Genomic DNA, 72,089 nt, shown 5'->3' on the forward strand with positions numbered 1-72,089 from the left:
TTCTGTGTGCTGGTAGTGGTGTCATCGTCACTCGGGTGGATGAAGAAGGGCGAAGAATGAGTCAAGAGTTCAAGTTCAAATATAGAATAGGAGTCAGCAGCTTTCATAACTTCATAGCTTGTAACTTCAAGTGGATGCATTTTTGCCTTAGTTACAGCAGGACTGTAAGTTCTGCATAGTTTTAACAGCTGCAGAATATAGGGAACATAGTGTATTGTGTTATATAAAAATCCAGTATAATTTTTGAATTCCAGACTGAAAAAGAGAATTTTTGTATCATTGTAGCATTCTTAAGGCTATAATGTCACAAACAGGCCAGTAACAGAACTGCAAATGCTATGAATTTCAGCTTCATTTGACCTCTTCATAGAGTGAAGAGAATAAAGTTGGACTGTATGCCTTAAGGATGTAGATTTAAATCAGTTTTAATAGTCACCTCCCCCCCCCCCCCGCCCCAGGAACCTTGGGAACTGAAACAATGTGAAGGGAACCAATAATTTCTCATTCTCAGCATCCGCACTAACCTACAGTTCCCATGATTCTTTGAGAGAAGCCTGATGTACAGGAATTCATATGAGATCCTCTCTGTACACATTTGGCTCTAGATTTTCAGGTTCCCAATGGCCGGAGTTTGTGAATTGCCAGTCTCCCACATTTGATTTCCATGTTTTATTCAAACTGCTGAACAAGTACATTTTGCTGCAGTTTTTGGTTTGCACGTCTCTTTTTAAAATCTGGCCACCTAGGTGCATCAACATTATTCTGTGTGGAATTTTAATTAGGAGTGATAGATTCCCAAACTTCTATTCTAGTGATTTGGGGTTTCTGCTATGGCTGTCCTCTAGCAAGAAAAGAGCATTGTGAAATTCAAATTGGAATTTGCTCTTTATCCCTCACTCATCATTGTTGCCTGCATCATTCCATTGATCCCCTTCTTTTGCTGCTCCTTTCTACAGAAACACATCAGGAAGTTGAGTACCAACATATAATTGTCAAATGAAACAGTTTATGAAAATAACATCCTTTCTCTAGAGGGCAAAAATGCTTTCCTTTATTGTAATTTTTAAAATTGTGGTCCAGCTCCAACACAGTGTAAATACATAAACTGCCTCCTGTACAGTTCTAGAGGGTGAAGAACAAATGGAACCAGAAGAAGAAGAAGAAGAAGAAGAAGAAGAAGAAGAAGAAGAAGAAGAAGAAGAGGAGGAGGAGGAGGAGGAGGAGGAGGAGGAGTTTGGATTTGATATCCCGCCTTTCACTCCCCTTCAGGAGTCTCAAAGCAGCTAACATTCTCCTTTCCCTTCCTCCCCCACAACAAACACTCTGTGAAGTGAGTGGGGCTGAATCAGGAGAAACTGTCTTTGTCTTTCCTCGAGGAACATTCTGGGGATTTGCACTGGGGATCCAACCCATTCTCTCAGTTTCTCCATTTTGTTCTCTTTTTCTTTGCCCCACAAACTTAGCTGAATTTCCTGGTTCGTGTGTTGCATTAAACAACAGTTAAAAAGAAACCATGGTTTACTGTGAATGGGCAGCAACCTTGGTCTATGGTGCTGAAAAGTTCTTGTGGTGGTCTTCCAGTGCTCATGCAGGAATCAAGCCAGCAGCTGGCTTATCATGATGTCTGAACCTGAGATCATGGTTTGTTTCCTCCAATCAATCCAAGAACAAACCCTGTATTTTGTTTGGAAAGAAACAAATGATGAACCTGGCTTTACACACCACAAGTTGGACTCTGGCTTGTCTCATTGAGGTGCAGAAAAAGAAGGAGAAGACTACAGCGAGAACTGTCAGCACCCTACACCAGTACACTGTTCATTCATCATCATCTTCTTCTTCTTCTTCTTCTTCTTCTTCTTCTTCTTCTTCTTCTTCTTCTTCTTCTTATACTGCCCTATACTTGGGGGTCTCAGGGTGGTTCACAAAATAAAATCAAGATATAAAACCACAAAATACACAATAAAAATAACAACAACAACCCAATAGTTCCTTGTTAGTTTGTTTCTAACAAACCAGGCCAATGAGTCCATTCAACCTTACTTGCAGTGGAAATTCTGTAAACATAAAACTGGAAAAATCACAAACATTGCCATTATCAATGCTGTTCATTTGACGTAGCATTTATTACTTGCCAAATTCTGTGCTGCTTAAACTGAATTTGTGCTTATTTCTTGCTGTTTTGCAAATGTAAGATGGGCCAAGCATGATATCTTTACGACCAAGAGCTACCAATCTCACTTTAGGGTTCTCTAATTTCATTTTGGAGAGAACTTGGTGGTGCAATGCTGAATTGGTAGGACTTGTTCTGAAACTGAATTTCAGCTCACTTTCACTCCCTCAATGTGACTACTTCGTCAAAATGTGGCTTAAGCATTCAGTAGAACATTTTTCTGTTTCATATGCGCTACCTCTTCTATATATATACATTTGCTAAACAGAGCATTATGTTACTAAGTAAAGGCAAAAAAAGTGTGATCAAGGAGAATTAGAGTTGCCATTCGGCCAATTCCTAAACAATGTGGTCTTGCTCTCTCTTGCTCTCTCTGGGTTTAAAAAATAAAATAAAATCTTTAATGTAAATTGGGCACATGCTGCCAAGCTTCTTGATGTTTGTCTGGCTTTTCAGCCAAATGGCATCTCATTACTTCAGCTAGACTTCCTGCTGAAACATACTGCAAAGGAACACAACAGATCCTTCTTGGATGGGGTCAACATAAGTGTTGTGCAAACAAGATAAGCAGCTCTGCCAATGCATTATGGCATATTATCTCTTGGCATGATGCTCTTCCCACCATATGCAAGTATTGGAGAAGATGAAGAGTCTTCCAAGCCAGGGCTGCAAGACCACACTCAACTGTAGCTTACAATCATAGTCTGAAGGCTTATTCAAACCATAGCTTTCCAGTATGGATGTAACAGGATATTATGGTTTGATCAGACTATGAACTTCTCCATGTACACGAAGAAGGGAGGAAATGGGTTGAAGGATCATGGGTAGGAGGATCAGAAATGTGATGTCTGAATGCAGTTCATGTCTTATGTTGAAGCTGACTTGACATTAGCCCTGTTCTGGTGTTTTGCCAAATGTGCAGAGAGGGCAGGTGCAGTATACCTGAAGGAGCGTCTCCACCCCTATCGTTCTGCCCGGACACTGAGGTCCAGCTCCTAGGGCCTTCTGGTGGTTCCCTCACTGCAAGAAGTGAGGTTACAGCAAACCAGGCAGAGGGCCTCCTTGGTAGTGGCGCCTGCTATGTGGAATGCCCTCCCCATAAGATGTCAAGGAACTAAACAACTATCTGATTACAAGCTAAACCTCTAGCACAGTTATTATATGGGGCTCAGATTTGGACAGGCACTCACCTTGGATCTATGGAAGCTGTCCAGTCAATATTAAGGCAATTTTTCTCTGTACCACCCTGTGTCCCAAACGCATCATTGCGCCTAGAGGCTAATCTTCCATCAGTAGAATTATGGATCTGGCGTAGGACACTTAACTATTGGCTTCGCCTAAACTCAAATCCCCCCGGTCTAATATCCCTAGTGCTGCAAGATTGTCCCGAGCGCCTGGACTAAAATTGTCTATCAAAAACTTCACTCTTGTGGTTTATCACAACAGCTACTCACTTTGGGTTTTGGTAAAGCAAACAGTTTAATTTGTCAGCGCCTCAATGATATTGAGCATCAGAACAACTTGGCCACAATAGGGAAATTTTGCCCATGCTATGACTATTTTCCACCTTCCCATTTCGACTCTCTGGTGCCCTATCTGTGTAACCTGGCAATTCTAAAACATAGATACACTTTTACTCTCGCAAGATTGAATGTACTGCCCTCAGCTGTACTTGAGGGATGATTCCAACAGATTCCACACGAAAAACGCTTATGCCCCTGTGGAGATGGCAGTACTGAATTGGTGGCGCATGCCCTTCTGGCTTGCACTCTTTATAAAGACTTGAGGAATGAGATTATCACCCCATTCCGGGTCGCCCAACCACTGTCACAGTGTCCTTTCTCTTGGCAGATCAAGATGAGCAGGTGACAGCAAAGGTTGCCAGGTTTTTAGCTGGGGCAATCAGAATAAGATCCACTATTTGACTACTGATTCAAAACCCTATAATGTATTTTATATAATTGCCTTTTTAGTTCTATACTTTGTATATTGTATTGTTGTTTTATTGCTATGGCCGGTGGCTGATGCAAATAAAGAATCATTCATTCATTCAAACAACTATCTGACTTTTAGAAGTCATCTGAAGGCAGCTCTGTTTAGGGAAGTTTTTAATGTCTGATGTTTTATTGTGCTTTCAATATTCTGTTGGGAGCCGCCTAGAGTGGGCAGGGTATAAATAAATTATTGTTATTATTGAAACATGCAAACCCCACCCCCAGTATCACTGAATATGCTGGCCTAACTCCATTCCTTCCCAAGTTGAGAGGGGAGGAATGAAGGGAGACTGTGAGCTGATTCATCTGAATATGTTCAGCATCCTCCTCATGATAAAGAACCTGGGCCCCGTATCAGGGTCCCCAATGCAATTGGGTTTCTAATTGTACTTACCTGAAAGGGTTTAGAATTCATATCTTACCTCTCAAGATGAGAAGATCTGAAGCAGAGCTAACATGTGCCAGGAAATTCAGTGTAGGGCTTGTCTGTGTTCTCCCTCCCCACTTTTAGCCCACCTGCATTCAGGTGAATAGGGCTATTGTTACTCCTTAAAATAGGGCGTGTATGAATTTTAAGTTTATTCAAAATAAAATTAGCACCTTGTGGGAAAGGAGATGAATAGAACATCCTTTAAAAAAATGTTAAAAGGGATGGCAAATCGTATTTTAGAACTCCCAACTGGAATGTCATCAAACGACTCTGGAAGAGCAAACTCTTCCCTGTATTCTATTTACATAGAATTATTTTTAGCCTGAATTGCTACCAGTCAAGGTTGTAAGGTCTGGTTCTCATTAATAGCAGACAGAGTGGTAAACCCATGTCTGGGCTACATGAGTGAATGTTCCACCATACCAAAAGATTCCTTGCAAACAGAAAGGTAGTGTGTCAAGAAGGAATAGTTCTAGACTAAACTTCTCCTTGAAGTTCTGGTTTTCTATATGCATATTTTTTTTCCCTTAATGGGGGAAGCATTCAATCATGTGAACCCTCACAAAATTACTGTGCATCTAAACCATAAGTATATGGAAGACAAAAGCATATAATAGGCTCTATTTTCATAGATTATCTTTCTACACTACTTGAGCCACCTTTCTCATACAGTATTGTTATTCAAACATTCCAGTTATCCTTGCTTAGGAAATAGGTGTACAATTCTTTTAATCAAATGTATACAATACATGGCTTTGTTTGCTATTGGGATTTAGTTAATATAAACAGGTATTGCTGAAGGAAATAAACTTTTGATTGAAAAAAAACAGTCTTGCGTTTTAATTTCAAGCTTATTCCTTTCATAATAGGTTCATTTTTGAATTCTTTATACTTATCCCTATTACATGCCGTTGTAGGGAATGCCCTCTAAATGAGCTGGCAGCTCTTACCTGACCAGTCCCAACACTAGGAGTTAATTAGCACAAAATGTGGATGCAAAGGGATTCCATCCAATTGCATTAGGCTGGGTTGCTGAAACAAAGAAATTTATCATTTTGAAAGTTGCTAATTGTGCCTGCTTTTCTGTTTGGAGAAGGGAGTCTGTAGGTCTGGGCCAGCTGCCCTTGGGGACCTATCTGTTAACTTACTGTCACCTTCTCTTGAGATACCATCATCTTGTAACACTGAGCTATAAAATTGTAATTGCAGGTCTTTTGAAGCATACAGCAAAAGGACACAAAGTTTGTTTACACGAAGGAATTCGCAAGAAAACCAAAGTAAGTGGAACATGTGGCTACCTTAGGTATGAAGAATAAGACCTGTCAGTTGCTCAGAGTATTTTATCCAATTTATTCACCCCCTCAATTAATAGCTAGCACAACATTGCATGGAAGTCTTCCTGAAACAATGGGGTTCTGTTAAGATAGCTATGTGTCCTCTTTATCGAAGACTGTCAAGTATTTGAGGGGCTACTAAAGAGAAAGAACTTACAAGAAAGGAGAGCAGGGGCCTTGAAGTTACCCATCAACAGTTACTACCTCGAATGAGCAAACACATAGGTCACCTGGTCTTCCCCCTACAGTGAGATGTATTTAAATGATAATAATTAATTCTAAATTTGCACCTGTACATATAAATCAGCCCATGCAATTTTTGTTCAAATCTTGTCCTCTTCTGTGGTTATGCATTTCTTCAGTTCTGGTAATAGGCAATTGGACACCACAGATTCTGTTCATTAAGTGAAGACAAAGGCCATTTCTGTAGCCTGCAGCACACACTCAAATCCTCTTGATATTTTGCAAAGACTGTTGCTACAGTCCTATAAATACTTGATTCCAAGTATGTTCTATTGATATTAGTGACTCCATGCCTTTTGGAATTGCATGCATGCAATTTTCGGGGGGGGGGGGGATTTGATTGCATTTTGAAATTTGAGGCTTTGAATGGCTTGTTGGACAGTTGACATTCTTTGTATTCTGCTTTTTGCTCAGTCAGGAAAGATACAGTAGTGCTGGAGAGTTCCTCAGCATCATCGAGTTGTAAGAGAAGAAGAAGTCATCTATGGAGAAAATGGAAGGTGAAACTTGAGTGGAATTTCTAAGAATTAAATTATGCTTCTGAGCACATGGTAAATACACATTTGATTGTGTATACATGGGTGTGATTCTGTGTAGGTCTGGCCCCACCCACTTTTGGATACATCTTTTCCTGCTAGTGAAATGTGCCCCCCAATGGTTTTCCATCAGGGATTCCCTACTTCTGGATTATAGAATGCTGATAAGAGCAGAATTCAGAAATATTTATACACAGGAGTAGCTTTGATTGGATCAACCTTCACATCATAAGACTAAAGATACTATATGTTGTATTTCATGGACAAAACACTAGGTTATGGATTTGGTAACCCAATAGTGCTTTGGATAGGAAAAGAGACACATATTTTGAATGCAATTGCCCTATGTGTGGTCTGGTCTGGGTTGTTGTTTTTTTTAAGGTCTTGATACAATGAAGTTTTTTTTAACTATAGTTACATTTTTGTGTGACATTTCTGTTGTTCCTAGTTTTGCCATTTGAAAAAGAAAAAAATCTTTGATCCTACATTAGTTGATTGCTTTCGTCCATATGGCTTTCTCCTCCCCATTTTTCACACTTCCCACGGTGTGTGATAGCAATTTAGTTTGCAGTGGGACGTCCCTCCTGCTGCTTTCGGTATTTTAAGATGCTATGACCCAGGCAAGGGGAACTACATTTTTCTAGGCAAAGCTAATAATTCTCCAGAATGCATGAAAGAATTGGAAATGCCACTCAGATCACTCCAGAAGGAATTGCCAGATTTTTCAAAATGAGTGACAACAACAAAACAATACTATGTGAAAGTTCATTGGAGTTACCATTGATAGATGTATAGTTATGCATCCTATTTTATTTTATTTTAGTCAATGAAACTTATTCCCATAGGACTGTATTCTTAGAAACTATCTTGCTCAAGAAGTCTCTTTTTTGCAGAACAAAAATTTCCAGTGTATCTTCATTTACGACCGTGGCAGTTTGTGTTAAAAATACATGTTATGTTGGGTTTTCCATGCAATTCTCTACATTTTCTTAATGAAAGGCAGCTTTGGGAGACTCCAGTTAGGAGAGGAGTGGAGGTGGATGGAGAGGGGATGCTTAATTCTTTCCCTATCACTTGTTTTTTCCGCTCAGAATCGTTTCCCCCAAGCTGCTTTTCCCCTGCAGGAGAAAAAAGTAGCTTTGCAGTGGCTCATTTTGAAAGGAAGGAATGATCAGCAGGGAATGTTTGAAGGAGCACATGCCATTCAGTCTTCCAACTCACCCAACGAAAAAGCTGTAAACTTATAGACGAGAAGGAGAGAGTCTTAAAATTAGCGACAAGCGTCCTCTTCACACATTCACTGGGGACAGAGGTTTTTTGTGGTCTCTCCACACAATTAGGAACCCTATATGTCATGTGGTCAGTTCTGCATAGATAGGCTCTATACTAACCTTCAGCTGGGCACATGGAGGTCAGAAAGAGGTCTCCTCCAACCAACCTCTGCGTTCAGTGAATGCATGATTTGAATCAGAACAGAGTTAATGAAATTGATATTGACAAGGAGCCAGTATAAGAATGTTAGAACTGAAGGTAATTTTAAGTGAAGGAGGGGGAGCATATACAAGAGCCTTATTTACACTTAATAAAAAATACTTGAAAACTATAACACGTGTACCATCTCACAGTAGCACTGGCAATCATCAGAAGCTTACATGTGAATCCTTTGTTTTATTTGCTTTTATAAACTACTATGGGTTTTCTATACTATTATAGGACGTGGGTGGTGCTGTGGTCTAAACCACAAAGCCTAGGGCTTGCTGATCAGAAGGTCGGCGGTTCGAATCCCCACAACGGGGTGAGCTCCCCTTGCTCTATCCCAGCTTCTGCCAACCTAGCAGTTTGAAAGCACATCAAAGTGCAAGTAGATAAATAGGTGCCGCTCCAGCGGGAAGGTAAATGTCATTTCCGTGAAATGCTCTGGTTTCGCCAGAAGCGGCTTAGTCATGCTGGCCACATGACCCAGAAAAACTGTCTGTGGACAAACGTCAGCTCCCTCGGCCAGTAAAGCAAGATGAGCGTTCACAACTGGACTTAACTGTCAGGGGTCCTTTACCCTTTTTAAATGGGTTTTAAATATTGTTATAAATATTAGTTTTAGCGTATATTTCAGTTTTAATGGGTACCGTTTTTATATTGGAGATAGGGTACACCATGTAGAGATTTAAGGGAAAAAATATTAAGCAGTTTAGAAATGCTCTAAAATAAATAATAAATGATAAACAATTTTTTTTTTGTTTTTTTTTAAAAAAATGTGATTCAACCTGATGCCTAAATGTGGGCACCAGCCCTTTCCAAGGGGCAAGGAGTTCGAAAGCTGGGAACAGCAACATTGGCCTGAGGCTCAACGACATGTGTTTATGTGTAATGTGTAGCTACACCTTTACAGGGCAATTCTATGCATATTTACTTCAAAACAAATCCTGCTATGTTCTAAGGTGCTTGTTCCCCAATAAGGGTGCAGATAGGATTGCAACCTTAGATTCAATCTGATGTAACTGAAGAGGGGGGAAATAGCAGGAAGGGAGACTGGCAAGGAGGAATTGCTGTAGTCTGGATGAGAAATCACCAGAGAACGAGCAAGAGCCTCTTTCAAAATACTGTAGTTAGAATAATACTACATTTGTAAACGTAGTTAGGAAATTATTTCATTCCTGAGATCTTTACAAGTGTGTACAGGGGGTGAGGAGAGCTACATACAAAGCTTTGTAAAGCGTTATTTGCATAGATGCTGCTTTATAAACAAATGGCAGTCTATTAGAGAAAGGGAAACTGAGAGGCCTATGCTAATTTGGTGGTTTTCTGCTCCAATTTAGGGCTTGTCGTTTTAGGGGTTTTGCAAATTTCTTCAGCGAGGGGTCTTAAAAATACGTCTTTGGGTGTGAGGAACTCAATTCTGCGATTATTTTTTGATTGGACAACATTTAGCTCGGTAAGTCTACATTTGATGAAAAAGCACATAAACTCCTTTTGGAAAACCAAAGGATTTTAATTTTGCCCTCTGAAAATGTCAGAAGTAAATAATAGTAATAGTAACAACAATAATATCGACATCCATATATAATATAATTTCAAGTACTTGACAGTCATTTTTAATGATTTCTCTGTAGTTTTACACACATTTTACTTACCAAGGAAAGCTAAATTATATTAATTTGAGTAAAAAAAAAAATTGAATTCCAAAGTCATGTTACAACTTTTAGCACCGCTCATTTTTCTGGAATTTGAAAGTTGACAAATTCAACACGCTCTGCCAGTGCTCCATTATGTTAACACGCAATGCATCCTTGGCGGGCTCCTTTTGTGGAGCAGTTGTTTTGCTCATTCTACTAAGGCCCAGGTGAGTGTAGTTTTGCAAAAAAGGAACAATTATGTACTCCCAAACACACAGAAGCATCCGAACTCACACAGCTTGCCTTTTACAAGGGCAATAAAGTTTTATATCCATTTACGGGAGAAGCGGTGTGAAGCAAAATACCGAAAGCCACCAAAATAAACGGATGGGAAGGAAATTGGCTATATTTGGCATCTCCTTAATCATTCTGTGTTTTAACTTCATATCTTGGTAATAAACTCCCACTCTGCCACCCGGCCTGTGATTCTGCAACTTAATCCTGAAACCAAGCGCCTTCAGTTCTAGATGCTGCCCAGTGCCAGTGTTAAGAATACGCAAAAGGCTTGACATCAATTACAACATTACACACAACATAAAATTTAACAGCTTGAATCAGCCTTTCATTGCTGTTTAAAGCAACCCTGCAGGACTTTCTAAGACCTTAAAAACCAACCAGCTCCTAAAAAGGCTTAGATTTTCCAAAGAGCGCAGGAGCTGATGCTATATCTGAAGGGATTTTGCTGTTGAGGTGCAGACTACCGTGCAATAGGCATTAAATCAAAGGCAACCTTAAATATATACATTGAGCCCATCTAGACCACCATACTACTGTAGGAGTACAAAAAAACCCTCATCCTTGGTCACCTGTGTCATCCTGCCCGGGTGGATTTCATCACGTAATACAGAATGCGGCAGCTAGACTGGTGACTGGGAGTGGCTGCCGAGACCATATAACACCGGTCCTGAAAGACCTACATTGGCTCCCAGTACGTTTCCGAGCACAATTCAAAGTGTCGGTGCTGACCTTTAAAGCCCCAAATGGCCTCAGCCCAGTATACCTGAAGCAGCGTCTCCACCCCCATTTTCAGCCTGGACACTGAGGTCCTCCTCTGAGGGCCTCCTGGTGGTTCTCTCCCTGTGAGAAGTGAGGGGCCTTCTTGGTAGTGGTGCCTGCCCTATGGAACGCCCTCCCATCAGATGTCAAAGAAATAAATAACTATCAGACTTTTAGAAGACATCTGAAGGCAACCCTGTTTAGGGAAGTTTTTAATATTTGATGTCTTATTGTGCTTTTAATATTCTGTAGGAAGCCGCCCAGAGTGGGCGGGGTATAAATAAATTAGTAGTAGTAGTAGTAGTAGGTTGGTACAGATAGGGTGGCCTATTTTACAAAGGACAGCCCTCTGTTTGAAGGGTCATAAGAAACATGAGCAAGGAACATTGAAATTGTCCATTGGCAGCTAACCAAGTAAGCACATGAGCCAACTGGTCATAGCCTTCCACACTATGCAATTTTTTTAAAATTTTAGTGTTTTCCCCCTCTAAATTTGCAGCTGTACATATACATATTTACATATTTGCAAATTTGCAAATTGCATGTGCAGCCACGATGATGCATAAGCGGCCACACTTAGTGGTGGCGTGTGGTTAAAAGTGTGGTAAGATGGCTGCCAGCATGGGCACACTGGTAAATTCTGTGAAAGCAAAATTGTTGTGGTAAATTTACAGAAACTAGGGCTGCCATACGTCTGGGATTTCCTGGACATTACCGAGATTCGTCCGTCGGAAATAGTGTCTGGGTGGAATTTCCGAAAGTTGGTAAAAATGCCCGGGCATATGGCAACCTTTGTCGGACGTGTTGATTTTGGGGTGAATTTCCTCTAAAATAGCTCAAAAAATTCTTCTTTTTTGGATATTTTGCCAAAAATGACTCAACAACTTTGCCCCCTCCAAAAAGAAAAGAAAAGAAAAGGCTCAACCACTTTTGAAATATGGCAACCCTACAGAAACATTTGCTTCTTTCTTCACTGGTTTTCCCGATCCCAGGTGAAAGTGAAGAGAAATTGTGGTAGTTTTTCCCTCTACAAAAGGGCATGGAACAGAGGGCTTGGGTGGCACAGGAGAAAATCCAGGCCTTCTATCTTTGTGTCAAAATTCATGTGGAGGCCGCTGGTCTGTGCTTCCCTGACATGCGATCCCCCTCATAAAACGCCAACGGTTTCTGCTGAGGGGAGGCCCAGACAAAGCGAGGGTCGAGGCTGAATTACCTCTCACCTCTAATAAGGGTGGTCCTTGCAGGTCAGCGCTGAGGTCGTAGGAAGGGCAGCACGAGGAAGCTTCCTTGTCTCGCAGCTGTGACTTTTCTGGGACTCTGGAAAAGTAAACGGTTCGGTTTCTAATCCTTTAACCAAATAATCAGATAAAATAGACTTGTACTGAAACTGTTTTTCTTTTCAGCCTCTCGGTGACATGCTGGCTCGCCCTCCTCAGTGCAGAGGAGTATAGTTAAAGGGCTTTGTTTACACCAGTGCCAAAGACTTAACACACCAATCTTTTAATGAATAACAACAAACTTTGTGGTTATTCCTTTCTCAATAGGGTTTGTGTTGGGAGAGATGTACGTATCTCTGCGCAAACAGGGGTGATGTACTGATTTCGCAGTTGAAAGTACACACAGCGGTCGTCCTTCGAGCCCTTACCTGCTTGCCAGCAGTGACTTTGCATCTGAACAGTGAAGCTTCGTTCATTCATATTGCATGAAAAGTGGTATTCAGTCTTCTAATCCCCCTGGCTTTGTAGAACTAGCATTGAAAGCTGGGTCAAAGGGCCAGCTGGGTAATGTCTCCCCTGTAAAATAAGTGGGGTGTTCTGTCTATACTGGCTGTGAAGAAGATGCTTAAATATCATAGAATCATAGGGACATTGGAGGTTGACTCGTTCAACCCCCTTGGGAATAAAGCATCTACAGTGCAGGAGGACACGAGAGCAACCCGAACGGGTGGTAATCTTCATTCTACTTGAATAGCTCCAGTGAAAGACCACCCACTGTTCCACTGTCTAATAGCTCTGACCATCAGAAAGTTTCTCCTGTTATTTAACCGACATCTGCTCCTCTGCCATTTCCACCTGTAATAAAAAAATAAGGTCTTCTATATATAATAACATGGGACGCGGGTGGCGCTGTGGGTAAAAGCCTCAGCGCCTAGGGCTTGCCGATCGAAACGTCGGCGGTTCGAATCCCCGCGGCGGGGTGCGCTCCCGTTGCTCGGTCCCAGCGCCTGCCAACCTAGCAGTTCGAAAGCACCCCCAGGTGCAAGTAGATAAATAGGGACCGCTTACTGGCGGGAAGGTAAACGGTGTTTCCGTGTGCTGCGCTGGCTCGCCAGATGCAGCTTTGTCACGCTGGCCACGTGACCCGGAAGTGTCTCCGGACAGTGCTGGCCCCTGGCCTCTTAAGTGAGATGGGCGCACAACCCCAGAGTCTGTCAAGACTGGCCCGTACGGGCAGGGGTACCTTTACCTTTTATATATAATAAATGTTCATAAATGTACCAACCAAGCACGTACATAGATATGTGGACCAAATGTCTGGAGCAGCACAAGAAGACCGTCCTGAAACCATTTTGACTCCCAAACTGACCAAATGTTTTCTCTGCAAGGAGGGAGGGGGGGTGAGGGAACCTTCCCTTTGTCTCAGGAATTGGGTAATCACCATCTCAAAGGAATGGCCAGAAAGGCAATCAGATAAGGCATTATCAGATAACCTGGCAGACAACAACATTCAAATTTCTGTTGTAGACCGCCTTTTCTGTGATGTAGGTATGATGTATCTGGGGCGTGTTCTTGGGCTACACCCCTGCTGTGATGTATGTATGATGTATGGAGGGGTGGTCTTGGAATCTAGGGCGGGCAATTTAAAATGTCTATATAAGGGCGGGCACACCTTTGTTCTGGGTCCTCCTCCGCCCTCCTGCGTGTGAGGGGAGCACCCTATTGCAACAGCTTTATTAAAGATCAGGCTTACTAGCTGCTTTGCTTCTCAGTATTCTCTGGTTGGCCTCTGTTATTTTCTCCTACCGATAGGGAACCCACTTAAGGACTCTATACGGGCTCTTGGATACCCCATAAGGGAAGAAGGGCAGATTTTGTTTACAACACACCCATTACTTACAGTCTTGCCCTCTAGAGCAGCAGAGAACAAGTCTTCATCTCCATCTTCTGCAAGACGATCTTTCAGTTATTTTAAGATAGCTGAAGCTGGGGCAGTGGGCCAAAGGACTGCTGAAGAATCCATAGTCTTCTTCTCCTGCTGCAACAAGCTCCCCTGGTCTCCAAGAGCTCACAGATCAATGAGAAGAGCACAACAGAGGTTAGAGGTAGATGGACACAGTTGGAGACTGCTTGGGAAACATCCGAGAGAGGAGGTCCTAGAAACTGCTCCATATGTGAAGATCTGCTGGGAAGTGTTGCTGAGACTACTAGGGCGAGGTACGTTCGTTTCCTTGAATAAAGAGTCAACTTCATTGACAACGGAGATCTGCTTCTGCCTTCAGCCCTGCTGACCAGCTGATTGGCGATGACAGAAAGCCCACTGGGATCCACTGCACAATGGAGTTCCCCATTGGGATCTCTCTCATGCAACCAACCACTGCTGAAAGCACTGCTGTATCAGGACTGACTTCAAGCATCGTTTGAATCTGCTTGGATCTTCCTTTGAAGCATGCCTTGAACTCTAGCCATGCTACAAAGGACAGATGTCTCACCTGACGTCATGGTGATGTCAGGTGACTGACTGGTGGCAATAGGAGAACCAGGATGTGACTTGCTGTCTGGAAACAGTTCCTCACATCCAATATAGCACTTGCCAAGTGTGCAGATATTTCAGATGTATTTCCAGTCATTCCTACATTTGTAAAGTGGCCCAGTATTATGTCCCCCTTCTGGGGGAAACTAGGGGTGGGGTAGAGAGGTGTGGCTGAAAGATTTGTGACTTCCTCCTCCTCCTCCTCCTCCTCCTCCTCCTCCTCCTCCTCCTCCTCCTCCTCCTTCTTTACATAAATCCACCACAACTCAAATAAACGAATCCACCACCATTAGACATGAACATAACATAAAATAAAATAAATATAACATAAAATAAAACAAACGACAAAATAAAAGACTCCCTTTATCGCGTACATGGCCTCCTTATTTACTTCTTATAAACTGTTTTCTTTATGAATTATTATTATGATTTTTTTTCAAATTATGACTTAACCCCCCCCCCCCCACCACAAGATTGGTGACTTTCTTAAATTGGTGACTTTATGGCCAAAGTAGAGTGACCATTTATATATTCTCACAAAACAGGAAATACATCACCTTTCCCACCCCCTCCAAAAAAAGAAAAAAAAGAAAACCTAAACAAGAGAGGGTATATATTTACATACACTATATATTATTTTATGTATAGACACATTTTAACAAAAATGCTAAAATTTAAAGAGAAACACAACACATCTCACCGTAATGAGAAAGACTGTGACTGGTACTGTCCAGTGGCTCTTAACTGTTGGTGGGCATCTTCAAAGTCCCTTGTGCTCTCCCTTCTTATGGCTCCCTATCTTTAAGCTGGGCATGGACTTACAACAGCCTTTCGAACAGAGGACTGTCTTCAGTAAAGTAGGTCACATGGCCACCTGAGGCTGAAGTGAAACTTTAACCAGGAACTTCCAGATTCACAACTCATGCCTGTACACAAGCCAGGAAGGAGCCACAGAAACCAGAAAGAATGCAAGAAGGGGAAACTTGTTCTCAGAAGTGTCAGGAGATTTACTGCAGTTCACTGCAATTTTGGAACACGAGTTCCTTCTTTAGCAGTCATCTACAATCATAATAAAGAAGCCAATTATTGATACGCAAACAAAATTGTATCCAACATTATTTTTTAAAAAAACTTGAAACATAACTATTATTTTTAAAGGGTAAAAATGTAACTACAATGGTACCTTGGGTTACAGACGCTTCAGGTTACAGATGCTTCAGGTTACAGACTCTGCTGATCCGGAAATAGTACCTCAGGTTAAGAACTTTGCTTCAGGATGAAAACAGAAATGGTGCAGCGGCAGCGGGAGGCCCCATTAGCTAAAGTGGTACCTCAGGTTAAGAGCAGTTTCAGGTTAAGAACGGGCCTCCAGAATGAATTAAGTTCTTAACCCAAGCTACTACGGTATCTGATACAATGGTTTTAGAATGATGACTACTGAAAAGTAGTAAATGTGGTTGGGACAACATTGTTTGTTTGTTTGTGTGTGTGTGTGTGTGTGTGTGTGTTCTGAACACAGCCTGAGCATGTTCTTGCAAGGTCAGGTGTTTAAGAGGAATTGGTATTCTGCTCTACACAGTACAGCTAAACATTTTATCATTTCTTAACCCCTGATATTGTTCCACCAGGCTAGAGAGACGAGTAGATTTTAAGCGTAGGAAACTTCTTGGGAGAAATGGAGGATTAGTTCTGAACTGCATAGGAAATGTGGAATGAAAAGTGCTCAGGGGAAAAAAAAAATCTGTTCATTGGCAAATCCAATCCTCTAATAAAGACTTTTCATGCACACTTTGTTTCCTTCTTCAACTTTCTCTCAATTAGAACTATGTTAATACAGTGATCGGTCTAAGGCTTAAACTCACAAGAGCCAGGAAATTCAAAATTAAGGCTCCCTTGGTAAACTTAATTCTACCCCCACTGTGCATATTACATTTTATGATGGAGCGGGAGGGAGGCTGTCTTTTATTATGGGATCATATAACAGAGTGACATATTGTGAGTGATAAGAAATAGGTGTGAGACTTGCTGTGGAGGTTAAAGAAATGTCACCGTGGCTAAGCAGTCTTCACTCTGTCTTGCAAAAATGGAATTTTAATTGCTGGTTGTAGAACATTGTTAATATATGATGTCAGGCTAACTAAAGCTTGACAACTTATCACATTGTTGGCATGCAATGAGTTCTACATTAATTGTGTCATATATGGGGTTTCTTTTTAATGTGATATTTTGAATTCTTCTTAGGTCCCTTTGGTGCTTACCCCTAAAGCTGTGATTTGTAAGTAGTGTTTGTAGAACCCTGTGGTTCTTTGGAAGCTTACCAGAGGTTCCTCATTGAGAAGGTAAGAGAATGATGAACAGGGCTGTCTAAAAGGTAGCTTGCAACTCACCACTGATCTATCCTCCCAATGCACAGCCACAGAGGAATACTGAATGCATTCTCTTGTAGAATTGTAGGGTGAAATCTAATGAGCCTGACTATTCCATATGGCCTGAGTGTACAGCTTAGGACTTCTCCTACCCAGAATTCTCTGTAGTGTGCCCAAGTTTCCTGACAGACACTCATGCCCTCCAACATTTCTCCAGTGAAAATTAGGGGTGTCCTATTTAACAACAACAGCAACAACAATTTTATTACTGCTACCACGCCCATTTGACTGGGTTGCCCCAGACACTCTGGGAGACTTCCAACACATAAGAAGAAGAATAAAACATTAAACATTAAAAAACCTTCCGTATACAGAGGTCTTCTCGGGGGGTCACATAACTCCATACCCTCCAACATTTCTTAGATGAAAATAGGGACGTCCTAAGGAAAAGGCAGGACATTCCAGGATCAAAACAGAAACCAGGACAGTTTCTGTAAATCTGGGACTGTCCCTGGAAAATAGGGACATTTGGAGGGTCTGACTGCTACGAAAGGAAGGTTCCTTGAATGTAGACATTTTGAACACTAATGTTCAAAGCTTTCAAGACTTCATGAATCAAAACCTGTTTATATATGTATCCACATAGCTACTTTATTAGACAATGCATAAAGGTAAAGGTAAAGGTAAAGGTACCCCTGCCCGTACAGGTCAGTCTTGACAGACTCTGGGGTTGTGCGCCCATCTCACTCAAGAGGCCAGGGGCCAGCGCTGTCTGGAGACACTTCCGGGTCACATGGCCAGCGTGACACGGACCGAGCAACGGGAGCGCACCCCGCCGCAGGGATTCGAACCGCCGACCTTTCGATCGGCAAGCCCTAGGCGCTGAGGCTTTTACCCACAGCGCCACCCGCGTCCCTTTAGACAATGCATATATAACGGTAATAGCTGGCACCAAGAGATGGAAGGGAGGCAAATAAACCAGCAAACTAGCCTCTTCTAGTTGACATCACTACTGCCACCAAGTGGATATTTTTTATTTTGCTCTGCCTCCACTAAAGAGCCCTTCAACCTCCTGAGCTTTAACTAGCCCAACTTATTCCCAATACTGGTTAGAGCAGTGTGGCACCTAGGCATGGGGTAAACAACAAGGCCTCTGACAATCTCCCCCCCCCCCCCAAGATATTATACTTAAAGGTTTTGTAAGGCAGCAAGTTAAATAAATTTTAAGAAAAATGATTTTAAAATTGAGGTAAAGTTCTTAACCCAAGGTACTATTTCTGTGTTAGCGGAGTCTGTAATCTGAAGTGTCTGTAAACCTGAAGTGTCTGTAACCCGAGGTACCACTGTATATCTATTCTGGATTCTTTCCCTAACCAAATCAATACTTATCACTTTGCATTGCTCATTTCAACTTGTGGAACATTTTGTGGTCTTCTTCAGGTTCCTTCTTACTGCAGTGCCCAACTGTGCTCTTGAACTCTTCCCAGTGTTTCATCTCTTTCTCTCTCTCCTTCAGCTCTTCAACTTCATCTCCTGAACTTCAGCTGCTCAAGATTCTGACTCCACAACCTCCTGACTAACTACTCTATTTTCTAACTTGATTTATATACAATATTCTCACCACCACCCCTTTCAACTTTTTAACAAGTCTGAAGGACAGTGGAGGCTTGGTTAGGTTTCTTTCACCCCTTTCATCTCCAAGTTCCTCAGATGAACCATAAGCCCACTTATGCAGAATGTCCGGAGCAAAACAAAAAACAAACCCCCCCACCCTTTTATACTTTCTTGTGAATCTTTTGCCTTCCCTTGCACAGAAGCCTTTTAAGCTTTAAAAAGCAATCATTGTACAACACAAGGTTTTTTTTTTTAACCAACACAAAATGGTTGACAGAACAATAAAGATATGACTTTATTCCTATTGCAAGTTAACTCTATGGCACCTCTTTAGTGCTTTTCCATCCTTGTACAGTGGTACCTCGGGTTACAGATGCTTCAGGTTACAGACGTTTCAGGTTACAGACTCCACTAACCCAGAAATAGTACCTCGGGTTTGGAACTTTGCTTCAGGATGAGAACAGAAATCGTGCTCTGGTGGCACGGCGGCAGTGGGAGGCCCCATTAGCTAAAGTGGTGCTTCAGGTTAAGAACAGTTTCAGGTTAAGAACAGATCTCCGGAACAAATTAAGTTCTTAACCCAAGGTACCATTGTATTCTTTGACCTTGCCTAAAAAAGCAACCCTGCAAAGCAAGTTATTTTGCAAATTGGGGGAATTAAGATTGATGAACAAATGGATGAAAGCACCCCTAAAGAATTCATAGTTGAAATGCAATTTAGGCCCTGGTCTCTTAAATCTAGGTCCAACACACTGGCCACTAGACCATAGTTAGGTATCTGTGAATGAAATCAACATCAAATCCTCTGAAGTTCCTGAATAGGTTTCTGGTATACCAGCCGCTGTATGAATGACATCATATGAGCCACAATTTACACGATGTGCCCATCCCCTAAGAGAGAAGTACATTTGTACCTGTGAATAGCTGGCTCATGACATTTTCATCAGGGTGGTAAATGTGTGCATTCCTGAGTCCATACCGCTCCCTAAACAGGAGCTTATCATTGCACAAAATATCTGAACCTGTTCTGATGCTGTGAACAATATAACTTTAAATTCAGGGAGAATTTGTAATACTGCTGTATTTGTACTTGTCTTTTAAGTGAGTTCCCTGCAGGTGAATTACTTCCTTCCTCAAATACGCCATCATTGGAAACTGCACGGAGGCCACATAATATTCTCAAATCTCTCACTAATCCCGACATCTTCCCTTTTTGTTCTTTTAAGTATCTGTCACTTCAATCAGTTTTAATCTTGAATAAGCAACTTGCGTGATTTGTAGCTAGCATTCCACTTTGCACCATGGCTTCATAGACCTCTTGTCTTTACTGCTGTGTTATCCGAGAAGTCTCGTGTAAATGGGAGTTTGGGGATAAGATGTAACCATCAACATTTGTCATACTCTTCTGGTGTTAAAAAGTTAGTTCTGGTTTCAGGCAAAAATATTAATGGGGAAGCTTCCCTAGATAAATGAAAGGGAGGATTTAACATCACAGGCATGAAAGCTTTATATTTCTCTCTCATTGGCCCCATTCCACTGGACTACAAACTCTGGAACTCTTCAATCAGAATTCTTAGCTGAAATGTTTGCAGTTTTAATCTGGTTCCTTTTGATTCACCTTAAATTAGAAGGCAGTGAAAACAGACAACACACTTACTGCACAGGGCCACTTTAAAAAGTCCCGTAATGGCTGCTCACCATGTGGGGAGTCACTCATCTGTTGGCTATGCCCCCACAATGACCTGTGCTTTGCCAAATTCCCAGAATGGGGTGGTGGTGGGGTGTTGGCAACATGGCAATGCTTTGCTCATGGATGCAGAGAGTTGCGGGCAAACTACCCTGGGTCCTCACAATCCCCCCTCCCTGCTTATGGGTCCATATTGCCTAAGGCCCTAAGCTTAGCATTACAAACAATGTTGCACCTGTAAATGTTCCCCATAGCTCTCTGCCCCACCCACTGCCTCACTGAAATCTTGTTGCTCTCTCTTAATCCCCAAAGTAAATAGGTGAGTGAACAAAGTCTGAATCATTCCCAGCGTGGTTATGTAAGTGACACTAGCATGCATGTATAGTTGTTGTTCCATTCAGGGGCAATAATCGGGTGCTGGTCTGACCCAAGATTTCTCAATCATTCAATACCTACTGAATTTGTACTTCTATATGCTCCCTCTAATACAGCCACATTTGCTACATCCATTGCCTTAAGGCTTGTTCTGTAGGAGGAGATGCATATTGCAAAAGACTGATTATTCACTGCTAATGCTGCTCGTTGTATTATTTTCCCAACCTGTATCCCTGGCCTATCCCCTAAGGGGGTGTCAACTGGAGGGCTAGCTTTTATGTTTCAGTGTTCCTACTTTAAAGTTACTCTTTGAAAGGAAGCAGGCAGAGTTTTCATATGCTACTTATGATAGGTAGATGTTAAATTCTTCTCTTTCCCATTGGAAGATCCATAAGATCAACTGTGGACACTCATAACGAGTAGGGGCTACCATGTCTCCTGATTTCATGACCTGTGCAAAAATCCAAGAATATGATGTCTGTTTCCATTCTTTAATGCAAAAAGATGGATTTTCTGGAGATTTGTCACAGTCTGGATTAAGTTTCAGATTGGATTGGGTCTGATCCAGATTTACAAATTGGATTGGGGGTCCATGTACAGCCCTAGTAGTAAGTCCAATTTATGTCACTGAGACTTATTTCTGAGTAAATAAGAACAAAAATATGGTACCTTTTTAAAGACTAGGGCAAGCACCTTCAACATATTAGTTTGGATCAATGTTCCTCTGTTATGATATTTTTCTGCCTTCCTGACACTCCAGTTGAAACCAGCTGTGCTTGTTATGCTAGGATTCCTGTAGAAAAACCTTCCCCAATTTGGTTCCCTCCATATATTTTGTAGAATAGCTTCCCCTAATCTGACATCCTCCTCTATTCTGAATTCCTGTCAGCCCCCACCAGCATGACCATTGGTCAGGGGTGATATATATTGATATTGTGCATGTCTGTAGCAACAAAACAAAAAACGTAACTTGGAACAACTTCATCTGAAATGGCAATCCTCGATTTTTGCCTCAGCGGCTAGGCAGAAGTTCTTGGCCTTCTTGTAGAGAAGCTAAATAAATTTTCAACTGTGGAGGAAACATGATTCTTGGAGGAAAGAATGAACATAATAGAATGAAGGGAACAGTTGGCAAAACTACTGTGACTAGAGCAGAAGAGATGTAGATTTGGGCCATGTTCACAACTCCGTCTTTTAACCAGTAGCCGAGCCAGGAAACTGTGGCTTTGAGCTGTGGTGTGTTCATGCAGAGTACTTCGCTGTCTGCCATGAGTTCAGATCTTCTGTTCCCACAGGCTGAAGGCCAGTTAAGGAGAAAATACCTCGAGAAACTATTTTAGGACAGGAGTGAGGAATCTGTGGCTCTTCAGCTTTTGTTAGACTCGCAACAGCCCCAGCTCAGCATGGCCTATGATCAGAGATGATGAGAGCAGTAGTCCAGCAACAACTGGAAGGCCACAGGTTCACCACCTCTGAGTTAGGAAGGTGGTGTTGAACACTGAATAAGAGATACAGTTGGATGTATGAAGGTCAGGTTCAGATTTCTACTTGGTTATAGCCACTGGGCTGTAAGTTATTTTTTGACTAACCTACTTAAGAGAGTTGTTGTAAGGACAAAGCGTGTTCTCCCTAACAGAGAGCACATGTTGTGGTTGGGGGATACAAGCCACCCTGCTGTTGCTGGGCAGATTGGGGTCGAACCCAAGCCCTAAGTGGTTAAAATTGGGTTGCTGGGGAGTTTTGATTGTTGCCAATTTGGAGGAGGGGTCAGAGTCTTTAAATACAGGACACCCGACACTGGGCGTCCTCTTGGCCATTTTGCACCGGATCACCCGCCCACCCTCCCTTTAATGGGGGGGGGTTCTTGATCGCTTGACCTTGCTATGCCTGTCATGGGGTCGTCTGCCTTGGAGCAGGGGCCTGGTAGGAATTTTGCCATCTGGCTGATTGGCTGGTGCCATTTGGTTTTTGCCTACTTCATAGCAAATCGTCACAACTTGTAAGGTTGGCGGTTAGGCATTGGTTAAAATTGGTTGTTGGAGGGGTAAGTGCCTACCCCTCCAATGGTGGTGCGGAAAGGGAATTCCATTAAAGGAATCCAGGGGCTTGCCATTCTTTTCGTCCTTGTCCCTGGCATTGGACTTGGGCCGTGCAAGCCCCACAGGAACATGAGGGTGAGAAGTGAGGGACTGATGCCCAGCTTCATTTTCTCACCCAATACTTGTTTCCTATGCTGGCTTCCGTTGGAATCCGGAAGCCAGTTCTGTCCCTGGGGGCAAGGACAGATAGTCATAACCAATGCCTAAGCAACCACTCACATTTTTTGTATTTTGAATAAAGTTGTGGCCAAAATTATGCTAAAAACCTTAAACAAAAATTGATGTGTGATGTGTGAATATTTTTGGGGGGTGGCATTGTGGGACTCAACACGCAAATGCCGGCAGACTAAGCTCAAGGTTCTTACATTAATTTACAACACACTTCACAACTTGGGTTCAGGATGCCTTAAGGACTGCTTGATCCTTCATATCACTGCTCCATCATTGAAGTCTTCAGATGAGTAGCTGTTAGTGGTCACCTGTAGCTCAGGTGTGTGGCTTGTATCCACGGAGAGCTGTGTGTTTAGTATTGTGGGTCCAACTCTGTGGAACTCTCTCTTTCTGCTGAGATCAAATAGTCCTACCCCTGTCAAACTTCCAATGGCTTATTAAGACCGTTCTCTTTCAGCAGGCATTTTAAGTAAATGTTCTGATTTTTATGGCTAGTTTGAACTGGTTTTAGTTTTGTCGTGTCTTCTTAGTTTTACTGTACGCCACTTAGGCGTGAAGTGGTATATAAATTGTTTGAAATAAATAAAAATACACTGAGCCCTCTAGAGGAAGAACAAGATACAGATGTGTGCTGTTGTCACTGTGTGTGGCTTTGTACTGGGTCATGTCTTGTCTGTGAAAATTCATTATATAGATACTCAGATGAGAGAGAGAGAGAGAGAGAGATAGAGAGATAGAGAGAGAGAGAGAGATATGGTGGTCCTTTTTCTATTCACAACAGAAGAATGCATCTCTCTCTCTCTCTCTCTCTCTCTCTCTCATTCTTCTGCTGTGAATAGCAAAGGACCGCCATCTCATTCATATATGTTTGTTTGTGTGTTTTATTCTTCTTTTATGAATAGCAAAGGATCACCACGTCCTCTTTCCACAGTTGTATTATTTCATGGGGAATTAGATAAGTGTTTGGGACCAGTGGCAGAGCTTCATCCTCTGGCACCGGGGGTGGAGAGCAGGCATGGCGTGGCTGGCACGCGTCCCAGAGATGTGGTGCGTGTCCTGGGGGCATGGTGCGCCATCTGCAGGGGCGTGGCACCCAGTGCGTGCGGGGGGCAGCTGCGATGGAACCCCACCAGGATAGTGGTGCTGGGAGCAGTGCGCTCCCCCTGCCCCCTCTTCCTCTGGCAGTGTTTGGGACATGTCTTTGCCACCTGGAAGTAGTGGTTGCTACGGCTTCACTGAGAAGAACATTTGGGGGCAACATGGAGTGAAGGTGGGGGAAGTGATGGTGAAAGCATTGGCCTGCTTTTTTCACTGCCCCTTTGTTTTTGGCTGCTGCTACAATATACAACGCTGGCTATGACACACCTCCTGACAGCTGCCCGCTGGAACTGCCATCCTCCCCCTGAATGCTCACTGGGAGGAGGCCCCACTATCAAGTAGCAACGTTCCAAGAGGAAAGAGGTTGCAGCTATCTGACAAAGGCTGCAACAGCAGAAGAACCATAGCCTCATAGTGAGTTTCACCCCCACCTTATTCCAGTGAAAGAGAAAGAGTGTTGTGGCTCAGTCCTAGTGTTTGCACCACAAAATGAACAGTGTGACTCCGTTCAGACATCAAATGTATTTTTTTAAAAAATTCTGAACCAATGCCAGCTGCTTCACTGTTGCATCTGGATTCACAAGCACCACTGTGGTCATTGTTCCACATGTGGATTCTGTCCATTGTCTTTTTTTAAAAAAAATATTCAAAATTAAAACAAAACATATTATCCAGAAACATATCATCCTTATTTCCCCCCCATTTTTCCTCCCTCCCCCCACCCTCCCACACAACCCCCCCGCCTTTCCTCAGTTCCAGTCTTTGATTTCTCTGAGAATGCTGTTTTCTGCATGTTACAAATTGTATAGATCCTCAAACTATTTAGCTGATTATTATCAATAAAAAGTTTGTGAATGTTTATTCAAAGCCAGCCAAGGAGTCCAGTTCGCTTTGTTGCGTCTTCAAATACTTTTTAAAGGGTTCCCATTCATCTTTAAAGTCACAGTTATCCTTGTCCCATAGCTTGTATGTCAGTTTTGCCAGTTCTGCATAGTCCATCAATTGTTCTTGCCATCATTCTTTAGTTAGGGTTTCTAGGATTCTGTCCATTGTCCAGACATGGGCTAGGGCCATGCCATGACCCCAGTAGGGACCCCTCGGGGTGCCCCTATTTGATGTAAGTCATAGGACTCCCCCTATTGGTGGTTTACCCTTAGTTGGACTCCCTGTAGTTGAGATATAGCCTGGCTTCATCGAATGCCTAAGCCAAACCACTCACATCTGTAACCAATAAAGTCGTGGCCTATTTGAACTCATAAACCAAAATACTTGTGTACGTGTGTTTATTTTCTACTGAGGAACTGAGGGTCGCGGGGCCTTGGCACACACCGCTGTAGTCATTGTTCCACCTCAAGAGGCTGTTGCACCGTAGTGAAGGGAATGAATTTTGGAACTGAGGAAGCTGAGCCCAGTGCAGAAGGGAAACAAAAAGTGGAGCAACGTGAAGCTGTGCTTTGTGTCTGCAGGCTCCAAAAGGAATGTGGGCTTTTAAATATAGTTTGGCATGATCTTTAATGTGAACAAGCTCTTGATCCAAGGAGAGCTTAAAGGGGTTCATACACACATGCATTGAAGGCAGGTGTGGAAGGGAGAATTGAATGTCTGCCCTCACTGGACACCATGGTCAGGCTCCTGAAGTTCAGGTATGTGGGTAGGAGTTCCACAAACCTACAAATGTATACACATAGATGTTCTTCCTATGTGCTCAGAACATATTGGTGTTCTGCCAGCAGCAAAGGGCAACTCCAATCCAGAAGAGGTTGTGTGAACTCTATTCCATTATTAGGTGTTGGGACTAGGGAAGATCCAGCCCATGGTTAGGGTTACATGCCAAACTGCAGGTGCTGAATCTGACAGAGTAGCACTTTCAGGATATGTGCTACCTTGTGGTAGCAATCCTGGCCACAAAAGGCTCCGTGGTAAACGGTGTCTGTTTCCTCAGTTGTTGAGCCCAAAATAAACTGATTGCAGTGAATCAGCTGATCATTCTCAGGCATCCATCGGGTCATCTATATCACAGGGTTTGGGGGAAGATGATCCATCAAAATGGCTTTACATCCATCACCCCATAAATTATAATGAAGGGCAACTGATAACCCCATATTGAAGAACCCACCCATTGCATTTTTCAGTGCCCATGTCAAAACAGAAGCAACATATAGCATTGCATATACATTTTATCATGCAGGTACATTCGCCAGGGAGCTAATATTGACTGCCTTGACAGATAACCAGGGTTTCCCCTGTTTAATAGGTGAAATGATCATTAATGTTTTGTTCTTGAAGGCAAGCAGCACAGGAAGAAATGGTGTTGCATATCTCCCTGTGCCTGTTGACATTTCCATTCCACCTTAAGGAACAAGCATGAGATTGTTGCATGTCACATGTCTGTTTACATTCCAGCACAGCTTTCTGGGAACTTCCGTTTGTGTATAGCTTTTGCTTTTTCTGTTCTCTCCGTGATGACATGAGAGAGAGACAACAGGTTTCTTTGTTCTGATTTATGTTTAATAAATCTGTAGCTGTAGCATGACTTCACATGTCTCACGCCTACTTCTGTGTGTGCAGTACACTCTGCTAATTGCGTGCCCTGGCTTCGCTGATTTACGTCGGAGCACAGGCCGATGAATGGAGACGTCTGAGCTGGGCTTGCCAGCTGGCCTCCCAGCCCTCTGCATGTCGGCAGTGCCTACCTTAGCTAACCTGGTGCCCTTCAGATGTTGTTGGACTATAACTCCCATCATTCCTGACCCACCGGCCATCCTGGCTGGAGTTTATGGGCTTTGGAGTCCAACAGTGTCCGGAGGGCACCAGGTTGGGAAAGGCTGCCCTGTGCTGTTCTTCTTCCTTTGCAAGCTTTGATAAGCAACGAGTCCCACAGCAAGATTACCTGCCTCCCCACCCCTTTCAATTCTGCATATGCTTGTCTAATTTAATATGGATCGAGATGATTTTAGCTAGTTTGTTTACACAGCTATCAAAACTTTCAAAAGGATCCCAGGTTGCTTGAGTAAAAACTCGGAGAAGGAAAAGAAATGGCAGTTTTCCCCAGTGTAGGATTCATCATATTTTTCTTTCTTTCTCCATCAGCCCAAACATTAAGTAATTACACTTTTTAGACTTCTGCAATGAACATAATGAACACGGTGGAACTGAAAAATAAGCATTAGGGGTTGGCGCTTGCCAATTTCCTTCCATTCCCATCCCTCTCATAATTTGTTCCTTTGCACTGGTTCCAATAGCCACTTTCCCTGGTAGCAGAAATACTGTAGCATTGATGTCTGTGTCGGCTACTCTATTTCTCTCCCCGCGTGCCCCCCCCCTTTCTTCTTTTTCTTCTCTTCAAGTATATTGCTTGCTCCTCTCCTCCAAATGGCAAACACACTGAGGAGCAGTCTCTTGCTTAACATGTCAAAATGTGAGTTCTGGCTGTTGATTGCTTCAGTTTCCGTCCCTCGAGGGCTGCTGTTGCCAGAAATCAAAGTGTAATTTTGCAGATGTTGAGATCCTGCGAGCCCCCTAGGTTGCAACGCAAAGCCATCCTAGCCAGCTGGCAGCCTCCACTAGTGTGAAGAATGTAAAAGTATACATTTTTAGTTTTCAACCAACAATGACCGACGACCGCTGGTAACGCCAGCAAAGGCAGGAATTAAGAGCTCTTTTGTTGTTGTTGTTGCTGTTGTTGTTTTTGCTGCAGAAGAGTAAGTGGCTCTCTGATTCCCGTGAGTGTTGCAGCCTTGCCCCTGCTGTGAAAGATGCTGTTCACCAGAACTATATACTGTTCCCTTGGTGCCCTTCCAGCATATCTGCTACTCTTTAAAGGGATACTGTTTTTTGACAGCAACATCAGCCCATGGCAGGAAACTTAGAGGTTATTTCAGCAAACCTTAACCTTGTCTCATATATATATATATATATATATATATTGCATACAGACTCTTATGAAAAGTGCCTTCCAAAGGAAATTCGTTTGAAGAAGAGCGGAAAGGGGTAAGGAAGGGGTAAGGATAAGAAGGTTTTGACAATAAAGAGGTAGGCAAATTTTAAAGAACGGATTCTTAAAAATAAGATTGACAGGCATTTTAATAGGCCATTTTCTTTTTACATATGATGTATAGTTTGAACTGTTGGTTTTATGTACACTTGAGGTTTGTTTGTTTTTAGGTCAACTTGCTTTTAATTCCTGACTTTTATTGAAAAATGGAAAAATGGGCCTATGAACTTAGAACCCTCTTCACTAGTGCTGCAGATGGACAACAGTTTTAGCTAAATGGGGCCTGAAAGTGGTGTCACTTTCCTTGTTCAACATGCTTATTTCTTTTATCCCATTGTTTGTTCTGGCCATACAAGTTTTACAGGTATTTGGAACACGGCCCATCCTGTTGAACAGAGATTCATGGAATCATAGAACTGTGTGAAGTAATTTTGTGATTTGGATACCTCTGAAGATAATATCACCCAATTTGGCACAATGGCTCCTGGAACTGAGATGCTGGTTTTGGTCTGTATTTGGATACATTTGGACACCATTTTGAATCAAGATAGTGGGCTGAACCATTCAAAACTGCAGTGACTTTAATCAGAGGTGTGCACTGGATTTTGCCAAAGCCCAAACCAAATCAAGCTGATTTGGGCAGGTCTGGGCTTTGATCAACTTCATCCTGGGTCTAGCTGCCTGGAGGAATCCAGAGTTGTCAGAGGGTGGAGTGCAAATTCAAACTACAACTTTCTTGCCTTGACAACTCAAATCTCTGCTTGATATACCACTGATCTATCACTGGAGATTTTTGGCGTCAAGGTGCCTTATATTGACAGTGAGGTTGACAGTAAACACATGGTGAAGAGTCGACTAGTTCACCATATCAAACAACCATCTCAGCCCATGTCCAAAATCTACAGCAAGCCTTTCCTTGGAGAATCAGAAGATTTCATCTAAAGCCTTAAGTGATAATGTTATGATCTGTATATAATTCAAAAAATGCTTTATATAAAGCCATAATTGTTTGCAGAATGCACATCCTACCCTTGGTTCAATTCCAATCTGGGTGCTTCGGCACTAAATGTTTTGTTTCTATGATATGCAAGTGCTTGTTTCAATTCTAAGGGTGAATGCAGATGCACATAATTTCAGCACTGAGCACACTGTGAAGGGAAATGCGTTCATTTTATTCAGACTGCCATCTTCTCCTTTGGACTGAGCTCAGAGAAAACTGGTTTTGTGCTCATCACAGCTGTGAAGATACAACAGGCGACTTCACTAATGTGCCCCCTCCTTTGCTGGAGCAGTTATTCAACATTTAAAACATTGTGTCTCCCTTTTGTTCCAGGGATATGAATTGAAAATTTGTATATGTGGAACCATAAATGTATATATGAAAGGCAGAAGCCAGCCACAATGACATGGGCTCGCCTAAGGGAGATAATGCCGCGGGTTTTTTAAAACTACATTTACATAATCTTAAACTGACTTCTATCAGCTCTGACACCCCTGGGTTGCCTTATTTGCACTGGGAAAATGTGCTGTCCCTTTCTTATACCCTTGTGGCACTCAATTCTGCCCACCACCACAGGCCATTATATTCTGCCGTGTGGATCGGATGCTGTCAAGGTTGGCTAGGCCACAAGAGGGGCTGCCATTATCAGAGATAAAGATGTAGACACATAGAATCATAGAACTGTAGAGTTGGAAGGTAAGATTAGGATGATCTAGTCCAGGCATGTCCAACTCCCAAGAGACTGCGATCTACTCCCACTATAAAAAAAAACTGGCAATGGTCATTGGATTGACCAAAATTGTTGAGCTTTTTGTGGGGAGCCTTCACTAAAGTTGTTGAGTTTTTTGGGGGGAGGAAGACCCAAAGTTGGGGTTTTTAGGGCAATCGATCAAGATCATGCAATCGGCCAGGATCCATCAGGGATGCCCCATGATCAACCGATGGATCACATTCAACCGGTTGGACATGCCTGATCTAGTCCAATCCCATACAATTCAAGAATATTTTGTCCAATATGGGGCTTGAATAAACCACCCTGAGATTAAGAGTCTCATTGTCTACCAACTGAGCCCAAAGCCCAGGTAAGTTCTGCTCTGCACCTGAGGAAGCGTTAGTTGGGATCAATTGGGGGTACTGGGAAGAAATTTTACTTTTCACTTGAGGAAAAGGAACAGATATGGGTGGGCCTTTTTAACATTTCCCAAAACACCTAAGAAGCTGCCTTGGACCCATTGGTCCATCTAGGTCAGCAATGTTTGAACCAACTGCCTGTGGCTCTACTGGATTTCAACCAGGAGTAGGGATGGAAGGACCTGTCACTTTCAGTTCTCTTAGTTTCTCATTTTTATAAATTTCTCTAAATATACATCTCAATAAAAGCGATAAATAACTACCTGACATTCAGAAGACATCTTAAGGCAGCCCTGTTCAGGGAAGTTTTTAATCTGTGATATTTTACTGTATCTTTGGTTTCTATGGAAGCCGCCCAGAGTGGCTGGGGAAACCCAGCCAGATGGGCGGGGTACAAATAAATTATTATTATTATTATTATTATTATTATTATTATTATTATTATTATTATTATTATTGTCTCATTTTTCTCATTTTTATAAATTTCTCTAAATAAACATGTAGTCTTTTGTATACGGCTTTGACTAGTTCATACATTCTTGCAAGCAATTTTCCTAATATAGTAAGCCCACAGCTTACACGCATTAAACTTAGGCACATTTAGTGTCACATGCATGGCAGATATACCGTATTTTCCTGTGTATGAGACTAGGGTTGTTTTTACCAAAAAATCAGGTTAAAATGTAACACTAAATGTGCCTAAGTTTATATGGAATGGAAAGCAGGTTCTGGGGAAAATGTTGTGAGCGATCCCCATATATATGATTTTTTGTAAACACTGTTTGGGTGGAAAAGTGCATCACAAAATTCAGATAAGTGCAAATTTCAAAGCATTGCTGAGTTTCTCAGGGGTGGACCGAGTAATAGTACATAATAGTACACAACAAAATTAAATATCAGCAAATAATAATTAAACATAAATTTGCCCTTAACAGTTACAATAGATAATTTATGAGCTATAATCAATTAAAAAATAACAGCAACTCACAGTGCATAAAATAACACAATACAAACTGAGAAGCAAAGGCACACAACTTCTAATGTTATTAAACAAAAATATTCCTGAACTCCTCTTCTCAGTTGCTTTTGCTGTTCCTAAAGTCATGCTCTGGGAAAGGCTCATAGGGCTGGACAGTGGGACAAGGCAGGTGGAAAACACCATTGCCTGATGGCCAGCACAAAGTCTCTCTCACCTCACATTCACATACAAGTCTAAAAGATATGACCATAAACACGTTGAAAGTGACTGAAACCTTACATGCGACAGTGTATGAAAAGTGCATATGCAGATTATCATTACATACAAAAACACACTATATTTGGGGGGAATTGCTGGCAAACGTGTGCATATTTGTCAAAACTGTGTATAGAAATGTGTTAGGAGAAATCTTCACTGAAGAATTTTCATAAGGATTTTTTTAAAAAAAAACCCAAACCCTCAACAATTGCTAATCGCTGCAGATGCGGAGAACAGAACCCAAGATTGGAAAAACGATAAAATTGAGAGATCCAGAAGCTGACAGGTTAATCCACCCCTATCTGGGAGAAAGCCCCATTGAACTGAATGAGAATTACTGCTCAGCACACATTCCAAGTGTGTATTGTTTCTAAACTATTCTGGGCATGGGAGGCAGCGGAACGAGCTATTTGTTACAGCAAGTATGTGGTTACAGAAATCGCATCAAAAGACTCACACGTCTGATGCTGCAGAATACATTCGTTGGAGCTACTCCCAGCTCCTCTCAGATTCTGCTCGAAGCCCTTCAGGAACCTGCAAAATCACTTTGAAGAGTGATCCATTATAGGGCCGCGAAATGAATGTGCATACCACAGGCAACGACAGGCTCTCCCATTTCTCCTCCAGGTCTCTTTAAAGCTATCATCTGCACCTAGCCTGAGAGACGTTATCCCTGTAGATGCCACTGAGCCGGTGGGCTCAGGAGATGAGAAATTACTCCCAGCTCTGATGATAGCAAGGGGTAGCCATCAAGCCGCAGCAATGATCTTCCATATTAGTCCCCTGATAGGTGCGTATGGGTTTCAGGAAGTGTAACATCCTCTTAAGGGTTATAAAGCTCCAAATCCCCCGAGCTCTCTTTATATAATAAATCTGAGATCCTTGTGCAAGCATCTTCTGTTATGGGTGGAAAAATGGATTTTGAACAGCTGCCAGCAGGAGACTCCGAGATTCTTGCGGCTTAATGACTTGCAAATCAAAAGCATGAAACTCACTGCACCTTTTGAACCACTTTCCCATTCAACCCCGACAAGCCACATAATTTTCTCCTGTACTGGCCCTGTTATTTTTGGTACTACAATATCAGACTTGGGGATCATTCTTTCTTTTCTTTTTAGGCTGGGGAGGGTTCGGGGCAGCAGGGAAGCTGCCCAATGATCTCAAAGCATATGTTTTTGATTCTAATAAGATTATGGATGCCGAAGGAATAAAAATGGAAATCACCACTGCCAAGATATGAAAGAAAGTTTGCATAGTAAAATAATTTAAACTCTAACATTTGGACCCAATAAGGCTAACAGAACGCTTATTCCATGTTTTTGGAAAGCGTGCATTTTCTGCACACTAAGTGGTACCCATAAAAAATAATGATTCTCGGTTCATTTCTATAAATTATACTGCTTTATAGTTTTCCGGGATACAGTTGTGTATCAAATTCTACAGCAAACACCTGGGTGTAAAGTGTAATAAACTAGTTGGTTTCCCTGAGAAAAGGGAGTCTAGTTTTTTTCTCTTTAACAAGAAAAGAAAAATACTGAAACATCTAAAACAGCCATATCCTAAAAAGGAAGAAAAAAAAGAGGACATCCTCAGGGAATTATTCTTTACATTTGCACTGGAGCTCTTGGTGATGTGAAATGGAAGTTACAGAAGCTTGGATACAAATATGTTCTCGTCTCTCAGTTTATGAATGGGGGCTTGATAGTCTCAGTTGAGTAGTAAATGGAAGATGACCCATGTGATCAGTCTGCTCTGAACAGTTCATACATGGATCATAAGGCAACCTGCAGTTACAGCCCATCTCTTTATCTACTTTTTATTATCGCCAATTTGTCCAGCACCAAGAAATTAGGAACGTTTACATCTGCATTCATCTTTTCAGTTTACAATAGAATATACAATAGGTTTCAGGCATGAGTCTTCCACACCAACAACTTCCTGGTACTTCCAATCCTGCTCCTCATCTCCTTCAAGACATTGCAGAATGGGAGATCTGAAGGGAGCAAAGGATTTGAAGGTGATAGGAATGGTGCCATTGCATGGGGGAGAAAGGCCACAGCTCAGAAGAAGACAATTTGCTTGGCATGCAGAAGGGGTCAAATTCAATCCCTGGCATATTCAGGTAAGTCCTGACTACGGATGGAGGAGAAATTTGATTCAATTTTCATTTAAAGCTGAATCTATCCGATTCCCACTTTCCAGAACAATTTGAGAACCAAAACACCAGGGCTGGCCCACCCATGAGGCGGGATGAAGCAGTTGCCTCGGGCGGCAGAAACAGAAGAAGCATTGGGTAGGAAGAGAGCTTGCCAGTGGAATGGCAAGTCTTTATGAGGTAAGGAGAAGCCCATGCAAAGCCTTGCTTTGTGTACTATTATATTCTAATGGATTATTGCATATTATTTTATTTGATATTAAAGTTATGTTTTTTATTATGACATTTTTGTATTGGATCAGAATGTTAATAAGGTGTGGAATCTTTGTGGTTTCTTCAGCTTGCAAAACGCCTTGCATATAATAATATAGAAAGGCAGTACAGAAATAAAAAGTGAAATGAAATGTTTTCTTGGACATGCTTTAGAACCACTTTCTATTTGACATTGCCATAGTGCAGGGCCTGGGGTCATAGAAAACCGAATTACAGCATGTAAAATCATTCAAGTGGTCAGATATACTACTGAACAACCAGTTCCTGCCTATTCCAAATTCAAGATTGCAAACATCAGGCCCTAGGTTATAGTGGCTTGGCACGCCTATTAAGAAAAAAGAAAGCCATTGACTTTAGTCATCAAAGTGCTTTGGGGAAAAAACCACGCTTTTCAGTTGGACTGATACTAGGGTTGCCAGCTAACCTATAAGGCAAAAAATAAGCCTTATATTTTCTTGCACCTTCAAAACCTGTGCAATGTTCAGAAACCAGCAGGTGAAGCCCTTCGTTGCAAGGTATGAAACATTATCACCTGCCAAATTTTGCACAAAAGAGCTGACAAGGACGTCCTTTAATTTTCTGCCACATTTTTTCTTTAAGATACTTTTTCGTACCATTCAAAGAGATAAAGGTATTTGCATTTCTGGCTTTCAGGGTGTTTAGTCGTTTAGTTGTGTCCGACTCTTCGTGACCCCATGGACCAGAGCATGCCAGGCACTCCTGTCTTCCACTGCCTCCCGCAGTTTGGTCAAACTCATGCTGGTAGCTTCGAGAACGCTGTCCAATCATCTCATCCTCTGTCGTCCCCTTCTCCTTGTGCCCTCCATCTTTCCCAACATCAGGGTCTTTTCCAGGGAGTCTTCTCTTCTCATGAGGTGGCCAAAGTATTGGAGCCTCAGCTTCAGGATCTGTCCTTCCAGTGAGCACTCAGGGCTGATTTCCTTCAGAATGGATAGGTTTGATCTTCTTGCAGTCCATGGGACTCTCAAGAGTCTCCTCCAGCACCATAATTCGAAAGCATCAATTCTTCGGCGATCAGCCTTCTTGATGGTCCAGCTCTCACTTCCATACATCACTACTGGGAAAACCATAGCTTTAACTATACGGACCTTTGTTGGCAAGGTGATGTCTCTGCTTTTTAGGGTACAGGGCTTTCAGGGTACAGTACTTAAAAACAACAGCCCTATTTATTATTTTGTTTTCAATGGAAAATGGCAATTAAAAAAAAATCAGCTCTGAAACATCCCTTTAATGTAGGCTGGTATTATTACCCCTATTTTTGGGGTGGGCAGGTCTTGCCCCCCACCCCAATAATGGCTTGCCTATGACTGTCTTGTGGGTTAATGATGAACACAATGTTTGGTTCTAAACTCAGTTGCTTAGCAAATACTCTCTCGCACCATATTGCTGAGGTGCAGGTGGTATCTGTACCTTGAAGGCTTAATAGCGGCAAGCATACAGTCAGCCATAAATGAGAGGAAGGGCCCTCTTTGCAGATCAATGTCTACTCAGAAGTCAGTCCAATTGAGTCGGTATTGGATTGCAGCCATAATGAATAAAAGGTGGAGATAGGTTTTTATAGATTCTTGAAAATGTGGAGGAAAAACACCCACTTTGCTGCAAAAGAACAACGCTGTTTCCCTGAAAAGATGCAAGGTGTGCTTTTTATTAGTGCGAACCATGGGAAATAGCACTGTGCCATTGATGCAGGCTTGACATATGATTTCTATCAAAGACACATTTCATTTACCTTAAATGTATTCAGTACTGTACAGCATTCCCTAACACAGCTGCGGCTGGCTAGCTGCTGCTGTTTGGTTTTAATGGCTTGCATGGTTTCTGGCCAGAGAAACCATCAGTGCAATCATATGTATATTCACTCGGACGAAAGTTGCACTGCGTTCAGTGGGGTTTGTATCTAGAAAAGTGTGTGTAGGATTGCAGCCATCTACTTATATATAGGGACGCGGGTGGCGCTGTGGGTAAAACCTCAGTGCCTAGGACTTGCTGATTGTAAGGTCGGCGGTTTGAATCCCCGTGGCGGGGTGAGCTCCCGTCGTTCAGTCCCAGCTCCTGCCCACCTAGCAGTTCGAAAGCACCCCCGGGTGCAAGTAGATAAATAGGTACCGCTTTATAGCGGGAAGGTAAATGGCGTTTCCGTGTGCTGCGCTGGTGCTGGCTCGCCAGATGCAGCTTAGTCACGCTGGCCACGTGACCCGGAAGTGTCTTCGGACAGCACTGGCTCCCGGCCTCTTGAGCGAGATGAGCGCGCAACCCTAGAGTCGGACACGACTGGCCCGTATGGGCAGGGGTACCTTTTTTTTACTTATCTGATGCTGTCTATTCCATTCTTTTCCCCGTATAGGGGAGGAACGCATTGGCCACACCCTTCTCCCCTGCAAGAAGGGGAGACATAGACTCTCCCACAGTGGGCCACCATAAGGGGCAATTTGCCCTATAGGGGAGAAATGGAGATCACACTATTTAAGCCCACTCCACTCTGCTCTCTGTCCTCTTCTCATTGAGACACCCACCATCCTGCCCTCCTTTCCCAGTGTGGGCTCTGCTAGTTGCCTTCTTTGAGGGGGCTGAGTAGGAATCTTTGGGGGCTACATGAATTGGCCTGTGTCATGTCTTTTTCGCCTACTTCACACTGCTGAGTTTTGTCTGTGTGACTGGAGTGGTGTTTTGTTAGAATTTGGCTAATTGGCATTTGGTTTGTATTATGCACTGAAGTTGTCACCCTGGGCCAGCAGGGGGATACTGTAGATAGTTTTCACTCAGGTCCACATATGCAAATAAGGGATTGAAAGTGACGTTCAGTGATTGGATAGTTACAGAAAGTTGTTACAGTTGCGTTGTAGTGGAGCTCTATATAACCAAGCTGGCTGAACCCTTCAGTTCAGTTTTGTTCTGGCCTGTGAATAAACAAAAGCTGTTTGAAGAATCGCTGTGTTGTCTGATATGTTCACTCACAACTTAACAGTTTGGGTGAGTGGATTTTGGAAAATATCCAACTAATTTCGGAGGCAGAGTGGTGTATTGGGTCTGTCAGGAGCTTTGGGGCGAATGTTGGTCAATGGGGCCTTGGTGCACATGTCAGGTTCATATGCCCAAGGAGTGCGTAGTGAGGGGTGGAGGAATTTTCTCGGGGCCTTGCTACATGATCACAGCATGCGGTTGGCAGCCGTCTCAGGAGAAGGGAGAGCTGAAATCCACCTCACTGGTTTTGGTTAATCTGACTGAATTATTCTGATTGCAGTTTCTATGATTGTTATATATTTTTTAATATTAACCTGTTACCTATTTTTAGTCTTCTTAGGTGTGTTGGCAATTTTTATTATTATTATGCTGTTTCGTTTGGTTGATTTTCTCTCAATTTCCAGCAACCCTGTGCAAAAACCTGTCTTCCACTTTCTCAAAAGTTTATTCATTATTATTATTATTATTATTATTATTATTATTATTATTATTATTATTAAAATTTGTATACCAACCCATACTTGTAGATCTCAGGGCAGTTCACCACATAAAATCACAAAATTCCCTCTGAGGCTTCATCTTTTTTTTCCTGAAGCGTTTGCAAAGTGTTTTAGAATTTCTGAAGAACTTCTTTGAATTTTTGTCACAGTTCACATATTAGTTTGGGGTGTACGGGACCAGTTGCTTTCCCTTGGACTCTGCAGACATTTAACTCTTCAACTATTCCTGTTTCATAGCCAACATTTTCTGCTCTTCCTTAAAAATCAAAACACTATACAAATAAGCCATTTAGAAGACTACACTAAATCTCCACTCTCCTGCCGGCTAGTATGTTCATGCAGAGTTCTAAACTACCCCTCAGTCCTACTGTGCAGAAAGCCATGCATCAAGCGCAGTCAAGCCTTGAAAACCAACATTATAGGCTTCTGTGTTGGCCACATGTTCTTTCTTTCTCTCACAAGCAAATCCAGGCCATTAAATTACCCCCAGAAACGGTTCTCCCATTACTAATGGTCATGTGCCTGTAGCAAACGAAGGCCCTGAAAAAGTGGTGGAATAATATATTATCCATCTGAAACCTTAGTCCCAGGGTCTCCGCGTTAATGGAAGAAATGTGCATTTGCCTTTAGCATCCAATCACCGCAGGAAGAGTTAATACAGTAGTAGCTTTTAAAACTTTAATAGGTTTCTATATAAATAAAGCACAGCATCTGAAATCAATGGGGATTCTCTTCATGAGTTTTCGGCTTGCCATCAGGAGACTGTGTGTCCCCGTGTGGAAACTATGTGGGAGCAGGGTGCCCATGACAGAGGCACGAATTGAAGCCGTGTGGCAAATATTCTGATGTTCTTGCCTGTGTTAAACTTTTGCCTGTTGTTATTGCAACCAGCTTTCTAGGCAGCCTGGAAAAGGAGCCTTGTAGCTCAGGCCTGGGCGGTGGAGGGGGGCAGGAAGGGCAAGGAGAGGAGTTCATTTCCCTCAACGTTTCGCTAATGAAAAGAGGGGCAGGGCTGTGAATGTGCAGGGCTGCAAGCATGTCCCAAATGGAAAAAAAGGTGAATGCAGGAAACAGCTCAAATAAGGCAGTTTGTGTAGCTACTAAAACAAGTTGTTCAGACCCTGCAACTATGTTGGGTGGAACCCGGCACACCTGATTCACTTGTTGGGTTTTTTTTCTAAAAAAAAGATTAATTTTATTTTACAAAATATAAGCAAAACACTGCAAATACATACACACATATACACTTCAAATAAGCAGACATACATGAAAAAAGAGAAAAAGAAAAAGTAAATAGAAAAGAAGAAGAAGAAGAAAAGTTGGAAGAATTTCTTCCAAATTTATTCTACAAATCTCAATATAAAAATAATAATAAAATTTCATTGATTGACTTCCATCGCTTACACTTCACTTCCTATAGACATTTTAAGCAAGATTGTATCTGTTATTCCGTATTTTCCCCCATACAATCTCACACAAATATTCTAATCATTAAATTTTCTAAATCTTTCATAAATCTATTCTAAACACAACCAATACCTAACATTTAATCCTTGTCTACATAAATAATCATTCCCATTGTTTCTGGATTATATTTTTTGGTTTTTGTCTTATCAAATCAGTCAACTTTGCTAATTCCAAGTATTCGCATAGTTTTTTCAACCATTCTTCTTTGGTTGGAACATATTTTCCTTTCCAATTATTGGCTATCAACATTCTTGCTGCTGTTGTTGCGTACAAGAAAATATTAATTTTGTCATTCGGGATGTCTCCATTCAAAATTCCTAATAAATATGATTTTGCTCTTTTATTATGTTGGGTTTGAATTTGCTGCGTTGACATTCAGGATCGGCAGATCCCACATGTTTGTGTGAGCCTCCCAAACTTTGAACAGGTGTGTAGAAGAGGAGGTTTGAGCAAAAGCAAGTTGGTCATCCCTGTCCAGCAAGCTGCACACTATCCAAACTATTGCACTATCTTTGACCATTTATGGCAATATATCCCCTCCTTGGTTTATGTTCCGGACTGAGAAGGCAGGTGATCTGTGACCGAAGGTGCTTTTTAGCATGCTCAGGCCACGTGTTGATTCTGCTTTTGAAAACAAAGCAAGGAAATTCCATTCAAGAAACAGAATAGCTTCAAGAAAGCCAAAATCCGGAAATTCCTAAGGTGAAGGTTAGACATGTAAAAATAATTCTGATACCTCTGTGCGTACACCTTAGAATGTGGTCTTTCCTTATGTCATTAGTCCGCATGTGATCTGACACATAATGAAATGCAAACTGGCATTTCGGATTGGATGTAGCAGCCCATTTAGCGTCGGAATTTCCTGAGCTTTCAAGTGAACAGAGCTGTGATATCAATGGCTGCAGGAGCAGTAATGACAATTTCTTCTGTTGAAATTTAGCACAGTGTGTTGTCTAACCTAGTTTACCCAGAACATTTGGAAAGAAGGCATGCGGCATGACACATCATTGCTTCAGAGGCAGTATGGACACAATGTGGTGTTTAATACTGAGAAGCAGGAAAATCTTGGTATGCTCACAGACAGTAAAATCCATGGAGATCAATGGGTTGGCCCTGCCATTGAGAAGAGTGAGGTCTCCTTCAAGCAGTCGATGGCAGATGGTGAAGAGTGGGAACAAAATGTTGGCACTGTGGACCCCCAAAGCAAGCTTGCTGCCCTCAAACGTGCTGGAGGATGCTGTCTTGTTGCTGGTGTTGCTAGCAGTCTGGCCATCTTCAGAATGTGGAATGGGAAATGCACTATTTTGCCTTTCATTGCAGGAAACAAAATAGCTTGGGTCAGCTTTCCCAAGCCCAGTGCTTTTCAGATGTTTTGGAATACAACTCTGGGAATGAACCATATATCATATTCCTTCTCCCCCTATATCTATTGCTATCAATACCTATTTAAATTTGAACCACAGATTTAGAGTGAGAATTAAATAATAAATTTTACCCAACTACTGTTTCAGGAAAGCAGGTTAGTTCAGTCTTATTTAATATCTCAACCTCATGGAATCACATTCATGTAATTTATTAATCAACGATAGATTTGAGCTAAAATCGTTATGACTGAAGAAGCTTCGTGCATTTAAAGATGATTTTTTATATTTATTGTGTTATCAAAAGAATCAAAATTGTCCATGTGGGGATTAATAAAACGATTAGTCACTGTTTATAATGGCTATATTGCTTAAAGCATGGCTATTTTTTTATATAATGAAGTAAATATGAAAATTATTATTTATTAAGTCTGTGCGCTGCTCTGGTTCGCCAGAAGTGTCTTAGTCATGCTGGCCACATGACCAGGAAGCTGTCTGCTGACAAATGCCGGCTCCCTCAGCCAGTAAAGCGAGATGACGCCGCAACCCCAGAGTCGTCCGCGACTGGACTTAACAGTCAGGGGTCCCTTTACCTTTTTATACCACCCTAAACCCGCAGGTCTCAGGGCAATTCACCAAATAAAATCACAATATAAAAACACAGAAATACGTAATCAAAATAAAAACAAGAACAACCCAATAAAACCCCCCCAACACATTTTAATAGGTCTTTGGATGTCTTCTTGGATATGTACGAAATTTCTGAAATTTGATTGTAAGCTGCACTCCATCAGAAGCGAGCAATCTTGCACATGTGCCACATCTTGCGCACAGTGTTCGAACAACACTTGCACTACCTTACAGCTTGTCCACACTTCTGCCTGTGCCTAGGAAGCATGGGTCCAAGAAGTTTTTGCTCAACCTGCCACCTTCCATGGAAAACGCAACTGGGATTTGCTCTGATTCAGTGGTAAGGAGAAGGTTTTCCTGGGGGAAAGCAGCAAGACAAGCAGGTTATGCTACCATCTCCAGATGCCCTGTTTATTGAGCATTCATCCTGATTTGCTTGTACAATGCTTATGCAGAGGTTAGATTATATCCAGTTCTTATTCAGCATTCATCCTGACTTCCTTAGTGGGTGTTAGCCATTCATACATCTCACACTTTTCAATGCAGTTCCATGTAAGTTTCCAAACCACAAAAAGTTTCTTTTTCTAGTGGATGCACCAGAGACATTTTACTCACATTAATTGCATAAACCTAAAGTTCCAGTGTGCTCTTAAATCTCTCCCATGAAATAAGGACAGCCTGGATTGACCCAAATCCACTTAAAATAAAATATATTTGCAGTTGACAGCGAAAGGCACTGGAAAGTGTAGGATGAACAAAGAGTTAACTGGAAAGACATATAAAAACCACTTAAACAAGTCAGAATGAAAGCTCATTGCTGTATAACCTCCCTGCAAACAAATCAGCATGAATGCCAAATAAAGACCAGATACCAGTGTAAACATCACATAAGCTTCATGCGAGGAAATCCGAACGCATGTTGAATAAGCAGATTGTCTGGAGAAGCCCTCAGTTTTTGTTTTCTTTTACCGAGTTTTGCCTTCAAACTTTTACTTTCCTCACATAATTTGTCAGTGAAAGTGAATTTAAGTTATAACCTGCCCACAAGGCCTCGATCCTTGTGGCAAAAAGGCTTCAAAAACAGCAAGATGCGGGGGCGGGGGGGGGCAGGGTAGGATTAGTAGGCAGCAGGGCTGCCCTTCAGTTCATGCAGCTGTGATCCTGCAACATTATAGGTGCTCATCATTCCTTCATAATCCTCCCATGTCTCGTACATGTGACATGGAAACAATTATATTAAAATGCAGATGTAGATTCCAGCAATCTCCTCGGAATAGACAAATATACTTTGAAATAATTTACAAATGATGCACAAAAATCTGTGTGCCATCTGGTCACTGCTGGGGGAAAAAACACGTTTCTCCCGAAAGGCTTCTTATGTACAATATTTCTGTTTTCACACAGAGAGGAGTGGGAAAACAATGGATTGCTAACTGGCAATCTGGACTTTAACTCATTCAGAAACAAGCTGTTTCTCAAAGCTTGGTGTAGCCTTATGTAGTATTGCTGTGGAGGGGAGAATTGAAATCTGGAATCTTACACGACTTTTTAGGCTTCCTGAAAGTTTGAATGGCTTTTAGGATGCTACCCTTACCAGTTTGGTAGCTATCCCAATATGTCACAGACTCAGCTCCATCTGCCAGGATTAATCCAGCCCCTTTCAGTTGCATTTATTGTTTACATTGATTGATTCAGAGCCATGCTCAATAACAGCATTTTAAAGCAATGAAACCATAGATCTTAGCAGTTACTTGCAGCTCTTAACTTGCACCTGCCAGACAAATAACCTGCTCAAGGAAATTTATAGGATCTCTATGGATTTACATTTTAGAACAGAAGTTCTGGCCAATTTTCAGCGGCCCAGCCAGTATTGGTGAGTAGCCTAGGACTCTCACAAAAGCATGCACTCTTAAGGGTCAAAAGCCACTTCACATGAAAGATATTGCTTTAGCATGAATAAACTGCTTCTGGTGCAACAGAACACTGCGAGAGAAGCCAGAGCACACAGAAATGCCATTTAACTTCCCACCACAGCGGTACCTATTTATCTACTTGCACTGGCATGCTTTCGAACTCCTAGGTTGGCAGGAGCAGGGATAGAGCAACGGGAGCTCACCCCATCGCGGGGATTCGAACTGCCGACCTTCTGATCAGCAAGTCCTAAGCTCTGTAGTTTAACCCACAGCGCCACCCGCGTCCCATCCCTATGTACCATATTCATGTATAAATGTAAGCTTTGTTCTAACACTGTGCACGTGCTTAGTATCCTAAAGAAGCATGGCAACTGCTGCCACCCAGAATAGCAGATGTGTGAGGAAAGTTGTCCCCAGGACAACCCATAAGAGGTTGGGACTCAGCACCCTGTGTTTTATTCTGCTGGGGATCTGCAAAGCTCACTTTCAAAGCAGCAAAGTTACTCATCAATCAGCATCCAGAAACCATGACTCATTGCCCAGTGATGAGATTAAAATAATAACTGTGCTGTTATTTTTAGTTTCGGTTTTCGGAGGCACTGGAGGCAGGTTTTCCAGCTGTTGTTTGCAACCTCGAGATGCAATCCTACAGCTGCAAACGGTACGCCCACCTCCTCAAGCCAGAGCAGCTCAGATAACTACAGAGCAAACAGAGAGTGGAAGAAGGCGTGGGCAGAAGTGTTCACAAAGGCCGCCGCAAAATGGGCCCCATTTCTGCTGCTCGGAAATAGTTGCCAGGTTGTTTCAGTGCCGTCCTCATTCGCTTCCTCTTAGTGCTTTGACGTTCATTGTCATCAGGCCTGTTGTCAGCCATTTTGATTTCTCACAATGCCCTGGAACGATGCTAAGTCAGAGCACTGTGGGGAAACAAAATGGCGGCAGGATGCCACCACATAAGCCTCCCAGGGATGGGCAGTAGTGGGCCCATGAGAGACAACTGCGCTGAGAGCCTCCTCAAATCTGGAACTGCCACAAATAAATATAAACCAAGGACTGGGGACTGGCATACAGCAACTGTTCGGTTTCTAGCATAGTAGCCAACTCCTAGGGCCAAGGTCCCAATAAAATATTTGTGGGGCCTCCCTTCCCCCAAAGTTGATGGGCATTGCTATTCAAATGCTGTGTGTCATCAATTATGTAATCCTGTCATTGATTATGTGGTGTAGGGCTTACCTGCCCCCCCCCCAATATTTTATTACTAGTAAACCTGATCCAGAAAACTTTGGCATTTCCATAGCCTCCAAGATTCCTGAGATGAAAACAGGGATGTTCTATTGTACATCAGTATCAATGTCAAGGGATGCAGGTGGCGCTGAGCCTAGGCAGGCTCCACAGAGCCTAGGAGTTGCTGATCAGAAGGTCGGCGGTTCAAATCCCCACGACGGGGTGAGCGCCTGTTGCTTTGTCCCAGCTCCTGCCAACCTAGCAGTTCGAAAGCACGTCAAAGTGCAAGTAGATAAATAGGTACCGCTCTGGCGGGAAGGTAAACAGCGTTTCCATGCGCTGCTCTGGTTCACCAGAAGTGGCTTACTCATGCTGGCCACATGACCCGGAAGCTGTACACCGGCTCCCTCGGCCAATAAAGTGAGATGAGCGCTGCAACCCCAGAGTTGGTCATGACTGGGCCTAATGGTCAGGGGTCCCTTTACCTTTACCTATCATGTCATGGCGGGGCACTTTTTCATGATACAGGTAGCCCCCACCCCAAAGCCCAGCTAGCTGCAGCACCCACCCTTGAGCCCCATAACCTCATTGTCCCCCACACCCCTCAAATTCCAGCCCCCCACAGACCTGCCTGGACTTTGCCAGCTACAAAATGCACTTCCCAACCAATCCCACCACCTGCAGGACCTGATTCTGCCCAGGGTCTCCTCCAGCGTCCACCTTCTCTTCAGGCCTGACCTGGCTCACGTTCTCCTTCTCTTCATTCAGCGTGGCCAGTTGAAGAAGCCCAAGGACATGGAGGATTTTTTTAAAAAAATATTTTGCTATATTTGTGCTGTTGCTGGTAACAGCCTTGAACATTTCTTGCCACCAGTTTAACTTAATAATTAATAGGTTAAAGTTGTATTTCTGTTAGATCATAATGTGTATGTGTATTTTAAAGTACTGAATAGTGCATAAGATTATTAGTCATTAGAAGGGGGAAGAGTGGGGCCACTAGGGGGCGCATCGGAAGATGGCTGACAATAACATCTCTCCGACCCAAACAAGGTAATTTGGAGGCTATGATGGGGGTAATTAGCCTCCTTACCCCCCCCAGGATGGTGGGGGGGACTGCCTTGCCTGCTGTGCCTTACACCACCCCCGAATTTGTGGGGGTGGGGGCACTAGGCACAAAGCCCTCCTGTGGGATTCCGGCACTCCTGGACGCCGTCCCTGATCCGCGCCACTAGCTGCAAGAACTTCAAAAGAAACAATTTGGATGAAGCTAATTGCACATATTTCAATGAAGAAGGGGGAGTAAAGACTGCTGACAGAAGAGATCTCTGATAAAACAAGACAAGAATAAATCATGAGAAGATACGCTAAGATACGGTATGGCAAATGACTGATGGGGGAGGGGAAAAAACTTTCCTTTCTTTCCTTATGTGATTAAACAAGAATCCCCTCCCCTCACGAGTCAGAAATGTCGTTTTAAGGACTTAAGCTGTGGATTTAAGACTGTGTGGAGATAAACTTTCGAACCAAAGCATGTTTTAAGAAGAGCGTGGAATGTACAAGAGCTCTGGAACGACGCAGTTAAAATTGCCGTCGCCATATTGGGAAGTTCTGTCGGAGGTTTTGAGTCTGGAAGGAGAAATAGAGAAATAGAGCTGCTTCTATACTGTGGGTGAAACTCCTCAGAGGGACTCAAGAGCGACAGTTTTGCGAGATAATGATGGAAAGAACAATGTTATCTGAAGGTGATGATATATGAAAACCATCTCGATTTGAGGATTGGAAGAACGGAAAAATTCACACAGGATTAATATTGGTGTTTATCGGCTTAAGGAGACTATCAGAAGAGATCATAAAGAAAAAAGAGAAAATATATGAATAAGATGTGATGTGGAAACAGCAAGATAAGACTGGATAGAATTATGAACTCTGTTTGGACTGATTTGGTCTGATTTGGACATTAACGCAGTAGCAAGAAGATGATCAGAATCCCCCTTCGGATCTTGAAATATGGGTCCCCCCAACAAAATTTAAAATTCGGCTTTGTAATTCGGAACTTATGTGATGTGATTTAATTTGATTTGATTGGCCGGTTAATAAAAATTATTTTTTAAAAAATAGAAGGGGGAAGAGTGTTTGTTTGAAGTCAATAGTGTTCAGCTCATTTATTAGTTGCTATTTTGCTAATATTTGTTTTACAGATGATAAATGCCTCGTTGATTTGTTAATCGTGTGACATGCTATAATTGTGATGTTTAGGTTATTTTTCAGTTGCTGGCTTGTTAATAGTGTTTCATAGATTGTAATTGTGTTACTGGTGATTTGCTAATTATATGAGTTGTGCTGTGCTTGTGATGTTCTATACGTTATTGATATTTATTGTTTGTAAGCCACTTTGGGATTCATCTGAATGGAAAGTGACACAGGAATACAATCAATCAATCAATCAATCAATCAATGAAATGCCCTTGAGCTCTACTTTTTGGTGAACTTGACGCTTATCCATGCCATGTTTAAAATGCATCCACTACATCTGATATGTCGCCTATTCAGAATTTAGCCTGCAAGTTTGAGGTGGAAGCATCAGGCAGCTGTGGCTATTTTCAACAAGTAAAGGAAAGTTAAAACTGTGAAAATATTTGAAAAAATAACGGATGTAAAGCCCCAAATATTATGAAAGAACAAAGAAACGGGTCCCAAAGATTAGTTTCCAGCAGCTGTTAAAAGTTCATCAGCTGCTTATATTGGTGTATAGCCTGCCATGTTAAATTCTGTTATTTTTAATTATTTGTTGATTTGCTGCTTTATGGGTCCCTCTCTCTTGCTTTCGGCCTCTCCCTGGCATGAATAATATCACTTATGCAGGGATAGATTTGAATTGTGCAGGTGCATACATTAAAGACCGCAAAGGATAAACCTCTACCGAGGGGGAAAGAAGTGCAAAACTCAGCATGTTCAACAGTCCTTTGGAGGCTCGTTCTCTTGATCTGCTAAGCAGGTGGCCTCTAAATTAAAGCCAGTCGGCACGTCTTACTTGCTGTTGGCTCCCCTTTAGTTTCTCCGTCTGTAAAGTCAAACAACACTCCAGCATCCTTGGTGCTCCCCTTCTTCTTGTAGGTCTGAGAAATCCTCTCTTTGTAGCTTTTGACTCTCAATTCCCATCACTCCTGGAAACAACCAAGGCCACGTTAAAACCATACATTTAAACCACTACGATACTATTTTAAACGGTCCTGGCTTCTCCCAAAGGATTCTGGGAGCTGACAGTTGTTTGGGGACTCCTGTCCTCCCATAGAGCTACAATTCCCAGAGTGGTTTAAGAATCTATGCCTCTCCCCAGGGAACTCTGGGAATTGGTTGCTTTGTGAGGGAAAGAGGTGTCTCCTAACCATTCTCAGCACCCTTAACAAACTACAGCTCCCAGAATTCTTTGGGGGAGGCCGCAACTGTTGAAAGTGGTATCATAGTGCACTAAATGTATTGTGTGACTGTGTTCCAAGTCTTTTGTACAGTATTGGCACAACACATTCTACTGCCTGAAACAGAGTTCAGATGTCTCTGTCCTCCATGACCTACTTTTTAAAATTAGAAAGCTTTGCTGCAATTGAGACCAATTCCTTCCCTGATTACCCACTCCATATTTCCATCTGAAGCAGGATGTTTCAGCATGTCTCATAGCAGGCCCGGCCCTGTATCTTTGGTTGCATGGGATCAAACCAGTTAGGACTTCAAAATGTTGATGTCTACAATTAACCGTGAAGTTCTTTTTGGTGCAAGCTTTGTGTATAGGAAATACAGAACCCTTCTCTTCCCCAAACTCCATACTGATGCCGTGCCAAGGAAGCAGCCAAAACGATCTGAGGAAACACTGGCCAATGAGCCATCAATATGTCCCAGGTCCATGGAGTCATTTCCATCTGAAGGCATGGAAAGTTAAAACAGCAGCAGTACAGGCTAGAGGTAGGCGTGCTCAGTGAGGTGGCCATGTTTGCTGACGATCTTCAGCTGTTCGGGGTCATTAGAACAAAATGGCATTGCAGAGAGCTCTGAAGGAACCTCTTCAGATGGAGAGAACGGGCAGTAAAATAGCAAATCCAGTGAAAATAAGTGTAAAGTGATGCATATCGGAGCAAAAATAAATAAATCTGAATTTTTTATATATAGGGTCTAAATTGGTGGTGACAAACCAGGAGCAAGACTTTGGGGTTGTAATAAGTGTAATGAAGAAGTCAACCGAGTGTGCGGCAGTTGTGAAAAAGGCAAATTCCATGCTAGGGATCATTAGGAAAGAAATTGAAAATGAAATTGCCAATATCTTAATGACATCATGCAAATCTATGGTGCAACCACATTTGGAATCCTTTTCTGGTTGCTTCATCTTAAAAAAGGATTTTGGAAAAGTTTCAGAAAAGGGCTGCCAAAATGATCAATGAGATGGAGTCATCACTCTATGAGGAAAGGCGACAGCATTTGGTTTGGAGAAAACAGGAGAAAGTGGTGAAAAGATAAAAGTTTTTGAAAATTTCATGGCATGGGGAATGCAGATAGAGAGAAGTTTTCCTCCCTCTCTCATAACAGTAGAACTCATGAACATCCAAATAAACTGACTGATGGAACGGCTTATACAATGTGTAATGAGAATGTGATGAGCAGTACATCTGCACACAAATGTGAAATATCTGCTATTAAATATCAATATCTTCTATGAGGACCCCATCTTTTCCTCCTCTCTCTCTCTCTCTCTCTCTCTCTCTCTCTCTCTCTCTCTCTCTCTCCTTGTCTCTCTGTTTTCTCTGTCCTTCAGCCATTATGAGTTCATCAGAGTTAGGACAACACACACACACACAGAGAGAGAGAGAGCGCTTTTCTTTAAACTCTATACGGAAACAAAACTGTTGAAGACACTTTGTCAATAAGGGATAATAACTGGGGTTATCCCCATCCTAGGACTTAGGTTAGACTTTTGGTACAAATTATTTGGAAAAGAAGTAAGATTTTGATCGTGGGCATTCCTAAACTGAGTTCTTTTTCGTTTTAGAATGACTTGATAACATATGAAATAATATTTACGTTGGCTCGCTTTGAGAGGAAAACATGAATATTTCCAGCAGCGATCCACATGTTTACTTTCCAAATCCTCTTAAGCTAGCTAATTTCTGCACTGAGTCGGTACATTAGTTTTTTGATATTGCAGCCTCCATAGAAAGCCTATATGGAAAAGAGCTAAAAGGTCTTTATGTCAATTCCCTGCTCATCTAGGATTATTTCCTGCAGGGTATTTGTTCCTAAGTGGTTTGTTTCATCTTGTTTTAAGTGGCCTATTCTAGGCAACCCCTACAGCTTCCCTTAAGAGGCTGTTCCGCCAGCACCATCAGGAAGTTCTTATTCCCTTTACTTTCCAGCCTCATTTCCCCCGAAATTTATTCTTACTCGATATTTGCTAACTACATTGGCCCAATTTTGTTTAACTATCTTTAAAACAAAAATAAAACAATGTACCACACCCGGGATTTTGAAAAAGGATACCAAGGAGTCATAGCTCTAGGAAGAGGCAAACAACCAAGATGACTTTTTGCTCATTGGATGACTCTAGACTTACAAGATTTGTGACCCACCTAGCCAAAGGCAGCTCCGCATACATGTATCGTGACAACCCTACCCCTACCCCCTTTTGACAGTCCCAGGAAGGTTTATTGAGCCTTTGGTGGGTGTCATACATTGGCTGAGCCTCTTGAGCTTGCCGATCAGAAGGTCAGCAGTTCAGATCCCCACAATGGAGTGAGCTCCCGTTGCTCTGTCCCAGCTCCTGCCAACCTAGCAGTTTGAAAGCACACCAATGTAAGTACAGTGGTGCCTCGCAAGACGAAACTAATTCGTTCCGCGAGTTTTGTCGTCTTGCGATTTTTTTCGTCTTGCGAAGCACGGTGTCGGGAAAGTTTTGGAAAAGCTTCAAAAATCACCAAAGTCTTTAAAAACCTCAAAAAAGGCTACCACACTGCGTTCTATGAGTTGCTCCTCGAAGTCAAGTCGCAACTGTATTAACGGTGTTAAGAAAAAGGAAACAAACTTGCAAGACGTTTCCGTCTTGCGAAGCAAGCCCATAGGGAAAATCGTCTTGCGAAGCAGCTCAAAAAACAAAAAACCCTTTCGTCTAGCGAGTTTTTTGTCTTGCGAGGCATTCGTCTTGCGAGGTACCACTGTAGATAAATAGGTACCACTGTAACGGGAAGGTAAACAGCATTTCCGTGCGCTCTGGTTTCCATCACGGTGTCCTGTTGTGCCAGAAGTGGTTTAGTCATGCTGGCCACATGACCCAGAAAGCCGTCTGTGGACAAACACTGGCTCCCTCAGCCTGAAAGCGAGATGAGCGCCACAACCCTATAGTTGCCTTTGACTGGACTTAACCATCCAGGGGTCCTTTACCTTTACCTTAGGCGAGTCACAGGATGTGCAGGTCTGCATTGGTATTTATGGGATTAGCTGTGACAGGCTCTGATGATGATCACCATTCTGAGACTTGGAAAGGGAATGCATGGAGGATAGACATGGAGAACAGACAAAGACAAAGGTGTGGAGGATAGCTGTGTCAGTGACTGCCACCCAATGACAGCTTAATGGAACCCCCATAGTCAAATTCCTGGAGACCCATGAATACTGTGGGACAAATAATGAGGATGAGTAGCAGCATTCTTGCTCTGCTTGTGGTCTACCTAGAGGCATCAGTTTGTTTTCTGTAGGACACTGGTTGTTGGATGAGATGGACCCTTATCCAGAAGGACTCTTCTGATAGTCTGATGCATCATGTCTTGGTAGATACTTATGGATGATTCAGACAGGCAGGCAGAAATGTACATTGCTTGATATCTTATTGCTGTATGACTCTTAAGTACAATGTCAGAACTACCTTAGTACCGTTTGAGGGGATGCCATAGGATACAAAAACCTATTTCTGTTCAACTCTGCTCTTTTCTACATCCAAATGACTACTTCATGTTGGGAGTTATCAAGGAGAGAAGGACAATTTTATATAGCTTTCTTTCCCACTGCCTCTTTTAAAATGTTGTGTCTCATTTTTGACACAGGGTTTCAATTGTTTTGAAATGCTATTTTGGAAGAGCGGCGGATCAGGTTCAAATATACAGTGAATTAGTGTGATGAAGATGGACTTATGTTTGCGTTATTTGCAAATTATAATATTCTGATTTTGATCTTACATTTCAAATCGCAAAGAGACAGCACACTGGTCTCCAAGTTCAAAACCCTTCTGCCAATCTTTGACCCGCCACCACTTTCTTTCCAGCAACCTCCCTTTGCGTCCATCCAAAATGCAATTTACTTTTAAAAAAAATCTTGCTTTTTCTGATCTGATGTGTGTAAAATGTTAAGTGTGGTGTAGTGATTAAGAGCGGTGGACTTGTAATCTGGTGAACCGGGTTCGTGTCCCCACTCCTCCACATGCAGCTGCTGGGTGACCTTGGGCTAGTCACACATTTCTGAAGTCTCTCAGCCCCACTCACCTCACAGAGTGTTTGTTGTGGGGGAGGAAGAGAAAGGAGAATGTTAGCCGCTTTGAGACTCCTTCGGGTAGTGATAAAGCGGGATATCAAATCCAAACTCTTCTTCTTCTTCTTCTTCTTCTTCTTCTTCTTCTTCTTCTTCTTCTTCTTCGATGACAACTTAATTGTTGAGTCACCCTTTGTCATACTTAAGTAGAGAGAGCAGTTTATTGCCATCAATACCTCTGCCACCTCTAGCCATTACTTTATGAAAAGTCTCAGGTTGAGATTCCAGGAGAGTATTTTAACTGCCTGTAAACCCTGATTGGTGGGAGAGCCACTTTGGATATAACATCAGTTATTTCTCTTCAGCTGACAGCGCTGCAGAAGACAAGCACAGCTGGCTCTTTCAAAATGTTGCTGCCTTGAGTGGCAGCAGCCAATGGCCAGCCAGCCAGCAAGGCACTGCCCACCCTCTGATTGGCCCATTTGAAGCTAGGTTCAGCTGGGAAGTCCCACCCTAAGATCCCGCCAGCTGGGGAAATTCTCAAACAGCCTGCAAAAGTGTGATAGCTGGCTGCTGTGTTGACATCAGAGGACGACCGGCTGCAAATGCCACTCATTGGAAAGGGTGCGAGTCCACTTCTACCACAGCCATGGGATAACTGCTATTGGGGATGGGAAAGAAATTTGGCTCAATTCAGATTCCATTGCGAACTTAGTTTAGTATTCTACCTAAGCTTCCTGTGACTGTTATGGCATTTTAGTGCATGTGTGTTTGTTTACATGGATAGTAGGTGTTTGTATGAGGATGCTAATGTTTTATATGAATTTTAATGTGTTTATGTTTGTGGTTTTTAATGTAAGTTGCTTGGAGACCTTAAGTGACTGATGAATCTAATAATAATAATATTTATACCTAATTTGTACTTTCTGAAACAATATGAAGACTGAAACACAGCTATACTTCAAAAGCCAAGCTTTTCTTACATTTGTAATGCAGATCTCCAACCGATGGGTGCAAAAATGCAAGTTTGGAAAAATGAGAAATTGACCTGAAAGAAACTGAGACGGGCAGATTTCTCCATCCCTGACTGCTGTCCTTAAAGGAGCTGTCTCTTGCAGGTACAACTCCACCCTCTTCTTCCTGCTTCTTTGTGTACCTGTTTCTAGCTGTGCTGAGTTCATGCCATGTGGAGAACTGGCCTTGTTTTCTGTTCCAGTGATGGGCCAGAGGGCTGCTTTCTCTGGCCAGACAAAGTTAATGCTGTTTTGGAATTAGTGGTTTCTTTTCTTTTCTTTTCTTTTCTTTTCTTTTCTTTTCTTTTCTTTTCTTTTACAACTGTAGAAACTTCATCAGATTCCTAATGTGTGCTTGATATAACATATCAGGTCAAGTCAATAGTTAGAAATTGGATGTTTTATTCTAAAAACAGAAAGACGGTTTATACAGCAGCAGCAAGAGGGAGAGAATGTGGTTTTATACAGCAGAAGCAGGTGATGATTTTTTTCTTGGACCAGGCTTCAAGGTGAAGGCTAATAGTTATGGTGTGTGTTGTTATTTGTTTTGAAAAACAATTGCTCCCTGAGGATAGAAAAAGAACATGTTTGGGGGAAACGTGGGGCGAAGGAGGAGATGGTGAACCAGAAGAGCAGCTCAGGGATATTTTTTTAAAAAATAAGTTTATAAATTGTGTGTCCTTGTTTCTCAATTTGATCCTTTTACATGGTTTTGTATGTTTTGTGGTATTTTATACATTGTGACAGGCCATTATTTTAATTGATTAAAGTTTAATAAAAAATAATAATATTGTCATTGTTAAGTGTAAACTGTTGAATTATTATTTCCTGATATTTAATTTTACCGTTTACTATTATATTCTAATGGGTTATTGAATATAAGTTGTTTATTTTATTGTGGCTTTTTTGCATTGGATCAGATTATTATTAGGTATGTGATCTTTGCTATCTATTTTGTTGTAAACTGCCTTGTGTGTAGTAATATAGAAAAAGGGACACGGGTGACGTCTAAACCACTGAGCCTCTTGGGCATGCCGATTGGAAGGTTGGCGGTTCGAATCCCCATGACGGAGTGAGCTCCCGTTGCTCTGCCCCAGCTCCTGCCAACCTAGCAGTTTGAAAGCACACAAGTAGATAAATAGGTACCACTGTGGTGGGAAGGTAAACGGGATTTCCATGTGCTCTGGTTTCCATCACGGTGTTCCGTTGTGCCTGAAGTGGTTTAGTCCTGCTGGCCACATGACCCGGAAAGGTGTCTGTGGACAAACGCCGGCTCCCTTGGCCTGAATGCAAGATGAGAGCCTCAGCCCCATAGTCACCTTTTACTGGACTTAACCGTCCAGGAGTCCTTTACCTTGACTTTTAGCTAATATAGAAAGGCAGTATACAAATTAAAAGTGAAGTGAAAAGAAAAATGAAAATGAGCCCTTCTCCTTAACTTTCTAATACAGGATGTGTTCAGTTTTTTGTTTGGTTTTTTTCTAGGGAGCCATTCAAACATGGATCTGTGCTATATGCCATGCATGGTGGTATAGTTCAGGAAAGCTATACTGTACTACTTGTTATAGCTGATTGTAGAAAAGGGGCAGGATATCCTTTTGTTCTCTTATGTTATTTTAATAACATGCTTCTTTTAGTGTACATGAATGTAGGATTGAGTGCCCCCCCCACCTCCACAGCATATATACCTCCATTACATATAGGGTGTAAGATTTTTCACTAATTGCTCACTTAAAAAACCAACAACTCTCTGCAATTTGAAATTAAGACATCTCCCCCTTTCTCACACACATTTTTCTGTAGGTTCTCCCACCCCCCAAAAAAACCCCCGATTTTGTGGGGTTGCGGGGAGAGGAGAAAGCCCCATTTCACTAGTGGAAGTTCTTGTGCGGGCTTCCACCACTGGGACTGAATCCAGCCCTACCATTAGCTTGGATTATTCCCATATGTCAGGGAGCAAGCAAAGCTACACTGAAGCTGTATCTCCCATGCATTTGCGTGTTCAGACCCAGAAACCTCCCCCCTAAATAAATTCACACTTGACTCAAATTTTGGTTTTGGTTTTTGGCAGAATTTAGGCCACAACTTTATTGATTACAAAAAGTGACTGGTTGCATAGGCTCTGGTTCGACCAGCTCCCTGCCATGCAGGTAGTGCTGACCCAGGGTTCCAGCATAGGTCAGCCAAGGGTGAACACCTAGATAAGCGGAAAGCCGGGAACAGGCTATCTCCGCCACCCAAATGTCCCCCTGGCCTCAGGCACGGGCACAACCGCCTCTTGACCAAACCATTGAGTCCCTGGATTCCTTTAACGGAATACCCTTCACATAGGGATGGCGAGAGCGTTCTCCCATCCCTGTCACCTGAACCAGAGCCTATCCGCAACCTTACAAGTTGTGACAATTTGCCACGTAGCAGGCAAAAAACAAATGGCAACAGCCAATCAGCCAAGTGGGGGAAATTCCTGCCGTGCCCCTGTCCCAACGACAGATGACACACGATGGCATAGCAAGGTCAAGCGCAAAGCCCTAAAAATAGGGAGAGGTGGGCGGGTATTCCGAATGTACGCGCCAAAAGAGGAAGCTCTGGGTTATGTGCATGGGCATAAATAGGTCCCTCAAACCATTTAGACTGCGTCCCATTGGCCAGATTGCACCCAGCTTCGAGGGACCTACCAATCGGGTCTTGTGGCTGACCAATCGTACCCACCCACAACACAGGGTGTTGGCTTCCAGGTCTCACCGCAATACATGCCCTCTTTAAGGGAGGACCTGATTTGTAAAAAATTGTCACACCAGCTTGCTGTTGTCTGCAAAGCTCTCCCCTGCCAAGTGGGTGATCAGCAACACCAGAACCAAAGATCAGGTACGCTTCTGGTGTCACACTGGAATTCATGGTGTTTCGCGTGGCAGTTTTAAGGGTTCTTTTCCTGGAGATGGGCTAGATGATCCCATAGATCCCATTTTCTTCTACAAACCTCCATTTTGATTTTGCGAAGGCACACAGCCCGTCCCATAATTCAGTATCCCTTTTATTAAATTTCTTCTTTTTAAAATGGTATGGAAAGAATATAGGTTCCTCTTAAAGTGATTTATTTAAATTGGTAGACTAGCATTACACTTAAAACGAAGTGTCTAAATGCACCTGTTTAAGTCAGTTTCTTGTTCTCCTAGGTATTATTTAGGCATTGAATTTTCCCCATTAGTGGCGTGATTGACACCGTGGTCCTTACAATAACACATGATTATAACTCCTGAAAATAGCAATTACATAAAATGGAAACCAGATGCTGTGTGGAATTTGACTCTCTTGGTTTCTGGTGAAGTAGGTGAATTTGTAAAGCAGAAAACCACAATCATTATTCAGATGGATTGTACATGAATCGTACATGAATTAATGACATAATAGCTAAATCATATATGGTCCAAAGTAATGCTTAACTTCAGCTATCAAGATAACCTAATGGAAAACAGATTCTTTTTTTAAAAAAAATCAAGCATCTGCTTTTTTTGTCTATATTTTGTGTTTGTTGTAACAACAAAACTAGACCTGTATAAAGTGCTCCTTCATATCCACAGCTATGGTGGAGAAAGTTATTTAAAAACAAAAAAACAGATTACGAATGGCTCATTAAACTATACACTAAGATGAGTGATTTTGTCCCTCCTTCTACAAGTGTTGGGAGGAAGAATCCCAAATTCTTTCTCTGTAAGCAAAAATAAGAAAAGAAGTATAGACTGTGAAACCAGGTTTGAATGGATTTCTTTAGATAATGTATGGAATCCTCCACCCAAAATGCATTGGGGTCAATATGGCGTTCCCTACAATGCTTGTGTTATGGAACAGCATCCTAAGTGGTTTAGTTTCTTTCTCTTTTAAATAATTCTTTATTATGATTTCACACAATACATCTTCAAAAATATCACATGTTACTGTTCTTATTTTTTCAGTGACTTCCCATATCACTCAATAAGACGTTCTGTCTCCACTCTCTGAACTGCCCATTGATTTCTAACATTACACGTAGTGTAAAACCTGAAAATAACATACTCTTGTCCTCTGGTTGCTCAAGATATAAACCCATCTCGTACTGAAAAAGAATTAAAGTATTTACTTAAGTAATCCGGAAAGGGGTTTCCATTCTTCTACAAACACCTCGTCGTTAGAGGCTCTTAGTCTAGTTTTGCCATTTCGGAATAGTCCATTAGCTTGTTGGTCCATTCTTCTGGTCCATTCTGTTTCCTTCCCCTTCTGCGCATATTAAATCCTTGCTGCAGTTGTGGCATCCATAAACTAAGTGGTTAATTTTCGTGCTTCGGGCCATCGCTTCCACTGTCATGTGCTCCCCGTGACATCATCGCTGTAAAATTAGGATCTTTCCTTTTTCTCCCTTTCCTGCAGATGTGGAAGTTTGAAATTGCATTCCATGGTCCTGTGCCACATTTCATCAGCGTTTTTCCTTTGCTTTCTCCAAAGACTGGCCGCATGTGGCGTGTAGATTGCTGGTGCTGTTTGGGATCTCATATCAAATGCTGCTACCTAATCCCAGGCGGGCTTTGGCGGGCCCACACCTGCAGCTGATTGAATCCTCCTGGAGTACAAAGGCTTGATTTACTGCATCAAGGATAGAGGGCCTGCTTGCAGCTGGGCTTCAGCAGGAAAAGGAAGTTGTTTATCATCTTGTGTGCATTTCATTAACAATAGTGTACCCGATATGCAGCTCGTACAATAATTTCAAATCACTGACAGAGAGCTTTATGGTATTTGGCATCACTCGGAGAAAATACTTCAGGATGGGCAAATTAAATGTGAGCGAGCTTCTCTTCCCCCCCTCCTTGTGACCCAGTGAAGCTACAACAGCCAGTGTAAACCCGGCCGGTGTAGCTTGGAAACATGTTTCCTTTTCGTTTTTTAAGTATGGTTTTGGTTGGGCAGAGAGGAAGGGATAGCTTGACAGAATGTTTGCCAGTGGCAAAGCCGAAACACGGCTTTCCCTCTCTCCCTGAACTTTCAGCGCTGTCGCAGCGCAGTGCGGTTGTGTTTTGAAATAGTTTTTGTTAAACTCTTTCGTTTGTGTTAGTTGCACGAGCCCTTCCTCCAATCCCTTCCTAAATACCTCTGCAAGATTTAAACATGATAACGGGCAAATAAATTGACCCAGGACTTTTTGTGTGAGAGAGAAAAGTTCAGATACCCAATTTTCCTACTGTGGGGACATTTTGGGAATCTATGTAAAGAGATCTAATGCAGAATAAACAAGGCCCAACATATATTTAACTCTCCAGTCATACTATTATCAGTCTTCCCCCTTGTCTGAGTTTCTTGCTCCCCCCCCCCCCCCCATCTAACTTCATCATATGTATCTTTGCTCAGTTCCACTGAGTTCAGTGGCATCTACCCTTAGGTACACATTATAAAGGATCGCAATGTTTTAATACTGTTTTTGTTAGTTAGGTGTACTGAGTTACTTCAGGCTGGCTTGACAGTATTTGCCTTTAAGGTTCATTTTACTGTTTTCTTGTTTTGCATTGAACTATTTCGAATCCATGTCAATGTGCACCTTCAACAATGGTACTCCGAATTGAACCCAGGAAATCCATTTGGTATAAAAGCATAAGGAATAAGCGGTGCATTATTCAGTCAAAAACGGTATGTTGTTGAAGCCAGGAATGTGTGGGGAATTAAATTTGTGTGAATTCCATTGTAAACTGACTTGATACGCACTTACCAAATTTAACATGCTGATCAGAAATACTTACACTTCGGATTTCACGTTTCTCTGAAATTTGCAAGACAGTTCTCAGCTCAAAAAATGCTTAGGATAAAATATGCTTAGAAGTGCATGCATGGATATGCAATATGCAATTTTGTGATCAAACATGCAAGAATATACAAATCTTCATGGAGATTTTGCCCCCAAGTGCATATTGATAGACTTGTGGGAAATTAACATGGACTGAAAATAAAGCCTTTCATATGTAGTTGAAGCCAAGGTCAAAACAAGAGAAGAGTAGTACTTTTGCTTCCCCAGTCTAGGAAATAAGGCTGTATTTCATGTCACCCACAATGGTCTCATACCACAGAGGGGGGAAATCACCTGACATGGGTCATCAGGACCAGAAAAGGTGCCTACACATGTATCTATTTTAAATGTATCCTAATGCCCTACCCTCCAAGCTATTGAAATATATATAAATTTTTTTTAAAAATGTCTAGTAGCACCTTAGAGATCAACTAAGTTTTTTCTGGGTATAAGGTTCCGTGTGCATGCACACTTCTTCAGATACACTGAAACAGAAGTCACTGGACCCTTATATATAGTAGGTGGGTGGGGTGGGGTTTTTCTCAGGAGAGTAGTTGGAGTTGGGTGATTGACTCAATGGTTATGGTAAACCTGTTGACGACTGTTAATGACTTCAATTAGTCCTACAGGAAAAAGCAAGGGATAGTATGCAGAGGGTTAGCATGTAATGAGACAGGAATGACTTCTGTTTCAGTGTATCTGAAGAAGTGTGCATGCACACGAAAGCTTATATCAAGAACAAACTTAGTTGGTCTCTAAGGTGCTACAGGCCATTTTTTAAAAAAAATTATATATATTTCAACTGCGTCAGATCAACACGGCTACCTACCTGAATCTCCAAGCTATTGTTTGGGATACTGTTGCACACCTTATTGAACAATATAACAGGTCAAAATTTTCCAGGCCCAAATCTATATATGGCCCTTTTCACATCCCATAGATTTGAATTTGTGCAGATTGTTCAGATGACTCCTGAAATACCTCTTGGGTATCTTGATCTTTCTCAATTTCTAGTGTCCTTCCATCACCCACTTGAGAAACAACATCTGTATCAGCTGAAACAGAGACCCATGTTCAGGGTCTCTTGCTGCTCTGGTTGATATTCCCAGCCTACATGTTTAAAGCAGAGTTATGGAATGATTCACTAACGTTGTTCTCAGTTTAAGGTGAAAGGCCTACCTCCACATAAATAATCAACAGATTTTGTATATTGGATCTGGAAATACAATGCAGTGGATGCTTGTGGCTGCTAAAACTATAACATCTGGAATGCCATCCTGGAAAGTTTCCAAGTGATTTCCACAAGGAACACTTTGTAAAAGTTGTTACCCTTCTAGGCATTTCAAAATTGTGTAAGTAGAACGCGTTCCCAGGCCTGCATAGGAGCAAAGATTGGATTATAAAGTGCTAAATGTTTTTTACAACTGTATAAGCAATGATACTATATGGATAATCATTCAGGGGAAAATTATTTTTACAGACAGTTTTAATGGATTTCTTCCAATGCTCAATTAGACTCGTATTTCAGGAATCCAGAAATACAAGACAATTTCTCTTAAGCTCACCCCCTGCTTAGAACCCCAGGAACCTAGCCTGGGAAGGGGTGGTATATCTTCTCTCTTTCCTGTTACCTCAGGCACTAAAGATGGCTCAAGAGGAAATAGACATCTAAAGGAACATGCAATAAATGATTGCACAATAATCATCTAAGCTCGGGATAAGCTGCATCCAATTGTAACTGTAACATTATGAGAAGCATTTAAGTAATGTAGACTACAGTTATAGTTTAGTGGCAAGAGAGTAAGATAGGGGTAGCTTGACAAGAAAATATTTGTACTTCTTTGCGTGCACACACACACACACACATATATATATATGGGACGCAGGTGGCGCTGTGGTCTCTAAACCACTGAGCCTTGGGCTTGCCAATCAAAAGGTCGGTGGTTCGAATCCCTGCGACATGGTGAGCTCCTGTTGCTTGGTCCCTGCTCCTGCCAACCTAGCAGTTTGAAAGCAGGTAAAAGTGCAAGTAGATAAATAGGTACTGCTCCGGCGGGAAGGTAAACGGCATTTCTGTGCGCTGCTCTGGTTTCGCCAGAAGCGGCTTAGTCATGCTGGCCACATGACCCAGAAAAACTGTCTGCAAAGAGGACAAACGCTGGCTCCCTCGGCCAGTAAAGCAAGATGAGCACTGCAACCCCAGAGTCGTTCGCAACTGGACTTAACTGTCAGGGGTCCCTTTACCTTTATATATATATGTGTGTGTGTGTGTGTGTGTGTGTGTGTGTGTGTGTGTGTGTGTAACAGGCATATTCACTCTACACATCTCTCTGACTCATTTCACTTCATTAAAAGCTGGTGCACATGGATCCCAGACTGGCCCTAGGTATAGCACATTAATGAGGCTGTATGGATGGAACTTTTTCATCTGACTGTTCTGCCGTGCCCTGTGCCCAGTGTGTTGACAACAATGAAAATTCTGATCATGCACTAAGTATTGTTTAGGTCATAAAAGCAACCAGGTTGCTTGATTTGCCATGCACTCTAACTGTCAGGGACTGGGCAGAGGAGGAATGGTGGAGACCACCTCCTCAGTCTGACTCTTCCAGAGAAGAAGAAGACAGTTCTGAATTGCAACAGGGGTTTGCGGGAGGTCACAGCTCAGAGGAAGATGGGGGGGGATTGGGAAATAATGTGAGAGGAGGAGCAAGCAGAGCTGGAGCAGCATCTGGCTGACACGTTGTCACTAGAAAGCATTCCAGAGCCACCATCTCCCAGAACCTGGCAAGCCTTAAAAGTAGGAGAGCAAAGAGCTCAGAGACAGATGGCCCTAAGGGTGGTGGTGCTGTTGACAAATGAGGAAGTGAGAGAGAAGGGGGTTGAAGATTTACTAGGAGTAATGCCATTATTCCATAAGGCTGCATTTCCAAGCCTCGCTCTTTCTGTGAATATTGAATAAAATGCAGTTGGTAAGAACTTTCCTTGTCTTATCCATTCCTGGCAACCTACCACGAGGGTTAGATCCTCTGATGCCTGGCACTAACATTATCATGGTTTATACCAGAGGCGCTGTCTTGTGCCCAAGATTGGGGAGGCCCATTGTGTGTCGCACATGTGATGTCATGCTCATGTGTGACGCCATGCATGTGACACATGTGACACATGCATTATCGCATCATCAGGAAGGGGCTGATCACAGAACCCAGCACAGTGTGGCTTACTCTTTCACGCTCAAGAGAAGCTCAGTGCTTGGCTTCATCCATTCCCTCAACGTTGAGGGGGCTCAGCTCCCTGACAGCAATTGAGGGGTCCAAAAACACAACTCTGCCCCTAGGAGTTGGCCCACCGGGTTTGTACTGACTGTGTGGCCAGGGTCACTTTGGCTTCGTGAGAATCAAAATCTTGCTACCTCCTAGGCGGAGAAGCTTGTGTTGAATAAGATGAGCATTGTGAAGCCTGTACTGGAGAGAATGCCTTGACATAGAGTTAAATTGGCATGCTATACTTATAGTTTGTTGTTGTTTAGTCGTTTAGTCGTGTCCGACTCTTCGTGACCCCATGGACCAGAGCACGCCAGGCACTTCTGTCTTCCACTGCCTCCCGCAGTTTGGTCAAACTCATGCTGGTAGCTTCGAGAACACTATCCAACCATCTCGTCCTCTGTCATCCCCTTCTCCTTGTGCCCTCCATCTTTCCCAACATCAGGGTCTTTTCCAGGGAGTCTTCTCTTCTCATGAGGTGGCCAAAGTACTGGAGCCTCAGCTTCACAATCTGTCCTTCCAGTGAGCACTCAGGGCTTATTTCCTTATAGTTTAGTTGCTATAAATATGTGATCTCAACAGCTTTCCAAGTCATTTGAGGAAGAGTGAGGAGACGATAAACATCTACCTCATCTTAACTGCACAGATTAGCTGGGGATGGGGCAGCTCTGTATGTTTCACTATGTGTGTTTGGGGGGAAGAGACACTCTCACCAGTGGCACACAGTTTCTAGAAGTTTGGATATTGTTAATATGGCATTTGGGCCAAAGAATGGTTAACCCCTTACTACAGGTGTAAGGCCTCAAATAAGATGAGAATCCGTGAGAATGATTGGGTATGAAATTCTTGAAATCCTTATGTCAAGCAAACACCACCACAATACATCTCGATCTAATCTTATTTGTATAGGCAGTAATTGAGAAATCTGAAAGCACACCAGGGAGAGAAAACATATCCTTTTGTTAATGGCCTCGTGTGAAAATAGTTACCCTTTGAAGATCATTCTATAACTAATAGGATATCCCCACTGAAGACTATTAAGAAGGTTTCTGCTGAAGAATACATCTTCATGGCATCAGGTTGTTGTTGTTCATTGTGAGGTTTTTAGCATCCGATTTACATTTCTCCAGATGGTCTTTCTTCATCCTCTCCTTCCAGCCCACAGTTTTCCAGCCAAAGTTTCATTTCCTTGCTGAAGTAGTGTCTCGGAACAGTAGGCACACATCACCAATTGCTTCTGAATGAGACTTGTGCCAGAAAGCTGAAGACTTTTAACTAGTTTGGCAAAGCTGTGGTCTTAGGGTATGATATTTGGCGCCCTTTCGACTGTCGGGTCAGCACTCTTGATTATGCCAGTGTATATATTCCTCCATGGCTGGCAGCTCTATTCTTAACTTTCTGTGGCAGAAACAATATACTTTACCAGACTCTGGTTGAATCATTCCAGCTGCAGCAAATTTCCCTCACTTTTACAAGCATTATTGAGGGACGCCCCAAAGTTGAAAACTGGTGTTTCTACCTTGTCTAGCATCTTATAAAGTTGTTCCTCTCTGCAATGGCTTCCACACACAAACATTCCTTCCGTTCAATTGTTTGGGATGAGGACAACAATGCTTTTTTTTTTTTAAAAAAAGAGATTCATTCTTTTTATTATTATTTAATTTACATGTTATGTATGCTCACATATTCTCATTCATTCGGCAAATCTGAATACTTGTGCAAGAGATTAAATGGCACTGATGATGAACTGAGGCTGTACATTGTGCCTCATGATGTCACTCTTGCCTGATGGACTGGACATGCTCTTCAAAATCTGGGTTGGATGAGATCGTACCGTTCTGTAATGCTAGCTTCAGATATTACAGCATTAAGAAAAAGTAGGACATGAGCACTTGCCACAAGTAATGGCAGAATTTTGCCAAATATTTGGGGTGTTGAGGTGACGTTTTCTTGGTTTCTAACAAAAAAAAAAAGCTCTTTTCTGGGAAATTTCAGCTCAATGTTGAATGAAACTCTGTTGTTTGTTCGTAATGGTGGATGAAGGAAGCAGTGAGCTTAAGAGAGGAGGACTGGAAGTAGCTGGGATCAAAAACATGGCTTTCCTTCAATGGCATTATAATAATCTTTAGAAAACCTTAGAAATGGATCCACAGTTGAATCCAAAAAATCCACAGATACCAAAGCTATTTTGCCATATGTTCTTCAGGAGAGGTCTGGAATTCTCCAATGGTTCAAAAAGGTGCTTGAAAAATAGGAATTTCAAAAGAGCCCAGCATTCCCTCCCACCCACCCACCACTGGGCAGGAAACATCTCAGTCCTAGTTTATTTATTTCTTTAATAAAAGTTATACACCACTTGATTGTAAAAAAACAACAACTCTCAAATGTGCAAAATAAGCACATTTTTTGCTTGTACAGTTTCATTTGCAACTTTACCTTCCTTTTCCCAACTCTAATGTCAGAGGGAGGAAAGGCTATATTGTGATTAAAACTGAGAACCATTTAAATGGACAGAGCAGTGCTACTTTACTCATGACCCCGTGCAGATATCAGCTGCCACAATGAGAACCTCTGTAAGCACACCAGTCTACATTGCGATGCTGCTAAACTGCAACTCACTTGGGCTATGGTTGCAATGGCATTCCTTGCTAGAGGGTAGGCCTCAACAGCTATTTGTGTTTTCTGGTGCTTATGTAATATAAACCTAACTTCCAGATCTTTGCTGGTGTCGACAAAACACACACACAAACAAACATATATGGAGCAGCTTTTTGGGTAGTGGTGGGTAGAATTTTGATCTAAAGTGGATCTCGCTGTCTGCCAAACACAAATTGCATTGCGAGCTCCTTTTAGAATTGTAGGAACGGGAATGCATATTTCCATTCTTCAGCAGAGAGGAAGTATGTGTAATACTGTAAACTGGATTGTGTGATTGCTATGTGGCAATTGATCTAGAAGCTGCTGTTGGCATACAATTTTTTAAAGGGGGGCGATAGGATTATATAGAACTTTATGAGCACAAGAATATTCTAAATTTACAAAAGTGCCCATAAATCCTAGAATCTATTTCCAGAAACCTACTTTAACTGAATACATAAATTCACATTTTCAAGCCATTTTTGTTGCCTCTAATAGCATTGCAGCCCTTTCTTTACAATATGATTATTTGTCTATTGACATGGAAATGCACAGATAAACATTTGTTCAATATAATCTCCCCGCTTTTTTAAACCAAGGGTAATAGGCTCGTTTACCATAGCAGCCTGGCAGAAATCCCAAACGTTTAAACTGATTGTCACTTTCTAATACCAAGGGATCAAAGAACACCATGAGGTATTTCAGTGTTCATCACTTTGTGGATGTGCCTAGTATTTACTCGGATAAGAGGAAGTTTTGGAATTATCATCAAGGTTTGATTGTTGCCAAGCTTTAATCGCCTTGCCTTGACTCAGCTCTGGATATTGACCTATTTTTTCTATCACCCCTCACATCATATTTTATCACAATGGAAAAATGAAGTGTACTCAAGAAACAGGAAGCTGAACATGGCAATCACAATCTCCTGCAAGAAGACTGGCCATCTATCCACCACAATTCTTCTTCTTCTTCTTCTTCTTCTTCTTCTTCTTCTTCTTCTTCTTCTTCTTCTTCTTCTCCTCCTCCTCCTCCTCCTCCTCCTCCTCCTCCTCCTCCTCCTCCTCTTCCTCCTCCTCCTCCTCCTCCTCCTCCTCCTCCTCCTCCTCCTCCTCCTCCTCCTGCTTCAGAAAAGCATTTTTAAAAGGCTCCATGCTCCAAAGACTTTACCAGCTAAATATAATTTCCCCCTTTTTCCTTCCCTTCCCTTAGGATTCTTCCTAAATGTTATGTCCCTATACTGTTTAATCCATTTGAGGCTGCAGCCACATCCACACTTACCTGGGAGTAAGTCTTGTTAAAGTCAATGAGGCTTTCATCTGAGCAGGTAGGCATGTATCAGATTGTACATACATCCCAAGAACGAGGCAGTTTTGTGATGAATGGCCTCCTACAATCCCAGGTTAGCTTGTGCCCATTCCATACATATTTTAGGGATTAGCTCAATGCTCATTTTAGTATTTGAGTTCACCTTTAAATATTTAGCTTGGTTCCCATGGACAAATGCTGTTGTTGGCTCTCTCATTGCCAGCCTGATGAAAATGTTACACAGATGTCTTTTGGAGACCCAGTACCATAATAAAGCTTGTAAAAGACTAAATTATAAACTCCTTCATCACCGCTTCCCCATTTATTATTTTTTATTTTGCTTTGCTTTGCAGATGTCCCTTGAGCTCTCCTCTTCCTGTTTCTGCTTTTCCTAATCTTCTTAACTTGGTTATTCTGATCTTAAATTGTGGTTTCAGGACAGGTCTGACTTAACTACATTTAATACTACGTTTTGTGAGGTTTTAATCAGTATGCCTATTTCAGACGCAATACCCAAGGTTATCTTCATTGATTTGCTATTTGAAAGTATAACCAAACCCTTAGAATTTTTCCAGTAGCTCAACAAGTGATGACTACATGGTGAGTGCATATTTTCAATATCCATTGTTCTGCAGCCCCCTTTCTCCCCATCTCCTCTGTCCTTTTTCTCAGGTTTTGTCACTTCCTCCATGTACACTTCCTCCAGCTTCCTGTTTTGCAGTCCAGTGCTTTACAAACCAAATCCCTTTCTTCCTCTTGGGCTCTGCGCCTCCTTGGGAGGTCAGCATCTGCATAGTCATTAGAATTGTTCTTTTAAAAACTATTTTCTCTCTCTCCAAAGTCGACCTTGCACTTCACCCCCCAAAATTGGACTGTCGTTGCTTCTGCCACTGACAACTTTCCTCAGTAGGTAGAACGCTCAAGAAAATTCTACTCTCCATGTGTGACCTATAGCTGCCAGAAACTTTGTTTCTGGTGCCATAAAATCCCATAACACCTTGTGTTACTTTGTATGTTCCTCTACCCTGATACAGTCTTAGCTAAATAGCATTTCTATTTAGTCCATCGGGATTTGGAGTGGCTGTTTTGGGGACCCTTTAAAATAACTTTGATAACCTTTCCTTATACTGCTTGTTCATCTCCTTTTGAACAAGGAAAATGTGGAGTTTCATACTTCCTTTGCTACCTTGCTCCCATCTCTCTCCTTACTACCATATTTTTTGCTCTATAAGACTCACTTTTTCCCTCCTAAAAAGTAAGGGGAAATGTGTGTGCGTCTTATGGAGCGAATGCAGGCTGCACAGCTATCACAGAAGCCAGAACAGCAAAAGGGATCGCTGCTTTCACTGCGCAGCGATCCTTCTTGCTGTTCTGGCTTCTGGGATTCAGAATATTTTTTTTCTTGTTTTCCTCCTCCAAAAACTAGATGCGTCTTGTGGTCTGTTGTGTCTTATAGAGCGAAAAATACGGTATATTCTTTTCCTGCTCAAAATTTTAATGCTGTGTTTATGCTGTGTGCAGTTGCTGTTGTATAAATAGCCAGCACCATGAGTAATACTTCTGGAATTTCTAGAAAGGTATCATGAATTTTAACAGTATGCTAAAAGTCAAACAGCTATGAACCATCAGACAAATCAACATACACTGTGCGTATGTGTGTGTTAGAAAACTTCTAGGAAACCACCAAAATTGTTGAAACTTCCCCCCAAATTTAGTCCTTTTCAGCCATTACCTTGGTAGGCTGCTGTTACAATGGGTGGTTTGTTATTCCATTCATTTCAGTTGCATTGTACCTGCTTATATCAGCACTGAACTTGGCCTCGACCAACGAAAGCAATACAGTCATACCGGCAAGAGTCCATTTCCCACCTCCCACCTCCCTCTCCTATCAGCATATTAAACAAAGGATAATATTAAGTTTGGACAGCGGATAAAGTTAACCTCTGCTAATGCTTAGGAACAAGGCCACTGTATTGAAGTTAGAAGTTACGCATTCCTCAGGTTTCTAGCCGTTTTGCCTGCCAAGAACATGGAGCTTGTAGCAACAAGCCAAGTTGCAGCAACAGGGCCTTGTACAAGAATGGGGGCAGCTGTCATTGTCCTACTGAAAGTCTGCTTTCGCCAACTGGGTGCCCTCTAGCTCTTTTGGACCGCAACTGCCATCAGCTATAGCCAGACCCTATCTCAGGAAGCAGGGCTGGGAATAGGGGCGCTGACTCCTAGGGGCTGAACCCATTTGATCCCCTCCCATTATCTGTTACGGGGGGCTGTGCCTCCTCAATGTTCATCTGAGAATTGCACGTGATGTCGCCATCATACATGACACCTGGACACGGTGCTGTCACGCGTGCAACGGCTGGGCTTTGTGTGGTTGCACAAACCAGGAAAGCAACAGCTTCTCTGTATCCTCCTCCCTGTGATGGTCTGGGATTCAGACTCAGAGGCTGAGCCTGAGGAATCCCAGCCTGCACGGGATTCCCCGCCTCCAGAACCAGCTGAACTGGCACTGGGGCATGAGCCTGAAGGGTCCTCACCTGTGCTGGATCCTCAGGTGCAGGCACCAGCTGAGTCTGCTCTGGCTCCTGAGTGGGTGGAGGACCCATTGCCTGCAGGTGCTCCACTCTCAGTCCTGTCAGAGGAAGCTGAGGTTACCTCTGGGTCCAGTAACCCTCCAGCTTCTCCTGAGCTGCAGAGGCTCAGGGCAGAGAGGCGGAGGGAACTAAGTTCCCGCAGGAGGAGTGCTCACCTCCAGGCCAGGAGGGGTGAGTCACCTGAGGATCGGGGCCGCCCTGTGCCTTGGGGCAGATAAAAGCCAGCCAGCCTCAGTCCCAAGTTGCGGGAGCAACTTCATTGGTTGTCAGTTCCTGCCTGAACCCTGTCCTGCCGGAGCTCCTGTCCTCACCCGACTACCTGCCCTGCATCCAGCTTTAACTTTTACGGACTGCCTCCATACTGCACCTTCGACCTCAGACTGGACTCAGACCTTGCCACTCAGTTAGCCCCCAGGACCAGCACACCAGCCTTCTCCAATATGGTGCCCCCAGAGGACTACAAATTCCACTGTCCCTGACTATTAGCCATGCTGGCTGGGGCTGATGGGAGTTGGAGTCCAAAGGAGCTGAAAGGCACCAGGATGCCAGTGTGGTATGGTAGTTAGTGTTCAATTGGGAGCACGGTTCAAATCCCTGCTCAGCCATGAAACTCACTGGGTGACCTTGGTCCAATCACTGTCTCTCAGCCTAAACTTACCTCACAGGGCTGTTGTGAGGATGAAATGGGGAGGAGGAGAACCATGTGTGCTACCTTGGGCTCCTTGGAGGGAAGCTGGGATAGAAATGCAATTAGAAATTTTAATTAATTAGTTTATTATTAAATATGTATACTGCCTTATACCCACAGGTCTCAGGGTGGGTCACAAGATAAAATCACAAGATAAAATCACAGAATATATAATTCATACAAAAACAGCCCAATAACATACACACATGCTTGCATGCATACTTCAGTGACCCTGGGGAAAGCAGAAAAGTGTTGAATGCAATGGATTTATTAAAACTACGTCGTTATCCAGGCCTGATGTCATCATGCCGGCAAGAAGGATTTTGGATTGTAATCAAGTCATAGCATCACTTTTATTTCATACGGAACCAGAATGGTTTGTAGCAACACGTGCAGGTAACATTTTGGAAAGACCCAGCCCTTCTAAGCCTTTGTGAGTAACCCTCTTTCCAACACAAAACATGCAAGAAGCTGCAACTCTTGGGAAAATGTGTTCACCTTCGCGCTTTTCCCATTCTGCTTAAACACAAGGTGTGTTTTCTTTTGATTTCACATGCCTTTTCACATCGGCTGCTGTAAAAATATTGCTAGAACTCCTGTTTAATGGGGTAAAGCTGAAAAATTATTTAAGTTATGCAATGCAATGCCTGTATGCTCCAAACAGACATTCCCGAGTCACTTTGCCAACACCTAGCAATGGGCTCAGCTGGTCTGTTTCTAATACTTAAATAAGAGGAATTACCTATTTTTGGCAGTGAGGCTGGTGAAGTGCTTACTTGAAACAGAATTCGTTGGCTGGAGGGGGGGGCGAGAGATGTGTTTTAAAAATAAACATAAAAGTTAAGAAAGCACATCCGGATTCATAATTACCCATGCAGTCAGAAGGGAAAGGGGAACTGTAGCTGTTGTTGACCCAGCCAGTTCTCCTATATGTTTTATATTAATATCCAGTATAGGTAAAGGTAAAAGGTAAAGGGACCCCTGACCATTAGGTCCAGTCATGGCTGACTCTGGGGTTGCAGCACTCATGTCACTTTATTGGCCAAGGGAGCTGGTGTACAGCTTCCAGGTCATGTGGCCAGCATGACTAGGCCGCTTCTGGCGAACCAGAGCAGCACACAGAAACACCGTTTACCTTCCCACCAGAGTGGTACCTATTTACCTACTTGCACTTTGACGTGCTTTCGAACTGCTAGGTTGGCAGGAGCAGGGACCGAGCAACGGGAGCTCATCCTGTTGCGGGGAATTGAACCGCTGACCTTCTGATCGGCAAGCCCTAGGCTCTGTGATTTAAACCACAGCGCTACCTGCGTCCCAATATCCAGTATAACATTAGCCAAATTCTTTATCAAGCCCGCCTGTGTGCCTGTAATCAGGGAGTACCAGATTCACTGGACCATACTTTTTTGGACTGCCTTTTGCACAGCAGACTCCGCAAACAGATGCTCAGCAAGATATTGGACCTATGACCCACAGCTCTGAGAGAAAGCCAAATGAGGTTCCTCCTAGAGGATAGGGACAAGGACGTTACTGCCTCAGTGGCTTCCTTTTTCATCTCCATCTTACCCAAAGGGGTTATTAATGAATTGTCCCTCTAGGGAATAGACAGGGTGAAGCAGAACAATCAAGTGCCTTGTGACCCTCGACAGCCTCATTCCTGTCCCCTTTTAACTTATCCTAGTGTTTTGAAATGTTTTAACTTCTAATGCCAATAAAGGTATTTGTATTGTAAAATAAAATAAAATGTAACATTTTCAGAATCTTTTTCAGAATTCTTTTCAGCTCTGGAGCTGACTGAGGACTCCCAGATAAGTTCCACCCTCTATTGTGTGTGCAGGGTGGTGCTAACCCCACCTGGTCAACTCCCCTGGTGACACCGCCCCAATTGGGATTGGCTAGTTGTCTGAGGTTGGGTGGGAATCTCCAGGTATCCAGCTTGGGGAGGCAAAGCCAGGCTGAATTGCCGGGGATCGTGTAGGATCAAGGAGCTGCGTGTGACCACGCAAAGAGCGCCCCCCCCCCATTTGAGGCGAGGAGTGGTGATTTCAGACCAGATGGGGTGTACCTTTCTGCCAAGGGGAATAATATCTGGTTGTGGGACAATTAACTTCAGGATAGATGTGGATTGTGGCTGGTATCCTATGTACATGGCTTCCAAAACTAATGGTGGTAGCGCCGCAAATGCAGTGTAAAGAATATGTACACAGCACCAGTGTACATATCAGAGACAATACCAGTGGCAGTCAGTACATCCCTTCAGGTAAATCAAATTGGACACTGCAGATTGAGTTGCAGAATAAAAACTGACAACGATGCAGCCTCAGATTTAAGGGCTGTGAGCAGAAGAGAAATCGGCTACCACTTTATTTTTCACACTTCTTCTTTCTGTGTGAGTAAACTCTACACAAATCCAGAGTGGAGTCCCTAAGATGGTTGGACGGCGCCTTATATGCCTCCTTCCATCAACTCCTGCAGCCAAGCTGGTGCCAAACGTATTGCTCTGCTTTCCTTTGGACCACATCAGTGAGGCTGAGAGTGGAGGGTCTTGCTATCTGGACAGCCCAGGACCTCCATACACACTGCCCAGGCTTGCACCCCGGGAAGGTTACTTCAGTGCTGATAATGTTGCAGTTTGACTCCCCCCCCCAAGGTGAACTCCATTGTCTTCTGGGACAGACAGATGTCAACAACAACAATATATAACTCCTCTTGCATTCAATTTGGACTTTAGGCCCAAATGATTCTCTAGATGTGGTCCTTTCGTAGTGAGCATCCTGACTCATTGCATCCTGACTCACCCTGGGAGCCAGTGTGGTGTAGGTTAAGAGTGGTGGACTTGTAATCTGGTGAACTGGGTTCGCTTCCCCACTCCTCCAACTGCAGCTGCTGGGTGACCTTGGGCTAGTCACACTTCTCTGAAGTCTCTCAGCCCCACTCACCTCACAGAGGGTTGTTGTGGGGGAGGGGAGTGAAAGGAGATTGTTAGCCACTTCGAGACTCCTTTGGGTAGTGATAAAGTGGGATATCAAATCCAAACTCCTCCTCTTCTTCTTCTTCTTCCTCTCCCTCCTTCCTTTTCCTGCCTCCAACAGTCTATGGGATTGCTGCAAAAATGAAGGCTATTGTCCATATTCTAGCAGGTACGCAGATACAAATCTCTCTACGCCGTGTTGAAAGTAATCTGTTCCCTGATTTATGGAGCCAGTGCTGTGCTTCCAAAGAGAGTCACAAGCCCACGCGGAGTCTCCAACTGCTGGCTTTTGCATTTGGATTTTGGAGCTTGCTGAAAGATGCACAAGGTCACTCACAGGCAGCAAAGCCGTTCCCTGTTGACCGTACACCAGAGAGGCTATGAGTGTGGAAAATCTTACACTAAGAAAACATGCACCAAG

General features: G+C 42.6%; 1 long non-coding RNA gene across 1 annotated transcript; it reads right to left on the reverse strand.

Annotated features, from left to right (window-relative positions):
* Positions 1 to 9,672: 9,672 nt before the first annotated feature.
* Positions 9,673 to 15,654, reverse strand: LOC144327310 (uncharacterized). Its single transcript, XR_013392374.1, has 4 exons — positions 15,324 to 15,654; positions 13,991 to 14,157; positions 12,519 to 12,666; positions 9,673 to 12,190 (listed from the first exon to the last, which is right to left on the reverse strand). It is a non-coding gene; the product is annotated as an uncharacterized LOC144327310 (long non-coding RNA).
* Between the last annotated feature and the right edge of the window lie 56,435 nt (positions 15,655 to 72,089).

The sequence above is a fragment of the Podarcis muralis genome, chromosome 3 (genome assembly GCF_964188315.1).
Source record: "Podarcis muralis chromosome 3, rPodMur119.hap1.1, whole genome shotgun sequence".
Classification (NCBI taxonomy): Eukaryota; Metazoa; Chordata; class Lepidosauria; order Squamata; family Lacertidae; genus Podarcis; species Podarcis muralis.